The 72,089-nt window shown below is 39.7% G+C and overlaps 2 protein-coding genes, 1 long non-coding RNA gene and 1 pseudogene across 3 annotated transcripts; 1 reads left to right on the top strand and 3 right to left on the bottom strand.

The window, feature by feature from the left end:
- Positions 1-15,323: 15,323 nt before the first annotated feature.
- On the bottom strand, positions 15,324-15,798 carry LOC134805965 (uncharacterized). The gene is made up of 2 exons (XR_010146442.1): positions 15,612-15,798; positions 15,324-15,501 (listed from the first exon to the last, which is right to left on the bottom strand). It is a non-coding gene; the product is annotated as an uncharacterized LOC134805965 (long non-coding RNA).
- A 21,539-nt stretch (positions 15,799-37,337) lies between these two features.
- On the bottom strand, positions 37,338-38,398 carry LOC134805962 (uncharacterized; annotated as a pseudogene).
- A 6,091-nt stretch (positions 38,399-44,489) lies between these two features.
- LOC134805961 (uncharacterized) lies at positions 44,490-45,155 on the bottom strand. Its single transcript, XM_063779140.1, has one exon. It carries the CDS (start codon positions 45,153-45,155, stop codon positions 44,490-44,492), a length of 666 nt encoding a protein of 221 aa, XP_063635210.1.
- A 5,380-nt stretch (positions 45,156-50,535) lies between these two features.
- Positions 50,536-52,342, top strand: LOC134805956 (uncharacterized). Its single transcript, XM_063779136.1, has one exon. The coding sequence runs from the start codon at positions 50,653-50,655 to the stop codon at positions 52,147-52,149; it is 1,497 nt and encodes a 498-aa protein (XP_063635206.1). The 5' UTR covers positions 50,536-50,652; the 3' UTR covers positions 52,150-52,342.
- Positions 52,343-72,089: the final 19,747 nt, after the last annotated feature.

The following is a 72,089-nucleotide window of genomic DNA, read 5'->3' as shown; positions in this document are numbered from 1 at the left end:
CTCATTTAGGACCGCTTTTATTTATCCTATATGTTAACGACATGGGTTCATCATTTTCTAGTTCAAAACATCTAGTCTATGCAGACGACACAAAAATTTTCAAAATCATAAAAATAAAGAACGACTGCCTGGACATGCAACGTGATCTTGATAGCTTTGCCACATATTGCGGTTATAACCAATTACTTCTAAACCCTGATAAATGCAACTGTATTACTTTCACTCGTAAACGAAGTCCGCTTCTTTTCAATTATAATTTTTCAGGAAAGGTCATAAATAGAGTTACAAAGGTTCGAGATCTTGGCATTATTTTAGATTCTAAGCTCAATTTCATTTCACACATAGACCACATCACCACGAAGGCCTACAAGAAATTGGATCTGATACTTAGACTATCTCAGGCATTTAAAAATCCAAACACCTTAAAAGTATTATACTCCTCTTATGTTCGTAGCATTTTAGAATTTGGTAGCGTTGTCTGGACCCCTCAATATACCGTTCACATAAAAAGAATTGAAAAAATTCAAAATAAGTTATTAAAGTCGCTCCACTTCCGCCACGGTTTGAACATGTCAGAGAATAGCACACACCGTCGTGGTCTTGGGCCACTAGAAAAAAGACGTGTATTTATAGATCAAATGTTTCTTTATAAACTCCTAAATAGCCTCATTGATTCTTCCACTCTTCTTGAAAAAATTGTTTTTAAATTGCCGCGTCCTATTCCCACTCGTCACCCCCAAACATTCCATATCAGCTTTTGTAGTTCTAATTTCGCCAAAATACTTTCTTTAGACGAGCCTGTCAAAATTATAATGTTAACTTCATAAATCTAGATATCTTCTCATTGTCTTTCGGTAAATATAGTAGTGGTCTGCGGAGCCAAATATTTCCATAGCAGTGTAATGTTATTGCATACTTAGTTAAAAAAAAGTCATTGTTTTACAGTCTTATGCAATGTATGTACGTCTGTAAGCATGATCGATACTTGGTACTTTATGAGTTGTGTATCCAATTGTTACTTCTGTGTATCTTCCTATTTATAGGCAGAACCGAACTAGCCCTGTTTCTACTTATTATCAATATCATTATTTTATATTGAATGGAACTATAGGTCTTATTGTATATCTGCAAGCTTAAACATATTTGTATGTGACTGTTTGTTTCCTAAATAAATTGTCGGTCAGTTGACAACACATCGATACAGTAATAGTACATACTTAAGTACTAATAAGACGTTAGCATGCCTTTAAATTGTTTAAAATTAAAAACGTGTTTTAATATTCTACTTAAGCTACAACAAAGCTACGTTAAACACATAAAGTTTTTAGTTATTACCACTAGCTGCTTTTCGGGGCTGAAGTATAGTCCCCTTTTATTTACAATTACAAAGAATAAATTGTGCGCAAATACATGCTCAATTCCAGTGGAACCTGACCAATACGTAAATGTCTACTCCTCTTCACGTCCCACCAACGAGCGGCGGTCGTGAAGTCAAAGAAGGCGGCCGACGTCTCGCAGAGCATTCCGACGACTGACTCGGTCACGTAGCCGGCTGACCAATTGGCCGCACGGCCACACAGGTAGTCGTCCGCGCAGCCGCTTAAGCCGTCGGCCATGCAGCCGAGCACGCCGTCGCTCGTGCAGCGGATTGAGCCGTCGCTCGCCCAGCCGAGCGAGCCGTCGCCCGCCCAGCCGAGCGAGCCGTCGCCCGCCCAGCCGAGCGAGCCGTCGCCCGCCCAGCCGAGCGAGCCGTCGCCCGCCCAGTCGAGCGAGTCGTCTCTCGCGCAGCCGAGCGAGCCGTCGCCCGCCCAGCCGAGCGAGCCGTCACTCGCGCAGCCGAACGAGCCGTCGCCTGCCCAACCGAGCGAGCCGTCGCTCGCGCAGCCGAGCGGGCCGTCGCCCGGCCAGCCGAGCGAGTCGTCGCTCGCGCAGCCGAGCGAGCCGTCGACCGCGCATCCGAGCGAGCCGTCGCTCGCGCAGCCGAGCGAGCCGTCGCCCGCCCAGCCGAGCGAGTCGTCGCTCGTGCAGCCGAGCGAGCCGTCGCCCGCGCAGCCGAGCGAGCCGTCGCCCGCGCAGCTGAGCGAGCCGTCGCCCGCGCAGCAGAGCGAGCCATGGCTCGTGCAGCCTAGCTAGCTGCTGCTCGTGCAGCCAAGTGGGCCGCCATTCGCGCAGCGGAGTGAGCCAACGGAGTGGGCTCAACCTGCAGCCGGAAAACCAGCCGACGCAAATCGAAGCAGAGTCACTCTTCGCGAGCAAGTCACCTGATTAAACATGTGAGTCAACCTCTTCTTATTCAAATAATAATAATTTAAAACTCTTACTTGATGCACTAAAAACGTTTGGACGTAATGATTCGTTAGATAAGGTAGGAAACTTGCAAAACGCGATCCCTGAATTCGATCCAGCAAAAAAAAAAGGGAACAAACAATGAGCATGTGGATTCATAAGGTTAACGGCTGGTCTGAAAAACAGTTGATACATTATGCTTTGCCGAAATAAAAGGGTTAGCTCAAAGGTGGTACGAATGTTTACCATCTGTCATATTTTCTTGGACGGAATGGCAAGCAAAACTACTTGCGGCTTTTCCTTCCAAGGAAAATTATGGACAGAAGATCAGTGACATGTTGTCTATACGAGCTCGTTTTGGGGATTCGCTGAAAGACTACTTCTACAAAGGTGGCTTTAATAAATAGAGTTAGCGAAGCCATAACTGGCAAATTATCAGTCGAAATCAGATTAGGAGCCGAAGCTGCGCAGTTTCATGACCGCGATAAACTTTTAGCATATCTGCGTAACGGCCTGGCCACGACATTGGTCTAAGGCGACTTAACTTTACTTTCAGTAGCGGCGGCAGCGACTAGGAGCGGCTAGAACGTAGACGTATTTAAAAACATGTTATTTTTCAAAAGTGGCACTTCAGTGCATAGAATATATTTAATTGTTTGTAAATAGCATTTTGTACAGAAGAGAAGGGGTGCATGGGCTAAATACAGGACGACAAATTTATTTACATCTAGTTTAGTATTTTATATATTATGTATAGAAAGCACCCAAAAAAAAAACGAGTACACAAGAATGAGTGTGGAGACGTTACAACATAATTAAATACGCGAAAGTACATTTAAAATTTCAATAATATACGCTTCCGTGTCCATGTCGCTCGAAAAAAAAACAAAATGTTTTTCTCAAAAATGGACGGCAAAGTCGACTTTGCCGTTTAAAAAATAGGTCGCGAAGCGCGTAGTTTATGGTCAGTCAAAAACTAAAAAGTTAAAAACATTGCAGTCTCGATTTTGGGACTGCAATGTTGCATACAAATTCCATTATTTGTCGAGTTCCAAACTTTTTAAAACTTGAAATGGCCATATCAAATTAAGGCACAGGCCCATTAAACAGCCAAACAGATGATTAGTACCGCGACTATTTAGCTGTCTCAAATAGGTTGACGTATTTTCGGCAGAAAAATACACTTCTATTTTTTTATTAAAAAAATAAAAAGGCGGCAAAGCTAATTTTTTCAATTGTTTCTACTTTTTTCTGTGAAAATATATACGTAACAACGTTGCTTTTGTAAAAAATTTCTATGGTATTTATATTTCTTGCACCATTTTTGAGAAAAGCACTATATATGACTCGGCTGGAAGGCTACTTGCTGGCTTCGGATTCAATTAAACGGACTCCCAAGGTCGTCCGTTTAAAACGAATCCTCAGCCTGCAAGTAGCTACTTCCGAGCCTCGACAATAATGTACTATTGTTCCGCTCGATCTGTCTCGCCGCCTAGGGCCTGGTCGCGCCGCTCTAAAGTCGTGGCATCGCCAGGCCTCCGTCACACGCTCAAGGCCACGCGCTATATGCCTACCGCTCGGCGTATCGTCGACGATACAACCGACAGAGGGCCGCCGAACGCCCGCCTCAGCGCAGCGCTCGCACCACATTGCACCGCGCGTTTCCCGCGCTTATGCTTCGAAATGCCGAAACCACGTAATTATTGTGCAGTAGATGGATGAAAAAGTCAAAAAAACAAAGGAAAAGGCCTATAATAAAAAATCATCTTTTTAAAGGTCCCCCCTGAAACGTTTAATAATTATATTGAAGGGTTAGAAAAAGTATTTTTAAATAATTTTGACGACGTAATAATTAATCGGCCTGGTAGCACCGTATTACAACTTTTAAAAACCGTTGATGGTCTGTTGCTTTGCTCCTGGCCACGTAGCCAAGATGCCAATCGCTTACGCTCCGTAGCGATCGAAACGCAACTGTCACTGTCGCGCTAATATGGAAGAGTGATAGAGAGACATAATGCTTTTCGTTGTCGAAGCGATAGCGATTGTAACCTTGGCTAGGCCGGCTGGATATTTATTAAAATTATTTACGCGATTTAGGATACATATTTTCAACTATAAAATTTTAATAACAGAGAATTCCGAGAAGTGAAAAAAATATAAATCATTATATTAAAACTAAAACATATTTAATTCGCAACATTCGTTTTATTACCATAATCATCATAGGTAGGGTAGCTACAACCCTAGCGCATTCTTACGAAGACGCGTTGGCACGTGACTCGAACGGCGGGCAACACAGTCTCGACTCTTTGTGCGCGTACCGCGTACTTATGGTACATTTCTTCTTGTCCTGAGCAGCAGGTATTATTATTAAGGTTTTGTAGGCTATTATAGCGTAGGTATTTTTGCTTTTGTTTGGGAATGAAGTATCTGTTACGTAGTAACTATTTATTAATCTGTGGCATCGCCCGTGCTGCCCGATACAAATGTTCGAGTCGCGCGCCGCCCCGCTCGCCGCCGCCGCCGGTCGCCCGGTGCACGCCGCGCGCGTTGCCGCTCGGCGACAAGGCTCGTGGCATGCATTATGCGTCGCCGGGTTATTGTTTTTGCGACTTACCGCCGGTCGCCGCCGCCGATCGCCGTAGACCAATGTCGTGGCCAGGCCGTAATGCACGTAACATTAAGCCGGTTTCTGATCGCAAAGTAGTGAAAAACACAACTATGGAAAAATCTCAGGAATATACCTCTCGATCTATTAGGTGGCGTTGTTACAACTGTAAACAAGAGGGTCACTTGTCTGCTCAGTGTACCTTACCTATTAAGAAATGTACGAAGTAAACTGAAATAAAACTGAAATAATATTTTCTGAAAAATAATTTAATTTGTTCAAATACTTAACTATTAAAAGAAACTTACCTAAGGGAAGTTCAATAGTAATTATACGAGCTTGTTCTTCCGAGAGATTATTATAACTTGTAGTAGTGTTCTGGTACGGCCGTTGTCACAATATTTAGAGAATCCGTTAAAAAACGAATTTTTGTAGGCGCCTACATATATTGAATAGCAAATTTTTTCCTCCCCCCAACCCGCACCAGCCGCCGCCCGCTTCATCGATACGTCACCTCGTCATTCAGTTCAAAGAATTAGTTAATCGGGTAACAGATTTATTTTATTTATACATGGGGCTTTTATAAACGGGTTGGGTGGGACTATTCTGGTCTAATCTCTCGGAAGAACAAGCTCGTATAATTACTATTGAACTTCCCTTAGGTAAGTTTCTTTTAATAGTTAATTATACTTCACTTGTTCTTCCGAGAGATTATTATAACTTGTAGATGTTCAGAGTGTTAAATAAAATAAATCGTACAAGAAATCAAATTTTGATTTATTTGTAACATATGACAATTACAGAGAAACCATTAATATTCACTCGATCTGAGACAAAATTGATCTAGCAAAACTTTCCTCAACCTGAGTATCGTCAATGACAGGCCTGTTGTAAAACATTCCAAATACTTTAGATGTGCCGCTCCATCCAGCTGTTTTTCGAATTAATTGAAGGTTTACTCCTAACCTTTGTCACGGACTAGTCTACTAGGACGAGCAATCGCCATATTGAGTAGCGTGACTTTATATTTAGTTCCCAAAAGTACAGCAGATGTCTCTAGTAGTGTCAAATGTTGCAAATGGTTGCAATAAGTGTGATTCTGTATTAATGTCATCTGACGGGTTTGAATGACAACTATCGTCATGCTCTCGTCTTGCCTCAATGTTGATAATAGATTTCGTGAGATGGCGCTTCGACCATACCCGTACTTGCCCGTACTGAGGGCCTACCGCGAACCACGTTCGACGTGTTGCCCCTCTGTCGCACTTGTAAATTTGTACGTAAGTGCGACAGGGAGGCAACACGTCGAACGTGGTTCGCAGTAGGCCCTCTGAATGCGTTTCGTTTGACGCATATTTTTTGAAGCTGTTTGATATTAAAAAAATATATAAATATATTCATACGGATAATAGCATTAGCGATGTCTTATTAATTTTAATAACTGTAATACATTTTTCTTTCACATAATATTAATGTTACCGACGCGCGGTAACACGATACATTACATTTAAGTATTTTTACCTATTTGTAATATATAGATGGTCAAGCAAATCTTGTCAGTAGAAAAAGGCGCGAAATTCAAATTTTCTATAAGACGATATCCCTTCGCGCCTACATTTTTCAAATTTGTCGCCTTTTTCTACTGACAAGATCTGCTTGACCAAGTATATTTGATAATTTTTCGCAAATTAAAGTTCTATTTTTCTATTGACATAATTATTTATTTACACTGGGTACCATGACAACCTCAAATATTATACTCGTAACATAATTATGTAATAAAAAGGTAAGTAATGCTGGATATAGAAACAGTTAACTACCTACAAAAAAGTGATAGATATCTTCGAAAAGTCGAATAGAGTTGGACCAAGGAAAGTTTGCAGCGATTTTGATAGCCCATGCAGTGCAAGTGTTATTTACACGTCATAATTTCATAGAAGTTTGACATTTAAAGGCCTTTGCACACCGGCTTGCGTGTGCGTGACTTGCAAGGCCCCAACGTTGTCTGTTCACTTTGACGGCGCAGCAACTAGCATCACTTCTCTCTCCTCGCTCTTTTAACAATGCCATTTGTCAAAAAAGGACAACCATACTGTTGACAAGATGAACTACTCAGAATCACAAGTTCTTTCTATCCTAATAGGAGAAAAAAAGTGTCCCAAGGTTTTTTCCCATTCCGTTACCATTTTTTCATAGACTTTGTATGGCGGTTTCGGAATGGAAAGATCGAAAAATGTATGGAAATCTTTGGACACTTTTTTCTCCTATTAGGATCAAAAGAGCACATGATTCTGAGTAGAAATAACACAAAAAATCCCAATTTTGAAAAAAAAGTGTAGGGGACAACTTTAAATAAAATGGCCCATGTGTGCTCTTTATAGGGATGTGAAAAGTCGATTTTAATCATGTTATATATCGATAAACGCTACACAGTGGAACGAAATAGCTATTAATTGAAGCTTCAATATCTTCGTTAAACATAAACATAATTAAAATGCTAATGGATACTGAATATATTAGAAGACAAACAATAAGAATATAAAACTAAAACTAACTACAATTAAAATAACTAAAACTAAAAATTAAAAATACCTATCAAAATTTGGTGCCCTCGGGAGGGTGCCCAACACGCAGGCAGCGTTCCCGCGCTGGATTGCAATTGAAATTCTCTGCGCGAGAAAGCTGCCCGCGCGGGGGTCGCCCGTTGCCTCCCTCACGGCCTGGCCACGACATTGGTCTAAGGCGATCGGCGGCGGCGACCGGCGGTAAGTCGCAAAAACAATAACCCGGCGACGCATTATGCATGCCATGAGCCTTGTCGCCGAGCGGCAACGCGCGCGGCGTGCACCGGGCGACCAGCGGCGGCGGCGAGCGGGGAGGGGCGCGACTCGAACATTTGTATCGGGCAGCGCAGGCGATGCCACGACTTTGTTTTTTTCTCGAGCGACATGGACACGGAAGCGTATATTATTGAAATTTTAAATGTACTTTCGCGTATTTAAGTATGTTGTAACGTCTCCACACTCATTCTTGTGTATTCGATTTTTTCTGGGTGCTTTCTATACACAATATATAAAATACTAAACTAGATGTAAATAAATTTGTCGTCCTGTATTTAGCCCATGCACCCATTGACAAACAATTAAATATATACTAGGCACTGAAGTGCCACTTTTGAAAAAAAAAACATGTTTTTAAAGACGTCTACGTCCCAGCCGCTCCTAGTCGCTGCCGCCGCTACTAAAAGTACGTGGCATGCCTGGCGGTCGCTCGCGTTTGCCGCGCCGCCAGCCGCCCCGCCAGTCGCCTTAGACCAATGTCGTGGCCAGGCCGTCAGCCGTTTGCCGAGCGCCTTGTGGAGCATCTGTGCGCCTCTGCCCCACGAACCAAGCGTCTCGACGCCAAACGCGACGAAGTCGTATTGGGCGCCGAGACAGCTGTACTTGGCTACCTTTTGACGCTCCCGAGTGTCCGCCGCCGCGCCAGCACGCCTGCTGGTCGATGGGACGTAGGACGCCGCTAGCGTGTCAGCGCAATATATTAGAATATAATAAAATAATTCAATTATTGCGGAACACATATTTTAGTAGGTATTTATGTATTTTAATTAAATATCTGAACTTTCCCTTCGTTCCCTGCTGGGGCGTGACGATAAAATTGTGATCTGATAACCACAATAAAGAATAAAAGCGTTTTTATTCATTTTAGGTATCGTTAAACCTTTGAAGTAAAATTAAAATTGCAAGAAATGTCGATAGTTTATCGTTATGACTTTATCGACATGGCTACAGCAAGGTGGAGTTACATTGTTAATCGTACACTAAACAAAAGTGGTTACAGTGACAGCTCGCTTAGACGTAATCTTTAAGTATATTATATCTATGGTGACGTGCACGTGCGCGTACGCCGCGCACACGCACACGTCATGCAAGCGGTGTGCCGTCTCTCATAAGGATCTGTATACTACAACGCCGAACGCGCACGTGCTCGTCACGCACACGCAGCCGCACAGTGTGGGATTTTCGATCAGTTTTGACCACCTTCGTTTTATATTTTTATTATATGCTTTATAATATTTTACATCCCACTGTAAAACTCCCGTGTGATTATCTTGCTTAGTTTACGTAAAATATTTTTTTTTTGTAGATGAGGTCAATGACCTTAAGAAATCATGTTTATCGGTTTATTTCCTAAAGTATTGTCAATGTGGCCGCAAGTTTTATTACTGAGTTTAAGTGAAAGATACTCAATAATTGTACAAAATATCAGCATCTTAATAGTGCCTTTGAATTAAAAGTTATAAGATGCTAAAGTTTTTTAACATTTTTTTTATTTCTCATATATTTTCCAATATTAGCCTTTTATTTTTTATAGAGTGTAATTAAAATAAGGTAAACTATCATCATACATCATCATCATATCAGCCTTTTATCGCCCACTGCTGAGCATAGGCCTCTCTTCGAGTACGCCACTTATCCCGGTCCCGAGCCAATCTCATCCAGAAGTGACCCGCAGTCTTCCGGTTGTCATCCACCCAACGAGCCAACGGACGCCAGGCACTCCTTTCGTCTGTAAGCGGCCACCATTCCGTTAACATTTTGGCCCACCTGTCATCACTCTGCCTGGCAACATGTCCCGCCCAGCTCCACTTGAGTTTGGTAATGACGTATCCGACTATAATTCCTAAACTAAAATAGACTATAAACTATAATTCCTCAAAATTTCAAAAGCTAATCTTGCGGGATTTAGGATTTATAACATTTCTAAGTTTTTTTCCGATTTCTATGGAAATAGGGTTGTCAAGTTTGAAGTTAAGAAATAATACTTCAATAGGTATAGTTTTTGACAAAGAAAATTTTGAATTTAACTCTTTATTGAGAATTGTCATAATTCATCATCATTATCATCATCATCCGAATGAATAAGAATTTCTTCTTCTATCTTGCTGCTTTTGACAAAACCATGACATGTTTCGACAGCAATTTGTGTAACGTTCTTCACAGTCATGTGTGAACTTGATAAAAAATTTTTAGAGTTCCGTACCTCAAAAGGAAAAAACGGAACCCTTATAGGATCACTCGTGTGTCTGGCTGTCCGTCTGTCACAGCCTATTTTCTTCGAAACTACTGAACCAATTAAGTTGAAATTTGGTACACATATGTAAGTCTGTCACCCGAAGACGGACATGTAACGTAAATAAATTAATTTTTAACATAGGGGGCACTTTTGGGGGGTAAATGAGACGATTAAAAAAATGACCATTCCCCCCGCCCTTTAGCTCCGAAACTACTGGGTCTAAAGTTTTGAAAAAAAAAATACACAAAATAGGTCTTTACCTATAGATGGCAGGAAAACCTATTAGAAATATGCAGTCAGGCGTAAGTCGGACTTAATTACTTAGTTTTTGATCTGACCCCTACGGGTTTTTAAAGACATTTCACTCACGTTTCACATAAAAAAATACATATACGAGGGACGCCTTCCCAACACCACATCATATTCTTCATCAGAGATATGTCACAGTGGCCTGATATGGCCGTTCGTTCTACTATAGAGTTAATACTTTTCAGGCAAGCGTAACAACAAAATACTCTACACTCAAACAACAACAAAAACACACTAAACAATCTAAATACTTGATGTACCAAATAAATGCTTAATTATTACAACAATAAATATTTTATTGTGTTACTACGGTTTTCAGATACGGCCGCTTGTGTTTCATTTGGATTTACAGACATTTTAACTATGTAGGTACACCACCGGAGATAAAGGTCACAGCCCTGACCCAAATATAAAAAAATACATATTTCGGCAATCCTGCGTTATTTTCGTTCAATTTTTTTTTCAGTACTGCCTATCGTAGCATAGAACCGTTTTGTTTAGAAATAAAATGCTAGAATTGTAGGATTATCGAGAAAAAAAATTATTTTTCTATATGTAAAAAAATATATATATCGCCATTCTGGATCATAGATTAAACTTTTTTTTGATGAATGGAATACCTCAGAACTGCCCTAATAGATCTAAAATAGAATATTTAAAAAAGATGCACGTAAAATGAGAAATTATGTTTCTTAGGTTTCTATGGACATTTCTCGAGTTTTTGATTATCTCCAAAACTATGCATGATAAAATTTTGGACCTTCACTTTGAGCATTAATTTGATGAGGTTAATGCGATGAATTAAAAAATGAAGATAGTCAAAACTGATCGGAAATCCCACACTGTGAGCCGGTGTGCAATTATTGTGTGCCTTAAAATGACACTTGCACTGTATGGGCTATCAAAATCGCTGCAGACTTTTCTCGGTCTGACTCTAGGTAGTCATGTTAAAGAAAATGAATACAATATGTACTTATGTATACAATTCATCACAAATTACAATACCTATTGACATCTTCAAAAAGTGATTTATCCTGTCGGGCCTGATCAAATTGGTCGATTTGATCAGAAATGTAATTGGCGTCAATCTCCAAGTTTAGATTTATGGTGATATTAGAGCCCTCTAAATTGAAAAAATGTCCCAGAACGAAAATACTGGCCTCACAAATTGGTATTCTTGCGTCCGCACCTCATTTTATCGGTAATATCGTTCATTATCGGCGGGTGAATTCGGCGAGCCAAATTGGCGTTTGCGTCCGCACCTCTCGATTCGATCGGGCAATTTAATCAGATTGGCGAAAAATTGTTTAATCTGGATACACCTTTACGTATCAAATATATCTTCGAAAAATCGAATAGGTAGTCATGTTTTCGGACATTTGGGACCGACCATGCACGACCACAGCGCCACCTAGCGAGCGCAACTTTCTATCTTTCTTTCGCGAGATATTCTGGCACAAAACTTTCAAACGAGAAGTAAGTAAACATCGTAATAATTTCAATGAAATCTAATGATGTTACAGTATATTCGACATTTTTGGACGATGGCTGTATTGACAATTACATTAGCATTGTGGTTTTCAGTTAAAATGAACGTGCTTGTGACGGGAACAGGGTTTCGTGCCATAACCCATGAAATTGTCTTCCAGCTCGAGACAATGAATAAGGGCAAAAATTTGGTGTTAGCTGGGCACGTACTGGAGGTGCAAGACATTTGGCAAGGCGCCAGGCCAGGAGCTACATAATCAAAGCCCGAGTGGTTCGTCAAGCCTCTGTGACGGCGACTGCGTACAAGGCAGCCTTAATTCTTAATATCAATCGTCATGTTACTAGTGTAACATGCGATTGTGTTTATTACAAAAGTGGCAAATGCAAGCACATTGCAGCACTAATTTACTACATCAATCACCACCACTAAAACCAGCCAGGAACAAAAATGGGGCAAGCCAAGTGTCCCACAATTTACGAACGAAAAGTATTCCAAAGGGAGATACTTCCACCAAATGTATCCTACATCAAAGAAACACAAGTGTGAAGCTTTTCAGTTCGATGTCTCAGATTTAAAGGAAGATTGTGCCTTAAAACGTGTACTTACTGGAAGCTGCTGAAATAAATTGTACAGAAGATATTGAAATTTCCGTTAGCAAAGTTATCCAAAATTTAGTAGAACACACTGATATTAATATTCAAAAAGAAGATTGTGTTACATGTCTTGAAAACTTTAGTATTTTTAGAAAAGAGTTTGATGTGTACCAAAGTGAAGCTAGTCTAGTTATAGAAAAAACATTAAAAAACTTTTATGAAGCAAATGTTGTGTTGGCAGATAAAGAAATTTTTAAATTATGTAGTGACACAATAGAACAATCAATGTGTCAAGAGTGGAACTCGGCGAGGAGACTAAGAATTTCTTGTGTCAGAGTGATTGTTCGCAAAGATCAGCCTTGGTTGTGCACTAGTGTAGACGTTGTTGTTATACATATGCAATGAATGTGTCAGAATGTTAGTAGAAGTCCTGTATCTTGTAAAAACCAACCTATTGTAGATTTTGATAAACAACAATATAATTAGTGTAATATTTGCAGTTTGTGAATGATCAACCAGAACTAAAAAGAAGCAAACCATATTATATTATACCCAAATTCAAGTGCAAGTGTATGACACTGGTATGACTATTATATGTGTGATTTCTTTATATATTCACCAAAAGGTAGTTGTATTGTATAGTAAGAGCAGACAGAGACGAAGACTTTATTAAAGCAGCAATTCTAAAAAGTGAAGAATTTTACTTCGCTCATTATCTACCGCTCTTGTATTCTACAAGAACAAACCAAACTTTGAGTGAGAAAAACCAGCCAAAGCATAGTTTTACAGGTAAAAATATAATCAATACAATGTTAGGTAATTAACTTTTAAAATATGTAATAAAAGGTAAGGTACTACTGATCTCAATAAGTACAGTTAGCATCATTGTCATACAGGCATGAAGCATACTGATTAATTAAGTTTAGTTAAAAATAATAATTTATATGTTTAAATGTTGTTAACTCAAAATGTTTATTACTGTTTTTTTTTATATGTAAGTATAGTAAAGTAGCCGAATATTGCAGTATCACACTTTGTTAAAATTAGCAATACACATACCTAGCTGTAAGTAAGGAACTCAACATTTTAATATCTTAGAATCCTAGCATACCTAAATATTAACCTGACCTTATTTGATTGTTTTTGTTTTGTTTTAATGTTTGAATCTTTAGACTATGTTTGATTTTGATGTATGTATTGTCCCTATCGCATAAGCGTTTTGGCATCCTTAGCTGTAAGTTTATGCATGTGACTGAAATAAAGAAATATATGACAAATGGTATGTACAGTCGAGTTCATAAATATGTATAAATTTCTTTATCTTTATCCATTGTAATATGGTGAAAAAATGTACACACATTTATGAACTTGACTGTACATTATAAAAAATAAAAATAAAAAAGCCCTTTATTCATTGTAACGTGTTTACATAAAAAAATTTAAAATAAAACTATGACTTATAATATGTGTTGTTACTAATGAATCCCTAGTGGGTAAAGGCCTCCTCCATTGCTGCCCATTTGTCCCTGTCTTGTGCTGTCGCCATCCACTCTGTGCCGGCTGTTCTTTTTAAGTCTTCCTCCCAACGCATTTGTGGTCTGCCCCGGCCTCTTTTGCCAAGTGGACCTCTCCATTTGGTGACTATTAATGTCCATCTCTTATCTGTAAGCCTTGCTGTGTGGCCTGCCCACTTCCATTTTAGTCTTTTTGCATAGCTCAAGGCATCTGTTGCTCCTGTTTTTTCTCTTATTTTTGAGTGTGTTATTTTATCTATTTTTCTTATATTGAGCATGCTTCTTTCTAGCGCCCGTTGACATGTAATGATTTTTCTTTGAGCTTTTGCCGTGAATTTCCAAGTTTGGCTTCCGTATGTCATACATGGCAAGACACTTGAGTTTAGGACTTTAGTTTTAATGGCTATTGGCATGTTACTTTTAAATATACCTTTTAGGCTCCAGTACTTGTTCCATGTTTGTTGTATTCGCCTTTCAATTCAACTGTACATTAGACTTATGAAAATGTTGATCAGTCCAGTGCTTGGTCATATTAAACCCTAACCTGACTGACACATTTTCATAGGTCCACAGGCCCATGTTATAAATATGTGGCGGTCAATGTCTGTGGTTCCTTATGCTCCATGTGCATAAGGGTCCTTCAGACATGAAAAGTCACATAACATTTACAGGTTTTATGTGTGAAATAAAAACAAATTTAAATTAAAAATGTTTTAATAGCTTTTTAAATAATGTAAATATTGTAAAAAATAACTGTTGTTTTATTTGTTTGAAAATATAGGTGGTTGCAGGTTTACCAGTACACAACAAACATGTAATATATCATCAATATGATAAAATAAATTTACAGGTATATATAAGTGCTGCATTATTCTTTCGGCATGAATTCTGACTCGAGCTATTTTATAAGTTGCATCGGTCTCTTCCCTTGTAAATTCACCTTTATTCTGGAGAAAATGTGGCATAATAATAGCACTTTCTTTTCCACTTTCATCAATTACCTTCTTTATTGCCGGAAATCCCTTATCAGCCAATACAATATCCCCATTTTCTAAGTAGTCGACTAATCCTGACTACCGTTATTTGGGAGACACTTTTTCTTTCACCACTTACTTTTGACTTGAACGAAATGAAGCCTCCTGGAGTAATACTAATAAGCACTTTTTATAGAGTGAGTAGCAATACACACGATTATCAACACTTGATGGTACTTCTATAGGAAACTCTGTACAATCAATAATGACTAGTGTTACTATACTCCGGACAGAAGCATTCTGGCATTGTCTGCTGCACAACATTTTTGTCTGGCCAAAAAACCTAATTTGATGTACCAGCTGCTATTTCTTCAACATACGAGCAGAATATTCTTGACACTGTTTTCCAGCAATTCAAAGTCACTTGTATTACTTAGTTGTATTAATAGCATTAACTGCTTCTATTTTTTTCGCGTTTCTTCGTTCCATATAACGTTGAAACCTCGATATTGCCGCATTTTCGTCAATCCGTTTTGTTTTTTACTGCGGGGGAAATATCCTTGGAACATAACTGGGACTGACTTGTTCATCAGCCTTTCTACCACCGATAAAGTGAGCACTGCAAATTGGGTGCCATAGAGATCCATCGGGACTGTAACAAAATAATTCACCGTTAAAACTTCATACGATTATAACATAAATCAAATGATTGCGTATTTAAGGAAGGTAATATGATTTTAGAGGTTAGGTTAGGTGACTTACTTTTTTTCTCCTTACGGCAATTATCCATTTATTGCGCTGTTCTTGTTTCCACACTACTTTTGGAAATCTATAAAATTTGCAGTCACTACTTCTGCTAGTGTTTACACGATTAACAATAACACATCTTGCTGTGAAGTGAAGACCATTTTTATCTAAAACATCGAATGTTTACTGCAAAGCAAAGCAACTAACTCACACAATGACACGTGTACAGATGCGCTGTTCACACATAGAAACGCAAATGATGCGGTAGTATACAAATTATTGCGCCATCTATCCGCTCGTATAAGAAAAACTAAGAACTACACCTAACAACTACAATGTCTACAACTCTTCTAGTGGCAGCGACCTCTTGCGGAATACACTACACAACCTACAGCCCGCTGAATGACAAACGCCATCTAAGTTTAATACAAAAATAATGTTTTCTTCCGGGGTACGCTACTCAATATGGCGATTGCTCGTCCTAGTAGACTAGTCCGTGCCTTTGTGCAGCTGAAGTGGAAGCATGTCGGGTGCTATAAGCGTTAAAGATTGTGGTGTTTATTCCACTTTCTTTAAGCATTAGTTTCACCCACCGACTGAGTGTCTGTGACGATACTCGGGAGTGAGGTTTTTTGAGCCCTATGAACAGTTCATCAACATTGTTGTTGTTTCGTAATGCTTGTGTACGATCTAAATAAACTGTTAAAGTTTTGGCTGGACATATCTCTGGACGTTCCAAAAAGAAAGGTAAAACCAAAATAGGCTGAGTTCTATTTAACCCAGAGGTTTTTATAAAATCAGGAATTTTTATGCATATTTTGGTATCGGTTTTTTCAATATTGCAGACTTTTATAATTGAAAGAGTTTGTAAACGATGTGCAGTTACCAACGCGAGTAATGTAATCAACTTTTTTGATAACATCTCTAGCGATATAAGATCATTATTTAAATTACTTAAATAATTGAGTACAACTGAAGTGTCCCAAGTTGAATTATACCTCGGTACAGAAGGAACTCGCCTATAAACACCTTTTAAGAATCTTGATATTAAATCGTGATTAACTTCATCGCCTAATAGCATAACTAAAGCTGATTTATAGGTATTTATTGTACCATATTTGGCACCGCGATTGTAAATCGATGATAAAAACTTTAAAATAATTGACGTTGATGCACTATAATAATCGTGATTGTTTTGATTACAAAAGTTTAGCCATTCTTTCATACAACACTGATATTGTTTGAATGTGTTTTGAGATATCGAATCTATTAATATATCTAATGCTTCTGTCGGAGCTCCTCTTCTTATGAACGCTTCCCGCATAAAATTCCTGCCATCAAAGACAGTGTTCTGTGAAGCGGATGCGTGATTCTGGAAGGAGACGATAATAATCTTGGATTAGCATCCAGAATCACAAGTTCTGATATCAATAAACGTTTGTACATAGGAAACCATGGTTGATTAGGCCAGTTGGGTACGACAACAATCCCTTTAGCTTTGTCTGAAACAATTTTAGACAAAACTTTTAGAATCAAACAAAACGGAGGAAAAGCATAAAATAAATAACCTTTCCAGTTCAATGTAAATGCATCACTTGCAACTGAATTTGGGTCCCCGTGCCATGATACATAATTTTCACATTTATGATTTAAACGGCTGGCAAACAAATCAATTTCTGGTATAGCGAGTTTTCTTATAATCATCTCATAAGCGTAATCATTGAGCTGCCATTCAGTATCATCATTTAACCGTCTAGATTCAAAATCGGCTACATTATTATCAGCTGATGTAATATATGAAGCAAACACGAAGTTACTTCTAGCTTCACACCAATCCCATATATCTCTAGCTACTTTGTTTAAATGGGGATACTGAATGCCGCCCATTCTGTTTATATAAGCAATAGCAGTTTTATTATCGATCCTCAAAAGTATTTGGGAATTATAATAATCTTTTCCAAAGATCTTCAAAGCAAAGTAAGCTGCGATAAGTTCTAACTCATTTATATGTTTATTAGCTTCATCATGAGACCAAAATCCATTTGCGGTTTTATTGTTACAAGCCGCACCCCAGCCGCTCAGAGAGGAGTCTGAATAAATTTCAATAGCGTATTTTTGATCTCTTATTAAGCTGATTGAAGTGTCAATATGATCTAACCACCATTTAAAATCAATTTGTAAATATTTAGGAATGTTAAATGTTTTATCATAATCTTCATTTCCTTTTAACTGTAAGTATTTAACACGTTCAAACAACTTTGTATGAGCCAAGCCATAAGTTATTGCTGGGCAAGCTGAGCCAAGTAACCCTATCACTCTAGCAAACTCTCTTACAGTGCAACGTGTCATGTCTTTTAGCTTTAAAAGTTCGGATTTTATCGAAGAGCGCTTGTTGTCTGGAAGAGCAATAGACAATTTTTTCGAATTTAAAATAAAACCCAGAAATTTACTTGTTATTTGAGGTATCAGTTGACTTTTTTCATAATTAACAGTAAATCCTAATGATTCGAATAGAGTTAATGTGTCTGACAAATTTTCTTTACATTTTTTGTAAGAGTCGGCCAATAACAAAGTGTCATCTAAATAAATGACAGACAAATGACCTTGTGTTCTTAAGTGTTGCATCACCGGCTTCATTAATTTCGTGAAAATATAAGGAGCTACATTAAGTCCGAACGGTAGCACTGTAAATTGGAATAATTTAGACTTGTATTGAAATCGAAGAAATTTCCTATAATTTTTATCAATACTGATAGCATAATAAGCATCTTTTAAATCCACACAACACATAAAACAATTTTTTGATAATAATCTTATTGCCGTTCTAAGATCTTCTAACTTGAAATGAGCTGTGTCAATAAATTTATTTAATTCTTTTAGGTTAAGTATCATTCGTTTGTCGCCATTTGGTTTGCTTAGCAAGAAAATTCTAGATACAAATTGATTTTTACAAGGTAAACATTCATTTATTACCCCTTTAAAAATCAGTTCTCGAATTTCCTTTAAAAAACACTTATCCTCGTCGGCATTATGAGGAAGAGTAATAAGAGGTTCATTTTGATGTACCTTTCGAGAAAAGGGTATTTTAAAACCTCTAACCCAAGACAAAATAACTTCATCAGTGGTTATTTGTTGCCACTGAGCATAAAAATACTGCAATTTTCCCGCAGACTGCATTACCTGAGAATGAGCTAATATCTCTTGGTCGATGTCGACGTCGTCGACGATGGGTGCCTGAAGTTCCGGTTGTACTGTCGCCGGGCTGGAGCAGCTGCTGACTGGCGACGGTCCCGATAGCCACCCGTCGTCATCGCTTGATACGCTGTGCGACGCGACGGGCCCCTCCAGTTTAAAGAGTTTGGTGCAGTCCTGTGTGTGCTAGGCCCAGCTGTGCTGTCATTTGAACGCTGAGCGGATTTTGCAGGCTTATTTTTTATGTCCGATGCGGATCTAGAACATGCTTTTATAGCCTTTAATGTCTCTGAAAGACTTTCGCCAAATAAAAGCTTGTCTCGTGTGAGGTCCTTTACGGCATCCTTTGTATTTTTGTTAAGTCCATGAGTTAACAAGGATCTTCGTGTTATTGTGTCCAAATAATGTAAATCGCATAATATTTGTCCTGCTTCACCTAAATGTTTAACAATCAAGTCGCGAGACTGTTTGTCTGGTATTTTAAAAGCGACATCTAGCGCTCGACCTAAGCAAGTAATACCGGATCCAAGTTGAGACTGCTTTATGACTAGTTTTTCATCCCGCTTTACTGAAGAATCTATAACAGCTGCCTTTATTTCTTCATTAAGCATTGGAGCCTCCAAAAAAGTACAATTAGCTGGAGGTACGTACTTTTTTAATAAATCCGAGCGGAGTTCTTTTTTCAAACCCTTTGAAAAGATGTGAGTCCATCTAACGGCGAGATGAGCATGAATATCATCGCTGTATTCCTTATTTTGCGTTGGATCCTCGCCCAAAAGTGTAAATACGTCGTCTGTTTCGACTTCATCTTGTAGTTCGTTGGCAACTGAAATTAAGAAAATGATACTCTTCAGTATTAACCAATTTTAATAACATCGAGCGCGTAAAATTAAAAAAAATATATTATGAGGGTAGACCTTATATCATTGCGTGAGACATGCAGTCGACACTTGCAGCGGAATGTAGGTCAATGGCTTTATACCCTTTTAGTACGATAATTTTTTGTACAATTTTAAATCTTATGCATAGTTGCGTATACCATTCAGGTAGTACTTGCAACTGGCAGATTTTTTAGTTGCGTATGCCATCCAGGCGATACTTGCAACTACGTAACGGGCTGCTTGTTGCGTAAGCCATCCAGACAATACTTGCAACAAGGATGATACCTATACGAAATATAAACTTACCGTTGATATTTTCGTTGTCAGGTTCTGATTCCGATGTGTCGGTAGAAATAATTCTTCTTCGACAACGCCTTTTTGGAGGAGAAGCACGATCAGGTGAAGAATCTGATCGAGATGGTGATCTCGTTCGCTTTAGATTTCGCATAAGATTTTCTAACTTTCGACGAATCGATGCCCTATCCATGATTGATGATGCGTGTGAACAACGGCGCACAAGAACAAAGAATGACGAGGTGACGTATCGATGAAGCGGGCGGCGGCTGGTGCGGGTTGGGGGGAGGAAAAAATTTGCTATTCAATATATGTAGGCTAGGCGCCTACAAAAATTCGTTTTTTAACGGATTCTCTAAATATTGTGACAACGGCCGTACCAGAACACTACTACAAGTTATAATAATCTCTCGGAAGAACAAGTGAAGTATAATTCATAGTAATGTACGAAGTGTTTGAAAGTGGGTCATGAAGCTGAGCAGTGTTTTTCAAAATCACTAACACCAATCGCCATCGTTACTGAGTAATCTGTCTCGTGCTGCTTTTATGTTCACACAAAAGTAAATGAGTTAAATTATTTTTAGTTCGACCAACTACGGTCATAAGTTAGGTATAACAAACACAATTTATTTATTCGTATGGCTTAATTGTTCAGTCGCTTATAAAGCTCTTCTAAGGTTTTGTATCCATTGGATTACGTCACTGCCGAGGGTAAACAGGTGTGCAGGGTTTCCGTCGTATTTGCTAAGTGGGCAGTACTGAGTGATGTGCTCGATTTCCTGCCCAGGAGCCCCGCAATCGCACTTTGGAGACTCTATCCGTCCACATTTGTGCAGGAATGCTCGTGAGCGACCGCAGCCGGTTCGCAGCCTATTCAGTTGGCACTATTCTGTTCTAGGCAATGAGAAGCCAGGTGGTTTTACTGTAGGAATGATAGTAATCCCAGTATTCCCAATCCTTTCGGGGGGTTATCGTTCCATTCCTCTTCCCATTTGTCCGAGATATTAAAGTTTGCTTTCATAAGGTTTCTTGCAGTTCGGTGAGGAGGGTGTCGAGATTTTAACCGGTGTGTAGGAGGGTTCTCAAATTCAGCATGGGCAGCTAGTTTGGAGTGGATCAAGATCTTCTGTGCCTCACGTACTAGTTAGCGCTTGCTGTCTCCTTAAGTGTGGAGGCGGTATATGACTAAGGGTTGGAAGCCACTGGACCGGAGTACTTTTGATGGGTCCGGAAATGCACCTCATGGTTTGGTTTAGGTGTACGTCTACTCGCCTTGTGTGTGCACTGTTTAGCCAGATAGGTGCGCAGTATTCCACTGTTGAGTAGACTAGGCTAAGAGCAGTGTTACGAAGTACGTCGGCTTTTGCCCCCATGTGATGCCAGCCACTTTGTGCAGGAGGTTGTTGCGAGTGTGCGGAGCATAAGTGAGACTGCGGTCCAGGGTCACTCCAAGGTACTTTGGCGTTGGATTGTATTTTAGTACTGACCCACCGAAGGAAATGTCGGGGGTTCAAATTTAGCCCCTTTATTGTGCAGGTGGAAGTTTGTCACTTCTGTCTTACAAGTCAACACAAACACAATAATGACACAACACAACACAATAATAGAGATTAAAATTATTTAATTAATTAATTAGTATTATATACGGCGAGGAACCGTTCTTAGCCGTCCCGTGGAACGGACGTTTATACCCTCAACGTGAACCCGTTTAAATTCAGATATATTGTTTCTCACGTACATAATGATTTCAAAAAGATATAAAGAAAAGTACGTCATAATGCTGCAATATTCTACAAACAGATCTACGAGTATCTAGTATTCACTCCAGCCAAAATGCGTAGCGCGCGTTTTTGAATGATTAAAACTCGTTTTGCATCTGTCGAGTTTCCCCATATTATTGTTCCATACGATATTAATGAGTGGAAATGTTTATAGTACACAGATCTTAAGGCGTCCTGAGATATAAGGGGTTTTTCAGTTTCCATTTCCAGTTCAGGTTAGAATCAATCATTCACCCTAGAAACCGGTTTTGATCGCACATTGTCATTTAGAGAAAATAAAATAAAATACTAAATTACACGTAGGATTTACATCCTATTGCTGCGTGGCTGGCCGTCCTCGGCTTCGTCTTCGTCCGGTTCGGTGCGAGTTCGCGACCGGCATTCTTGGCAGCTGTTGGCGCGGCCTGGCGAGCTGGCACCTCCACGTGGCACTCGCTTGACGCTTCATATGGCTGGCTGGCTCTGCTTCCGATGATTATGGTGGGCCGGGATAACCCTGGACAACGCTCTTCGATCTTCGCTCTTCTTGATTTCTCTTCTTAACTTGGTTTCCGTTTTTTGATGTTGGGTGGTTCTTCTTTTTTCTTGGTTCTTAATGGTGGTTGGTTCTGACTACGTGGATTCTTGCGTTGAAAGTGTGATTGGTTATGTGGGTTGTAGTCTTGCGTTTAAATTTTTTCTTCTGCCACCCCGGCGGTGAGGGGAACTTTCGGGGGAGGTGTAATGTGGCAAATGTCCACTTTCCGTATTTAGCAGTAACAGTTTGGTTTACTGCGACATAAACGCATATTGCTTGTATCAGCGACAATCTACTTGTATAAAATAGGACGCTTTACCAATAAAGGTGTTCACTGCTTAATCTACGCTGGTAGTTATCATTTATACTATTTAGTGCCCCGATTCTGCCCGTCCTACGCTCCACCACCTCCTCACAAGCATCTTATATCTCATGGCGACCCTGCAGTAGAAACCAAAGAAGAATCTTCTGTTCAAGTCACACCACCACTGCCATCAACCAAATCAACCAAATCAAGACCAAGCAGAAGCAGACAAAAGGAAGATGGAGTCCATCAAGATCACGATTCGAGGAACTCAGGTGGAACTAGTCGGACCGATTCAGGTCCTGAGAAGCTTGCGCATTACAGTCACAAACGGAGTAAGGACGGTGCAAGAGGCGGCCAACGCCCTTATAATGGTGTCCGCTGCAGCACCCATAGAGACCACGGCACCAGCAGCAACGCAGCACCAATGCAGCGCCACGGAACAAACCGCAGTAACTCCAAGCATACTGCCAACCACGCCGACAGCAACGGGAGAAGCCCTGCAAATGACGGCGAGACGACCACCGAGAGCACCGCTACAGCCAGGGGCAGCACGTTTCGCACGCCAGCGACCCCAACCAGCAAATCCAGCCAGCCACCCAACAGCACACCAGGACCCGGCAATGTCGAGACCGACAGCGAGAGTAAGAGCAACGCCCCGGACCCGCGGAGAAACCAACCCAAGCATCCCGCCACTCCATCTACCAAGAACGTTCTCCGGACTAGGACGAGGACGCGGGTACAGACGCAGAGAAGTCACGGAATTATAAGTCAGGTCGTACTACCATATTCTCTCTTCTCCTCATAATTTTTAAGTTTGCTCATGTTTTTTCTAAAAGCTCATATAAAAAAAAAATCATATAAAAGATTGTCGCTAAACTCTATTCAGTTTCGAACATAAATAATTTCAAAACATAAAACCTTAGAATTCATAATTTAATATAACTATTGTACGTGTCGAATTGTGTCCTCAATTAATTATTTCGCAATTACTAACACGCGCCGAACAATAGGTGCGCGAGTCAGCAAAACGTAAGTAGGACGCGTGCCGCGCGTCGATTTAAGGCAAGTTTAAATATTCAGTGAATGAAATTTGATACCCACACTTAGAAAATTTTACAACAATAACAGTAGTTGGTTCTTAGGGATGATTAATACCTTAGCCACATATCAGACTGATCATCTGATATGCAGCGAGGGGTTAATTATTATTTCTTTTAATTAGTAACAAAGTTTTTTTTTCAAACGGTACATAGATAGGAGTATTTTTAGGAGTTATAGGCACATTCGTATTATGTGACCTCTTAGCTAGAGCACTAGTCCTTCGTACTTGATCATAGTGTGATATACAGTATCCTCCGTGAAAGTTGTAGGAGACTTATTGTCTTAATGTATTTGTGTCTCTAGGTACAGGCAGAGCCGTACAGCCTGGCCTGATATGCCGATATTATATTTAGTCACGGGTACGCACGGGAGCGTAGCCCATTGTTGACGTTTTATAGGGTGACCATGCCCTCGGGTAACCAATCCCACGTATAGTTATGAATATAGGGTGACCATGCCCTGGGTAACCATTCCCATTGATTTTGTTAGGAGTATAGGACTCCGTCTTAATTCGGCATTAGTTATTTTTATTACGAGATTTATAGGGTACCGTAACTATAAACAGCGAGAGTGAATATTTTAAAGTCAAATACCAAATGTTTTTAAATGTTTTAAAGTTGAATAGTAAATGTTTTAAAGATGAAGAGTAGGTAAATGTTTTTAAAGAAAGAGATTTATAATTTATGAGAAAAGGAAGTAAATTAATATTTTAACGTTTGAGAGATGATAACATTTTAAGTGAAGATAATATTTTCTTATTAAAAGATAACGATATTTTTTTACAAGGACTACGACATTAATACGACACATAAAATCAAGCTAAATAAAGATTGTTTGCATTATACCTATATAATTTATTAACATTTTTTTTTTATTGATTTCAGAAAAAAATGTAAACAAGTAACATGCGTTAAATTTTTTTCTTCTGCCACCCCGGCGGTGAGAGGAACGTCCGGGGGAGGTGTAATATGGCGATTGTTCACTTTTAGTGTTTAGCAGTAACGCTTTGGTTTACTGCGACATAAACGCGTATTGCTTGTGTCAGCGCAACCTAACGTGTATATATAGGCAGGCATTTAGAGAATATACGTTCTTATACTATCACACATAAGGTGTTTGACTTCTACTCCCATCACCCGCTCGAAACAACATAACAAGATCTCTCCTGTTATTTGAGGGTATAGAATTGATTATTAAAATTAATACTATTAGAAGTATTTGAACAAATTAAATTATTTTCCAGAAAAATATTTTAATTAAGAAGTACATATACTTGGAAAAATTCGACCTATGTCGCTGTGGCCTGGTGGCCGAGTGGTTCAGGCACCTGCCGCGATAGCAGAGGACGCTGGTTCGATTCCAGCCTGTGGCACTGGAGGCCTTGGTCACTTTTTCTTAGTATATGACATTTATTTCAGTTTATTATTAAAATTAAATATAAAAATAACCTAACATTCTTAGTTTTTATCTACTGATTTCGGCAACAGAAGCTGGTTAGGGTTTCTTATTTTGACAACATAAGAAGCAAGGTTACAAACAACAAACAAACAAACAAAATTTACTTTATTCATGTAGGCCTAGCAACAAGCTCTTATGAATCGTAATTAATCTTAATCTAATTATCAGAGCAATTTATTGATGTTAGTATTATGCCATAATAAAACTGGATTATTATACATATCAAATTTAACACTAAAAATTTCACAAAAGGATCGTCAAACATTAAAAAGATTGTATAAAAAAATACTAGTCTAGAATTTCTAGAATAAAATCTAAATGTCAAAAAAAAGCATAAGTAACAAAAGAAGTAGATAGTATTACATCGGAATATCCATTTCCTCATCAATAATCAAATATACCTAATAAATAAATAATCATTTCGAATAACAATTAATCCCACGTTGTAATATCATTCATGTAGTCTTGTGTGGTATAATAAGCTTTAGAAATAAGTTTACGCTTTACATAATTCTTAAATTTATTAATAGATAATTCAGTAATATGGTTTGGAAGTTTATTATAAAATCTTACACAATTACCCATGAATGATTTTTTAATTTTATGGAGCCGAGTGAAGGGCACTGCGAGCTTATGTTTATTTCTAGTATTAATATTATGAATTTCACAATTTTTCCTAAAATTTACAATATTTTTATGTACATACAGAATATTCTCATAAATGTATTGACAGTGCACTGTCATTATGTCAATTTCCTTAAATTTATCTCTAAGTGAGTCTCTATGGTTCATTTTGTATATTGCTCGAATAGCCCTCTTCTGCAGAACAAAAATGGTATTTATCTCTGAAGCACCGCCCCACAGTAAAATACCATATGCCATAATGCTATGGAAGTAACTAAAATATACTAATCGAGCTGTTTTCACATCAGTTAACTGACGGATTTTGCTCACTGCAAAAGCTGCAGAGCTCAGTCTATTCGAAAGAGTAGCAATATGGGGACCCCACTGGAGTTTAGAATCTAAAGTTATTCCAAGAAAAACTGTACTATCAACTAATTCCAATTCCTCATCCTTCACAATGACACTTGTTTGTACATGCCTTACGTTACTACTAGTGACAAACTTAATACATTTGGTCTTTTTCTCATTTAACAGTAAATTATTAACATTGAACCAATTTACTACTTTTGAAATAGCATTGTTTACATCATTGTAAGCTTGTTGCTGACGTTTGACTTTGAAAATAAGTGAGGTGTCGTCTGCAAACAATACTATATCATGGTGGGTCTTAACAAGGAATGGCAAGTCATTTATGTAGATAAGGAACAGGAAAGGCCCCAATATTGACCCCTGTGGTACACCCATAGAGACCAATGACCCAGGTGATCGCTGTCCACTCACATCGACCCTTTGTATTCTACCATTTAAGTAGGACTTAAGTAAATTCAGTGCCGATCCTCTAACTCCGTAATAATGAAGTTTCCTGATTAATGTTTCATGACAAACACAGTCGAAGGCCTTAGATAAATCACAGAAGACACCTAAAGCATCTCGTGACTCCTCCCAGGCATCGAAAATATGCTTAATTAGCTCAACACCAGCATCGGTTGTTGAGCGACCCCGTGTAAAACCAAACTGCTTATTATGCATCAAATTATTAACGTTAAAATATCGTATTAATTGAGAAAGAACTAATTTTTCAAAAATCTTGCTAAATGTTGGTAGCACAGATATCGGTCTAAAGTTAGTGGGGTCAGAGCTGCTACCAGATTTAAATAAAGGAATTACTTTACTATGTTTCATTAGATCAGGAAACTCGCCGCAATCAACACTGTTGTTAAATATAACTACCAAGTCAGGCGCTACAATTTCTACTAAGGATTTGACAGCATGGACAGAGACTCCCCAGAGGTCATTAGTTTTTTTGACATTAATTGATTTAAACGCCTTTATTACATCTGAGGTACAAACATGTTCAAAATGAAGGTCTCCACAACACTCTGGAGCGTTATGTTTTAATAATGTAACAGCAGATGAGGTTGATGAATTTAAATCCTTAGTTGTGGATACTGGTACCTCGTTGAAAAATTTTTCAAATTCTGTAGCTACTTCTAAATTGGAATCTATAATTTTGTTATCAATGTTTAGTTTAAGTTCTTTAATTGTATGTTTCGAGCGACCAGTCTCCACATTTATAACTTTCCAGGTTGCTTTAACAATGTCGGAACTACTTTTTATTTTCTGACTTAGATAATTTCGCTTAGCTATATGACAATCTACTTTAAACTTCTTCGAATACTCCTTCACATGTTCTTTAAATTCATCACTCTGATTAAACCGCCGTTCCTCATATAAGGCATACAGTTCACGTCTTCTTTGATATAAGTCCGCAGTAGCCCACTCACTAAAAACTGATGCACCACTAACTACGACCGATTTTGAGGTGAATATCGCATTATAATGATCCATAAAAGTGTGAAAGAATGAATTATACATACTATTAGGACTCATATCGGAAGACAAAAAGGGTAGCGCCTGAACTAAACTTAGCTTCATTCTTTCCACGCGGTCCGAGGTTACTGGTACAAAAGTTATTTGTTTTCTCATGGTATTTTTCCTTAATGCCTCAAATACCATTAATTGACCTAAGTGGTCTGATTCTAAATTGCTGATAACTTTTTTAGCAATAGGAAAAATATTTGTGAAAATATTATCTATACAGGTTGCACTAGTAGCAGTCACTCTAGTGGGCTCCATAAACATGTGGTTGAGATTACAACATTTAAAAAGATTCAATAATCTACAAGACATTGTTGAATTTTCCATAATATTTACATTAAAGTCGCCGCATATAAGCAATTTCTTACTAGAAGATGATATTTTAAGTAGGGCAGATTCCATTATGTTTTCAAATAATTCAAAATTACTTAATGGCGGCCTATACACACAGACAACAATAAATTGCTCTAATTCTACTGCACTTAGTTCTATAGTCCGTTCAACAGACATGGATACAATGTCCTTACGTTCCTTAAATTTTAACTGACTATTTAATATAATTAATGACCCACCATGTATGGAACTAAGTCTGGTGAACGAACTTCCCGCCTGGTGATTATTAAATTGGGGCATTAATTCATTATTATTTAACCAATGTTCAGTAAGACATAAAATATCAATATTAAAATCATTCAAAAAAAGTTCTATCTGTAAATTTTTTCCTCTAATACATTGAATATTTTGATGCACCAGGTGGATATACTTTCCATGTTTGCAGTATTTTTCATTATATTTATTTAAAACTAAATTGCCAGAGACAGAATCTTTTGTCTTAACACCTAGTTTAAATCTATTAAATCATTGGTTATGATTTACGTGGATTACGTGGATTTTACGTGGATTAAATACCGATGTTGAATAGTTTGGGTGATTTTTGTTGAAACGCTTAGCCGGTGCAGGGTCACTATTTGGGTTGATGAGGTGAACTATTGTAGATTTACAAAGTTAAACAGACCTTATTTATTTCTTATTTTGAAGGCATTACATATTTGTTCCTGTCATACCTAGGTATTTTTATGCGTATAAATATCATCACCTAGTAAGAGTGTAAATGGGCAGTGGTCGTTGACCTGCCACCGAGACCGGTCGTTATCTGCGCGCGCTAGTGAATTATATTTTCACCATAGTCTAATAAAACATGGTCTTCCATTCCCAGAGTGACACGGGGCTACGTCACAACAACATGGCCGCTATATATAGCGCTATCGCATATTATCATATAGCGCTGTCGCATGATGACGTAAGCCCGTGTCAGTTAGGTGACCTAGAAAAGACGGGAATGGAGTACCAGGCGGAGTATATTATTATACCATGATTTTCACGAGTGATATTTCTACCCTCATTGTGTAAAGTGCCTAATGATGGAATCGGACTTTATTTATCTTTGATAAGTGACAATATCGCAAATTTCTAATCGTTTCTGACTACAGGAACAAAATGAGCTCCCAAACGTTAGACAATAACCCTAGTTATGCTACTGTGACACAAACCACCACGTTCCCCAAAAAGGACCAAGCAATCATCATCGATGCTATAGAAAATGTACAAATAAAAGATTATGCTCAAGCTTTAGGTAGAATAATCGACCCATCTCAAATCCGTTTTTTGTCAAGAATAGCAAACAATAGAATTTGTATCTACCTTTCGTCAAAGGAAATCGCTGATGAGATCATTGATAATAAGAAATATGTCACAATCCAAAAACAAAAACTGCCCATCCGACCGCTTATCAGCAGAAACAAACGTATCATTATATCTAACGTGTGCCCTATTATACCGCACATTGAAATAGAAAAGAAACTGCTAGAAATGAATATCACGCCACAGTCACCCATATCTTTCCTACGTGCTGGTTTCAATGAAACTGGCTACAATCACATTCTAAGCTTCCGAAGACAAGTTTACGTAACACCCGAGGATTTCACCCGACTTCCAGAAAAAATATCTATTGATTTTGAAGAAACGAGTTACTGGATTTATTTTTCATCAGATACAATGACTTGCTTTATATGCAAAAAAGACGGTCACGTTGCCTCTAAATGCCCAAATAACACCAACGAAATGAATGTTTTCAACCAAGAAACACAGGATACTTCTCATCCAACGGAACCACAAATTTTCAAACGTCCACATCCACCTACTGAAACTTCGACAAATACTGATTTAACGGAGTCCGAAGCAACAAAAGACTGTATATCTAGCAACGGAAACAGTGATGAGGATTTCGACAACTTGTCCCAGTCCAGCTCAGACGAAGTATACAAATCCAAGAGTGGAAAGAAACTCAAGAAAACACCTCACAGTGATCTGGAATCAATTAATTGGGACCACTTGGAGAACTTCATAACCAATTCCTGTAAAACGTACCCACTATCTGGAAAACAAGTTAAACAATATCTCACAGACACATATGGAGTTAAGGACATCTCAGAAATCACTTCCAGTTACACAGAAGATATCGATGCCCTGATTGAAATGTATACTGACTTGATACCTAACATCTCACGTCGTAGTGTTAAGAACAGACTCACACGTATTGTAAGTAAACTAAAGCTCTTATCTCGCAAGGGAAATCCCACAACAAATAAGTAAGTTACTTTTAAGTACCAATTTTCTTTAATTTTTTTTTTTTTTTTTTATTAATTAATGCACTTAAGTACACGTTTCAAGCTTAATATTATTCAATGGAACTGCCAAAGTCTAATACCAAAATTAAGTGAATTGGATTCATATCTAAATAACGAAAAAGTACACATATGCATTCTCTCTGAAACTTGGCTGGATTGTGATAGCCAAATTAAATTAACAGGTTACTCTGTCTTTAGAAAGGATCGACCAGATGGATATGGGGGTCTAGCTATCATGGTCCACCAATCTATACACTGCATTCTAAAAACTCTTCCAAGAAATTATGATATTATTGACCTTTTGTGCCTTGAAGTCCTTAATAGCAATAAACTTCAACATATCATAGGTGTCTATTCTCCCTCAAATGTCACAGTGGGCGTTGGGGATTACCAGGAGCTTTTCAGCCACTTCTCCGAGAAAACTCTAATAGTCGGTGACTTCAATGCTCATCACACGGCTTGGTCATACACAACTGACACACGGGGTAGGCTTTTATCAGACACTAGCTTAGAACAGAACTACGTATTTCTTAACAATGGAGACTTTACCCGTTGCGCCAAGCTTAATGATAGTATAGTATGCACATCACCTGATATCTCTTTTTGTAGTGCTGATCTCTCACTCGACTTTGATTGGAACGTCACTAACGAATCGTTTGGGAGTGATCACCTTATTATCTCTATTAAAACGTTAGACAGTACTCAAATTAACCGCGAATTGAAAAGAAACATCAAAAGGGCCAACTGGGTAGAATATACACAACACATCAAATCTGCATGTGAGGGATTAGATTTCGGAGACAATGTACAAAGTAATTACGATAAACTCATAGACATAATTGAAGAAAGTGCCAACAAAAACATTCCTTATATTAAAATCGGTATTAACCCTAACAGATTCAAGCCAAAACCTTGGTGGAATCCTGATTTATCGAAGGCAGTAGCAGAGAGAAGATTATCTCTTAAACACTTTAGGAAATCACGTACGGTTGAAAATTACTTAATTTACAAAGAAAAGGTAATTATTGCTCGAAAACTGATTAAGCTTGCAAAAAGGAACTCATGGCAAGAGTTTTGTGATAGCATAGACTGCAATACGCCCAGCAGTGTGGTTTGGAGGAAACTCAGATGGCTTAAAGGTTATCGAAGTCCTAAAGACTACTTACCAGAGAGTACCGCAGTTTCGTTTGTAACAGATCTCACTCCTGATGGTGTTTCCTTTCAGCCCCTAGATTTTAATATGAATGGTTCCAATCCACTTTTATTTACATTTTCAGAACTAAATTTGATTCTTAAAAGAGTAGATACTTCGGCTGGTTTAGATTCCATTACTTATTCTATGATTAGTCATTTACCGGATAATGCGAAAGAATATCTTCTACACATATTTAACACAATTTATAAAAAAGGTGAGATACCAGATCAGTGGCGTAGGATCAAACTTATAGCCATACCAAAGAGAAATACTGATAGTACTAAGTATCGTCCTATCTCACTTATTAACTGCCTTTGTAAGACCTTTAATTTAATGATAACTCGTCGCCTTGAATATCATTTCGAAAGTAACAAATTATTTAATGATAGTACTTTGGGTTTCCGTCGTGGGCTTTCATGTCAAGACAATCTTAGTAGGTTCATTGTAGATACAGAAACTGCGTTTATAAACAAAAATTACGTTTTATGCGCGTACGGAGACATAAGTAACGCTTATAATAATGTGGCAATTGAACCTCTTATAACCGCTTTAGTTGAATTTGATGTGGATCCGCTCCTGTGTAGATATATTAGAGAATTTTTAAACGAAAGATTTTTGATATATAGGCTACGGGATGGTAGGGAAATAACACGAATAAGCAGACAGGGTTTAGCTCAAGGTGACCATATGTCACCTATTTTATTTAATATAGTCACAATTAAGTTATGCAACACACTCGTTAAGACAGTTAAGGTATCACAATATGCCGACGATTTCGCTCTGTATTGTATTAATCAAAACATTGATCTTTGTGCTAGTACCATTCAATCAAGTCTTAACATCTTTACATCAATGTTAGAGAAAATTGGATTAGAATTATCTATCACAAAGACTAAACTCTGCATTTTTACTAGAAAATACAAAGTACCTGCTATTAGTATACGTATAAATAACACTGAAATTGAGGTTATTAATTGTACAAAGTTTTTGGGTGTTTGAGTAGACAGTCGCCTTAATTGGACTCGACATGTTTTAGAAACTGCACAAAAGTGTACTGCGTACGTTAACATTCTTAGTTCCATAAGTAACTCAAAGTGGGGTGTCCACCCAACTCACTTAAGAAGACTGTATTTAGCACTGGTGCGATCTCGACTTGATTACGGATGTATAATTTACGGTAACGCCAGCTCTAAACTTCTCCAGAGATTGGACGTAATCCAAAACCAATGTCTTCGCCTTTGTGGAAGCTTTATTCGGGACACCCCAATTTTTGCAATGGAAAGCGAACTTTGTATTCCACCCTTAAATTTCAGAAGAACTTATTTAAGTGACAAATACTTCCTGAAACTCTCTTCTAGAACATACGACTATTTGAGAACACAATTAGAAATATTAAACAACACATTAGATTCGGGCGCAAGATATTGGCGCAAAAACCAACTTCCACTGTTGATTGAGAGTTTCAGAAAGTACTCCAACCTACCCATGTCAAAATTTGAAGTTTTGCCCCAATGTTTGCTTTCCTATGATCTTAAAACACTCCCTTGGGATAAAATGATAATGCATAAAGTGAACACTATTAATGAACCTAAAGCTCAAGTACTCATTCACGATCTTAAGCAACGTACCGAAGATATGATAGACGTACAGTTCTCAGATCACATTCAAATTTACACTGACGGGTCCAAAACTAGACACGGTTCTAGTTGCGCGTTTTACGATGAAGCTGCGAATTTTGGGGCCAAATTTCTTATTGAAAATCCAAGTATACCCATAATGGGAGTCGAACTGACAGCAATTAATGAAGCAGTACATTACATAGAGTCGACAACATACCGTAATATTGTAATCTTTACAGACTCGAAGAGCGGTCTACAACATTTGTTGGGAAGTGCTAAGGGCGGCAGTGTCGGTAGATACGAAGCTTACCTCATTATTAAATGTATCCATAGATTGATACGTAACGGGGTTGAAGTTCGTTTGCAATGGATTCCTTCACACGTGGGCATTAGGGGTAACGAGGTAGCAGACTCACTTGCATCCGAGGCTCTACAGAACGGAATACCTCTCGATACGGTACCGCACTATACTGATCATCTTCCAAAAGTTAAAACCGACAGTTACATTAAATTTAAATCCTATTTCAATGAGTGCTCAAAAAACAAAGGTATCTGGTACAGGACCATTGTAGACGAACCACCACGCATACCTTGGTTTGCCTCTCGAAACCTCAACAGAAAGGAAATAGTTATCTGTTTTCGAACCCGAACTTACCACGTCCCACTCAACAAATTTAATTTCGTAATGAAAAAAAGAGACGATCCAAACTGTACACGATGCGAGAGAGAGGAGGACCTCCTTCACTTAGTTCTCGAGTGTAAAATCAACGAACAATCTAGGTTGGATCTTTTAAAAGAAACTCGGTGCTCTGCGGGGGATCTCCTCTTCTTCTTCCATCAAATCTTAAGCTCAGGGTTTACAACTGAATATAGTGGTAGATTTTTAAGTTTCATTATACAGTCATTGGACCTTAGATCTGAATATTATAAAAATACTCCTTAAGTAGTAACCCCAATTGTTTTAAGTAACACCTAAAGTTTAAGTTACAATGTTTTTATTTTTAAGCCGACTTAATCATAAGATGTATGGCTTTTAAAATAAATAAGATTACAAAAAAAAAGAGTGTAAATGGGTGCAAGTTAGGGCGCGGCGCGAACTTATTGCAGTGAGATGACAATAATGTTTTGAGGACGTTGGTGTGGATTCTGAAATTCAAAGGCTCACTTTTCTAGTAGCAGTCCATTTTTGTAAAGGTCGTTGTGGTACGGAAATCTTTAACAGTTCAGGTAAATAAAAACAATAATGTCACAAATAAATAAGTACCTACAATCTTTTATTAAATTAAATTGTTTTATTGAGAGAGTATCAGTCAGTACTATAACATTAATATGAGTATTTCAGATATTTGTTTACTGTTTATTACAGCCTCTATGATACTTTCCTTGCGCAGAATGATAGCGCGACGCGGCACGCCTACAGTTCTTTACTCTGACAACGCCACCAACTTCTACGGCGCAGAGCGAGAACTGGCAGAGGCCAAGAAGACGCTGCCCGACACTTTAAAGCCATTTTTGATCGAGCGAGCCATAACCTGGAAAAAGATACCGCCCGGCAACCCTTCCGCCGGCGGTGCATGGGAACGGCTCGTAGGCAGCGTGAAAAGGTCACTAAAGGTAACACTCAAAGAGAGAGCACCTCACGAAGAAGTTCTGCATACATTACTGCTGGAAGCCGAGCACATAGTCAACTCTCGACCGTTGACACCAGTGAATCCAGACTTAGACAGCGAAGCCCTGACGCCGAACCATTTTCTCATCGGTCGATCGAGCTCTATGTCACTGGGCGTCTTCACAGACGCGACTATGTCACTCTCGTCATGGAAGACAGCGCAGACCTTAGCCGACCATTTTTGGAGGCGCTGGCAGCGAGAATACCGCAATGGCTGCGAGGGGAGAGGAGAGGCATTAGTTTAGAAATGATCCGCTAGATGGTGCTACTTGTTAGTTTGGCAAACAATCCGTCGAATGACGTCACTTGTTCGTTCGGCAAAGAGCCGTTAGAGGGCGCTACTTTGTGTAAGTCATCATCATCATCATCGGTCGGTACGGAAGCGGGGCGTGAATCTCGCGACCTAAAAGTGTAAGCGCCGTGAAATATGCATGGCCCTTACGACGTTTTACTCCATGCCCCTTCGTTCGAGTATTTTTGCATAGGCCGGCCGGCCAAGGTCGCACAGGTGCAAGCCACCTGCGCATTGTGAAATGCGGCAAGGTCAGCCGTCATGGCGCCGCAGCGACACGTGCACATTCGCGTCACCCATGTAGCGACATCAAAACGTCGTAAGCGCCGTGAGATAATCATGACACTTACGATTTTACGAAAGCGGAGCGTGAATCTCGCTACCTAAACGTGTAAGCGCCGTGAAATATTCATAGCCCGGAATGGACCCATTTAACTAGGAGTTCAACGCTGTATTTCACTGATTCATCGCCAAAATACTTTAGACTTTATTTTAATCGATAATAAGACTTGTATTCTTCACAGAAATGGGCGTAAATCTTACGTCTCGTAATTTATCGGTTGTAATACTTTGACTATACGTCGATAAGTAATGTGTTGTAAGACATGCCTAGACCAAAATAATCAGATTGAAGGCTTCAATCTCAATTTACGTACTTACATCTTTCATTGAAAACCAGGTGACTAAGTAGCAGATTATTATTTATGAATTCTCCAGTCGCCATAAAAACAATTACCTTACAAAAGGTTACTAATCGAATAACCTCAATCCATACATTGACATTACAAGATCTCATTGCTCTTGCATCATGCTTCCGTATTATTCGAGTTTATCAAAACCAAAATACCAGTCAGATACTTAAGAATGGACCAAACTCTTTTTATCGATAACTATGCAAGCTAAAGTCCATAAAATGATGGATGGGTGGACAATCAACTGTTCAGTCGAAACATTCAAAACAATATCAAACTAAGTAAGCTCTAGTTCCTTTAAAAATCAATTTTCAACCAGTATCCGTTAATTTAAACAACAACTAAATCATTATTTAGTTTGCTACGAAATGTCTCTTTATAACGTAGTAACTAGGTATTACTCGCTTAAAATTAAGCATTGCATTATGAATTAACGGATTAAACGAGAAACTAACTTTAATGTTTATTTTAGTTTTTAAAGTACTATACTAAAAACGGATTCCACAACAGGCTATAAAAAGCAACAATTTCGTAATTTGAAAATACTCGCTTTTAAATACCTCATTCAAAACTCTAGTTTAAAAATAGACAAAATATTAGTAGGTATAGGTAATCAGGGATCTCATATTATCTCGATAGTGTTAGCCCAACTACTAGCATCTAATAAAAACAATAAAAATGTTTCATCGTTCACTACAAAAAATGGTACAGGATCGAGGACAAATAGAAACCGGTAGGTTCGTAACAACAGGCGGACTCATCGCCAAACAGCGATCTCCTCCAGGCAAACTTCAGACAAGGAAATGGCTAACGAAGATTATTACTCTTCGATCGTTATCTTAAATCTCTATAGCAAATGATTTCAAATTTAATTTCAAGTTCACTCGTAACTTTTCTCCAATAATCACCATAAAAACATCGTCTTATTGTCTTGGAAAATTATTACAAATTCTCCAAACAGGCTACATACTGTCGGACAAATGCCACAATGTTTTTAAGTAGAGATAAAGTACTCGATTCAATTTCATAATATATACTCAAGAAAGAACATCTCCGCTTATACGTAAAACGGAACACGACGTTAACGACATGAACGATAAATCATCAACGTAACAATCATAAACCACAGACGTGGTATTAAAAAAAACGCCGATATATGCCCCATATTTTAACACAAAGTTATTGGATCTTTTTGCTGTCGGCAACGCGCAAATAACACCTTTGAAGTTGCAGGCGTCCAAAGGCTAAGGTGACTGATTACCATTAGGCGGGCCACATTATTACGCAATTCCTCATTCCGAATTAAAAAAGAAGTGTATAGGTTTCTATATTTGATTCATTCCTCGTGCGCAGGTGTCGTGGTCTTGACGAGCACACCTGGCCGCGCGAGTCTCCCCCTCCCGCTCCACACCCCGCATCACACCCCGCGGGCCGATGCACGTACCCGGCGCATGATTCTAGGATATAACTGCATCTGGCATGAGGCGTGGGGCCTTTATAGATATTCGATTCGGGCAGATATGACCAGCTCGAGACTTTCTTGTTCGCAATTAAATTACCTCCGGTGTTACAGAGGCCGTTTATTTATACGTGTGTTTCTGATCCACGGCTCTTGGATCAGTACTATAGATGTTGGGTTAACCTCCAGCCATCTTCGAAGTTGAGCCGTTGCAGATTCGCTGTGCTGGAGGTTAACCTGGAGGACCTTACAGTGGGAATGCAGCACTTGAAGAAGCTCCTTCTGCTACCTTTCCCTTTAGGTCCAGGAGACTACCTAATCCCCTTCGGTAACCCATCCTCGTCCTCCGAGTCTAGCAGGATGCCTTCCTCGATATCGGAGGTGTGGTGTTCTGCGCAGTCGGTGTCCATGGCAGAGGGGGTGTTCGCTTCTGGTGTGTTTCCTTCTGGGTTGTCCTCCCCTCTGTCCGTGTTCTCCTCCGGTGTGTTCTTCTCTGGTGGAGAATCCCTGAAGCGCCCTCCGCTGTGCTGGAAACGGATGTAGACTGTCCCACATAGGTAGTTCAGCCTCCTTCCCTTTTCCATCACCGCTGGAACGACGTCTTCAGGTATACCCACCAGGAGTAGGGTGCAGGCTCTTTTCTTCAGGGGGATTGATTGGTGGAGAGTCCACTTCCTCACCATAGCCCATGGGTTTCGGAAATTCAGGACTCTTCCCATCTTCGTCAGGTTCTCTTCGAGGGACGGGATCAGAATGCCGCACCTTGTGTTTCTGACCATCTCGTCCTCCCTCTTCCCGACTAGACGGTCTCCGTTTTGTAGGGTGGCCGACTCCAACCACCTCATCAGCCACGCTTGGTATTTGCGTCCTGGCACCAGAGCTTCAGGTACCCATCCACAAAGCTGGGTCTTCCCGAGAACGCTGGGGCCTCCGCTACGGTGTCTATATCGGTTTCGATAGCCACCTGGTAGTTGGCGTCCCCGATTTTCTTCTCCATCTCTGTTGCGTCCTGCTGCATCAGCCTGCCCGTGCGATCATTGGTCATCGCCACCGTCAGGTCCGCCACTGCTGCCGCCGCATTGGAGGAGGGTGGTTCGCCCAGAGGAGGCGTCAGTCCGCTGTTTTTTGTGATCGCCTCTAGGAGATATGGTTTCATCCACGCGTGCCCTTTTGGCTTTCCCCTCTGGTTTCTTCGCCTGGTTTTGTTTTGCAGTGGTCGTCGCTCCCTCGCCCTGTCCCTTCGGGGCGTCAACCTCCTGTTTTTTCCCCGAGGAGCGGTCTACTGCTTCTCTTCGCTTTTGTAGCCACTGCCTCTTCCTCTGCGAAAGCTTCCGCAAGGGTACGTTCGTGTCGGTCTGGGCAGGCTTCCCTCTTGGTTTGCACCTGATCTCTCAGCCGGGATCTATGACCTGCTACGAGGGTTCATCAGGTGTCCCAGTCTCGGCTGCCGTGTGTTTGTCCTTAGAGGGTCCAGCTTTTGGAGGCTTCATCGTCTCCGGTTCAGTCACCTGGGCTGGGGTTCCGGTAGGTACCCCGGCTTTCAGTGGCCTCTTCAGCTTCGATGGCTCCTCCTGGGCCGAACCACTCCCTATCTGTTTCGCCCTCCTTAGTGCTTTAGCATGTGCCGTCTCATCTAAGGAGGTCGTTTGTTTTTTGTTTGTTTTTTTATTTTCATTTTTTGATTTACTTTCCATTTTGTTCCCACGAGAAGCTAGGGAAGTATAAGGTCCATCTACGCAGAGTCCCGCGTGCGAAGACAAGGCTAAATACAACGGGTGTCGCCCGGTACCCGAAGCCTATCGTTCGCGACTGAGCTCCCTCTCAGCCATGCATCCATCGGCACGATGAGTTAAATCTTGGATTAGGGTTCGTTGGGGCGTGTTGCAATGATGAGGTTACCCTCAAGACGACAACATGACCTAGTTCACTCCTTATTTATCCGGGCTTGTGACTGGCTCCTTTTGGACCACGCATGGTATAATAATATACTCCGCCTGGTACTCCATTCCCGTCTTTTCTAGGTCACCTAACTGACACAAGCCTACGTCATCATGCGACAGTGCTATATGATAATATGCGATAGCGGCCATGTTGTTGTGACGTAGGCCTGTGTCACTGTGGGAATAGAAGACCATGTTTTATTAGACTATGGGACCACGGATGATCCGCAAGGAGGCTGAGTACTTACGGGGGTACATTGCCCGCTACTAATGTAAGTTAGATATGTCGGAGAGAGGTCTAAATGGCGGTGGGTGCATGGGCGTAGTACCTCGATGTATTTTTTTAGTCATAGGTTAAGTTAGTCTATAAAGAGATCCAAATCCAAAAAGGGGTCCAAAAAGACCAATATTCAAAAGTTATATGACCAATTAAAATCACTACAGGAAGATATTACAAAATTAGGACCAAAACGCCGAAAAGAGGCTAATGGTCAAGGTAAACTCCAGCAAGTAAAACTATTATATAATCAGTACGAAGAATATATAGACCTATATAGTTCTAAATTAGAAAAATCTGAAATTTCTATACAGGACAGTGAGTTAATCCAGTCTTATTGTCCAAAAATAGCAGAAATTTACAGTAAAATTATAACTCAATACGAGCAAGACAACAAAGATCAGGTCACAATGACGTCAAATGACAGCTTTAACCTGAAAACAGCAGTAGCATTGCTACCAGCTATGGCCGGTTCAGAGGCCGTCACTAGACAACTTATAGACGCCATAGAGTTGTACTCTACGATGATAAAAGATTCAGATTCACAATTATTGGTAAATTTCAGTATTAAGACTCGATTTAACACAAAGTGCTAAACTTAGAATATCCGAAAAACATACCAGTGTAAGCGATTTAGTTGATGAGATGAAACTCCGTCTTTTATCGACTAAATCAGCAACTGCAATACAAACCAAGCTATTTACGGCAAAACAGGGGAATAGGTCAATCGAGCGATACGGACAAGAGTTAGAGGATTTATTTGTAAACCTCACAGTAACACAGGCCAATGGGAAACCAGAGGCATATACGGTCTTACAATCGTTGAATGAGAAAATGGCAATAAATAAATTCGCGGAAGGCCTGCCAAATGACAAACTAAGTACCATTATAGCTTCGCGAGGATACACCTCGCTAAAAGATGCCATACAAGGTGCAAAAGACCAAGAGGTGTCCATATCATCTACGCCCGCTCCGGAGCAAGTTTTGTACTTCCGGAACAAAGGGTATAATAACCACAGACAATACAGGTCTAATTACAATAATAAACCAGTGGGATACCTCAGAGAGACTCCGAGCATAGCCCTTTCCATAGCTCGCTGAGCGACTATGTGACTAGTGTAAGAATGTCCTATAATATTTATTTATTTATTTATTTATTTATTTATTTATTTATTTATACTTGTCGTCTGCAGGGGGGTTGGTAATAACGTCGCTGATCTGCTGAACTTCCTCCTTGGTCAGCTTGGCAATAAGCATGTTGTATTTGTAGTCATCTCCCTGTTTCTGTGGTACCACAATTGCCTCAAATTGCGTAAACCACAAACGCGGAAGGTCCCTCCAAAACTCTAGAATGCGGGACATCACTGATTTTGTTGAAATTTCCACTACGTCGGTATTGGCGCCGCTGGAAGATTTGCTCTGACTCGTTGGAGACATAATTACGCAGTAGGTAGCAGTGTAATGAAATCAAACTCAGCGAGATAACTTTGTCGGTATTTCTCACCAGTAAGTATTGAAATCTGCAGACCTTACTCCACTTGCTGTATTCAACCGTCCAAAAATAGCGTGCTCTTCTTGTTCCTCAGTCGGGGATCACGTCGGGGTCACCACTGTAGAGGAACTGGGTTGGTTGAGTAAAGACACCGTTAACTGGTAATTTATTTATTTATTTATTTAAACTTTATTGCACAAAGTATATACAAAAATGTACAAATGGCGGACTTAATGCCAAATGGCATTCTCTACCAGTCAACCATAGGGCCAAACAGACATCTACAATTGGTGCAGAGAGAGAAATATACCTATTCAGTGAATATAAAAAAAGCAAACTATACATATTATAATAATAATAATAATACTATACATATAAACTACATAAATAAATAAAATATATATAAACTACTAAATATTTATACAATACATACTATAAATATAATAATGATGGGTAATCTTAGACTAATTCATTCACCAAATCATAAGCTACTTATACCTACATCACAACTGCTAACAAACGCCTAATCTATTGTTCCTTATCTGAATCAGTGCCTTTGATATGCCACGGAGAACGCTGTCACTTTATCGGCACGATTCAGATAAGGTCCGGAATACTATTCATGGATAACAAAGATTTTATGGTGGTGGTGATGCCTACATTTTTCACTTTGTCAATCTCGACCCCATTTAATTCGTAACGAACATCTTGAAACAAGAATAGAAATGGATTGTTTTAAATTGAATGTTTTTCACTTCAGCATTTGTTTCCCTGTTTATGACCTTGACGGTACCTTCTAAATATAAGGTACTGGCGGGCGGTTAAATGTATAAGTCTTGTTGATTAATGGGTATTCGAATTTCATCGTTTTTATTAAACTATATTACGGCTATCACCGTATTGATGAATATTTCACGAAAGAGGGTTTTGAAGGATGCCAAAAAGATGTTGAAGACACGTCGTACCAACTACAAGCTAGAATTAACGAGTCAGCCGAGCCCGCCATTTCACGTAGTTCCACAGTCATTAGATTCCAAAAAATCGACAAAGTCACAACTATTTACTCTCCTCTGTCAAAACTCACCTCGGTCTCCCCTTCACATAGACGGCGAGGCTCGTTTGACTTCCACTTACGCAGGCTCATTCCTGCTGAAGACAGTGCTTGAGTCACTTTATGGCGAATCTCTTCCACCGCAGTAAGGTCACCTCCTCCTGTCAGCAGGTCGTCTACATAAAAATCATGAACGATGACTTCTTTGAACTTCTCATCGTCACAATCCAAGCCTATTTGTTTGAGACACCTGGTGGCGAGGAAAGGAGCACTGGCTGTCCCATAGCAGACAGTATTGAGCTCGTGCACTAATAGTGGCTTGGTCTCCGAACTGCGCCAAAGAATTTTTTGAAGGTGGCGGTCGTCAGGATGCACCCATATCTGACGGTACATTTTCTCCACGTCCGAAGAAATGATGTACCGGTGCTGCCTGAATCCAATAAGGATAGACAGAAGGTCGTCTTGCACAGTGGGTCCGATAATCGGAATGTCATTCAGATTGATACCTGAGGTAGACGGGCTGCTAGCATTATATACGACACGGAGCTTTGTCGTGGAACTATCACGCAAAATTCCATGGTGGGGTTCATAATAACCCTTTTCTTCCCTTGAGACCTGCCTAGTGCCTACCTTGCGACATATGACCCAAACTTTCATACTCTGCCATGAAATCAATATATAAACCTTTAAATGAGGACTTGGTTTTAATTCTGCGTTCCAATGATAGCATGCAATGCTTTGCGCGATTAAGTCCCGTTGTGCAACAAAATCGTCCGTCGGCTAGCCGCGTGGTATTTTCAATGAAATGTTCTTCGCACATTTTCTCCTCAGGTGAATAGTGAGACGACTTATGGCTAACTTCTTCGAGTTGCCAAAACCGCGTTAATTGGGTTTGTTTTGTGTGTTATTTATTACCCAGATGTTAAATAAATGTATTTCTTCTTCTTCTTCTTACATTTTAAATCATTATTACCTGTGTGCGAGAGACCAGAAGCACTGCATAGTTAAATAAGAGATAAAAAATTGACGATTTAAGAAAACGTCGTTTTTTTGTAATTGTTCATCATAAACTTAAACTAATAACGCATAGTTAAGACAGATAGTCCCCATACGGCTAACCTGCCAAAAGTGAAGCCGAAACACGATCGATGTGTGCGTGGGAGGCTCGTGTTTTAAGCTCAGCAACACACACACATATACAAAAACGTGTTGCCAGTATATAGATATTTCCCTCAAAATGGGAATTTAACAACATCCTTAACACTTGGTTATGAATAATTTGTGTGTAGAACTCAGGTGGCACCAAGATGGCGGAGCGGGCGGCGGGGCGTAGGGGGGGGAGACTCGCCGGCCAGGTGCGCCATCAAGGTCGATGTCGCGTGATGCGTGGCGGCCCCCCGGTCATCGCAACATCAAACCGTCGTAAGTGACGTGAAATTCATGGCGCTTACGACGTTACAGAAGCGGGGTGTGAATCTCGTGACCTAAACGTGTAACCGCCGGGAAATTCACGGCGCTTACGACGTTTCATTCGACTGAGAGTGACTCAATATTGCGTCATCGGGTAAGTTAAGTATTCTCTGGAAGTTTGTATTGTGAAATAAAAGAAGATGGGTTAGTTTAGTTATTTTTTATTTTTCATCAAAATTTAACCGATTCAATGGAAAATATAGGTATTACACAAAATATCGGCGGCATAACACTTGATTTCAGAGTCGACAATATCGTTGACATTGCACAAACTACCTATAATATTGCGTGCCTGTTGAATATTTACGGGGTGATATATCTTGAAATGTTTCTTGAAAAAGTTGAGACGGTTTTCGTAGGTAGACTTTATTTTGTTCAAGTATCCGATACGTGCGTTAATACACTCCACGACATGTTCGATATGGCTCCATTCCATGTGGTTAATCACCAAGGGGTGTGAGTTTGTCATGGGTTCGTTGTCGTCGTCACAGGTGAGTAAAAGTAACGGTACTGGAGAGATACACATCCGAAGACGATCGCACTAAATCAGCTCTGGTGAAACACTCATTGGGTTATGAAAGAAGTTTCCAATGACTTCAACTTTTTCCGCAAACATTGCATTCCCTTCTTCACAGGTGATTTCCTATCGTCCATTAAAACTGACACAGGCATCTAGTCTGATTTTAGCCTCAATAAACTGCAACTTCAAGTATACATGGATATTTTCAATCAGAGCACTTGCACCAGCAGGACAGCGTTTGAGATTGTAGACACTCTTGCTCAGCTCACAGCAATCGGGACCATCACCGCCGGAACAATCAATCGACGGTGTGTAAGAAGGTGAAAAAATATATGAATAATTCATTTTTTTTATTAAAGAGCTCCAAGACACGTTTACAAGTGAGGACGGTCAATGGTCTACTGAATTATTTTACGTGTGGTACTAGTGAGAGCGTTGTACTCAAACAGTGAATCGTTGATAATTAGACAGTATGCCGTGGTGTTAGAAGGCACATTCTACTTAAACTCCATTTCCAATTTAATATCAATAGCACCAGCTCCCGAGTTGTAGCTGTCACACTGTCTTGACGCGTCGATGACTATTAATGGAGACTGTGTCTTGTAATGAGCATAATTCACTTGAGGGCTGGTATGATCACGGTTGTAGTACGACCGTTGGAAATTGGTAAATGCGTCATATAAGAGCGCATAGTTGTTGGTTTTAAATTCGGCCGAAAAGGGATCGTATGGATAATACTGTGCGTTCAAATACACCCTGCAATTGGTAAGATTACAGTGGTCGAATATGCTCATATCTTTGGTCTTGTCATTTCTACGATCCGTTTGGAAACCAACAATGAGATAGCGAGGTTTCTCCAGCTGAGTGCTAGTCTTGATGCACCAAATATGACGTTGTGAGGCAGGTAGTATGGGATATTCGTACAGTTCCCACGTGCGGAACGCTATCTGAACCGGTATGCTCCTCTCAACATACGACATTAAACGCAGTTTCTCCTTATCAGATACTTTTATGACTGGCATCCTCCATGTGACACGACTAATTTCAATCTCACCATTTGGAATCGGCGGTTGCGGTACCTTCTCCGCATCAACGGGTGCTAAATCTAAACAGTTTACATCTGTACTGGCGCGATTTAATATCAACTCGTGTTTCCCATTCATAATAACCTTTTTATAGTCCTCGGCGAAACCCAAGAAATGAGATAGTGGTATAGTTATAGTAAACTTGTCATGTATTTTTTTAGCACCGACTTCCCACCCCGCTGTCTGAAGACTATGGTCCATTTCCTTGGTGTATGAGACTAGTCCCTTAATGGTGGACGTGATACCGCAGTTTCTCGCTCGATCAATCTCCACACCGTTCAATTCATAACGAATGTCTTGAAATAAAAATGCAGCACCGTTGTTGACCAGTAGACATCCTTTCTCCACTGTGCCTTCCACAAATATTTGACTCTGACTCGGTAGTAGGATTAGATCTTGCCGGTTGATATGTGGATGTTGTCGTTATTTTTGAAAGAGTCATTATACGGAGTGTACAGGTGAAATTCAATACTTTCTATTCTATCATCGAATAACACCTTCTCACCAATGTCTAATATAGATGACGAGGACATACTTTAAAACCGATACTCTGTAAAAATGCACTATTTTCTCTATTCAATTTCTTTGGTTGTTGTAGTGACTGGCGCTGACGACGACGATGAGTAGTTCTCTCAACGAGAGCAGGATCTCGACTAATTGTAGAGGTGATGTTACCAAGGCTTTTATTGTTATGAATAATCATTTCTGTTCACGCGAAACGGAACGCTTCACGATTACCGGACGAGTAGAGCGACGTCACGGATCAAGTGTCAAAAATAACTACACATCATCGTATATCTGTCAATACCTACTTACATCTCTACAAGACCGTTTGCGTGTCATACACATTTTGTATTTTTTTTATAATTTTTAATTAAATAGTTGCAAGTTTAAATCACGTCTTCTTATTGTTTGTCCCATCGTGGACAAATCTGGCGACCGTACACAGAAAGAGAACTACAAAATTCACTGCATCGGACAACGGCGAGCAGAAGGTCAAATGAAGAGCACTCGCAACTGAATTTCCAACCAAGTCTACAAAGGCCCAGTCTACCACCCTGCTCATCCTGTATACACGAAGAACGATCGAGCTACGAGGCAAACATCGAGTTTCTTAATTTCGGAGGACTACAAGGACTATTTGAAAGGACAACTTGGACTCACCGGGACCAGCCGGCCAGCAACGGATTACCAGCACCGCAGCATTGGTTCACCTAGATAAAAAGTGAGACCGTTCCTTTTCTCTCCTTCCCTCTAACTATTGCTTCGATCTGGCTAGAATCGAGAACTTAGTTCTTTGCACTTGCTTTGGGCTGTCAAATTTACTTTCACGCAACCAGCCACTTCATTTACATTTTCAAGCATTTTAGCTATCCATTTTCGCCACTATCACTTATATAAATTCACTATTTATCGAACATTTCTAGTATTAAACACGCAAAGTTAATTTATACCGTTATAGATCATAGCAAACACTAAGCGCCTATATAGCTAATCTATACGCGTACAAACGATAATTAAGTGATTTCTTATTGTAAACAATAGCACTACTACACTTCATAACTTAATTATTTGCTTTTCGCTATATTTATAGTGGATTTAAAGTGTTATTTCACATAGTCACTCACTAAACCTGCCTTTCGCACAAACTAGGTACATAACGCTTCCTAGGTACTCATATATTTTCAACAATCTATTCCAGCATTACTGCACTGCTGGTTCCCTATCCTCGAGCGCTCGCGCAGCGTGCATCTCTCGTCACCGACCGCCTGCTACTAAGGGCCGGTTTCGCCTACCACAGCCTGACTGCAGCATCAGCAGATCGAGGATCGAGCGTATGCCTATTATTCATTACAAGTAAACAACTTTTTTGCAAGTGCTACTTTGCTAATAACTTTGTTACTATGAGCGATTTAAGGGAATTGTTGGTAAAACGTAGTTCGATTAAAGGACGTTTAACTAAATTTAAGAATTACCTAACTACATTGCCACTGGACAATACTATTTCACCAGTGGAAATTGGCAAATTAGCTTGCAAATTAAGTAATTTTGAAGCGTTATTTAAGGACTTTGAGGCATTGCAAGATGATGTCGAAATATTAAATGAAGCCACATTAAGCACGGAGTTGACTGAACGGGATTTAATCGAACAAGATTTCTACCATTGTATTGCCGTGGCCCGGGATATTTTAGATAAATACAAGCGTAGCAACCCCGATCGTGATAGTGTGTAACTGTGTACGACTCAACCGCGACCAACCCTCACAGCGCTGACCGGGATCTTATGGGTTTTCGTCTCCATGTTATAAAAATTCCCACTTTTGACGGAACCTATTACCGCTGGCTAGAATTCCGGGAAAGTTTCCACTCCTTAATACATAATAACGATAAAATTAAAAATATACATAAATTTTATTATTTAAATTCGTGTTAAGAGGGCGAGGCAGCTCGAGTGATTTGTAATTTAGAGGTTTCTGACCAAAATTATCCAGAAGCGTGGAAATTGTTGCGCGAACGATATGACAACAAACGTCAATTAGTCAACAATCATTTAAAATCATTATTTAATTTGGAACCTATCACGCGTGAGTCCGATAAGAGTCTTAGATATATTGTTGACCATGTTTGTAAGAACTTGCGTGCTCTCAAGACTTTAGGTCAGCCCGTAGACCAATGGGACACCTTGATAATTTTTATGATGACGTCAAAATTGGACACCGCCACGAGTGTAAAATGGGAAGAGCACAAAAACTCTCTCGCGGACATGCCTACGCTAGATAATTTTCATTCATTTCTAAAAGGTCGTGCAGACGTCCTTGAAACCGTTCAGCGGAATAAACAGGACAAGTCATTTAAGCGCCAACCATACGCACCTGTTTTACCGCAGCGGTATAAACCTAGTCAGCCTAGTGTTAAAGCCTTCGTGGCTCACACCAGTGAACCTTCCGGTTCCAAACCACTTCACTGTGTGATTTGTGATGGAGAGCATCGAATCTTTGACTGTGCGTCTTTCAAGGCCAAATCACCCGAGGACAGGCTTGCTCAGGCAACTACTCTAAAATTATGTCACAACTGTCTGAGAGTAGGGCATGAAGTGCCACGTTGTAGGTTGCCAGGGACCTGTCGTTTATGTAAACAACGTCACAACACACTCTTGCACAAAGAAACCGAGGCTAGTGATGATGCCATTCAGGCCAACCTTTCAAAGTTGAATGTGCCAACCCCATCTAAAGGTCTACTAGCAAAGGCTTTGGTCAATTTGGTAAACCCGACTTCAAAAAAGGTAGTTACCGCGCGTTGCCTACTTGATCCCCGTAGCGAGTCGTCGTTTATCACTCAAGACATTAAGCAAAAGTTAGGCTTGACTTCTCTCACTCCTAACAATCTCACCCAGAAGATTGAAGGTGTATGTGACATTGAAGTTAGTATCAAGGTCGATCGTTGTATTGTCGAAGTTCAATCTCCACGAAATTCGTACAGTGCTATATTAACATGCACCGTCTTATCAAAGATAACTAACCCTATACCACAAGTCAGCTATGACATCAGCCACCTGAACTTAGCTCCCTTCGAACTTGCGGATCCTAGCTTTAATAAATCGTCCCAAATTGACATTCTCATAGGTGCTGACCTCTTTTGGGATATACTAGGGTCTCAGAAACGATCTTTAGGACATGACAAGCCTATTTTATGGAGCACTAAATTTGGATGGATAGTCGTAGGTCCCAAGCAGCAGTTTAATACTCAATCTAATTCCACGATTCGTTGCAACTTTGCTCGCACAAGCGACCTTCATGACGAACTCGCTAAATTCTGGGAATTAGAGGGCCTACCTCAGAAAAAACAACCTTTAACCGAGCAGGAACGTTTGTGCGAACAAAGTTTCGTCGCAACTACCGAACGTTCAAACGACGGGCGCTTTATTGTCAAACTTCCCCTAAAAGACGAGCCCGACTGCTTAGGTGACTCTTACAATGCAGCCAAGAAAAGATTTTTCCACTTAGAACGACGTTTTAGGAAGCAGCCAGAAGTCAAGGAACGTTATTCCAAGTTCATTCACGAATATGAGGAACTTGGCCATCTTTCTCCCTCGACCATTCCAAGGCCTACAAATGCGTTCTTTCTCCCCCACCATCCTGTTATTAAGGAAAAAAGCGAGTCTACAAAACTGCGCGTTGTCTTTGATGCTTCGGCGCGCACTTCCTCTGGACTCTCTATAAATGACCTACAAATGGTAGGGCCTACAATACAAGATTCACTCTTCAACATTCTCATCCGTTTTCGGCAATATCGCTTTGTGCTTTCCGGAGACATTGAAAAAATGTACCGCCAGGTCTTGGTGCACGAGTCCCAACGCAATCTGCAGCTCATACTATGGCGTGATGACGAGTCACAACCATTGCGAACTCTGAGACTTAATACAGTTACATATGGGTTCGCTAGCGCTAGTTTTCTTAGCACTCGGTGCATCTGGCAGCTTGGTGAGGAGTGTCAAGATCCTTTAGTAAAAACCATCCTCCAGAAGGATTTCTACGTCGACGATCTTTTGACCGGGCATGATGATGAAGAGCGACTTTGCTTTATTCAGAAGTCTGTCTCTCAAAGCTTGGCCGCAGGAGGGTTTCCTTTAAGAAAATATAGGTCCAACTTACCTTCTATACTCACTGCGGAAGCCAACAACACCGAGGGCAATCTGATGCTCAGTGCTGCCACTGACACCCTTGGTCTTGACTGGGATCCATCAGTGGACGTTCTACGCTTCACCATTGAAATGAACCAAGTCGGAACTCTAACTAAGCGGAGTATACTTTCATCAACCTTTAAAATATTTGACCCGCTTGGTCTCGTCTCACCTTGCACAATAATACCTAAGCTTATCATTCAAGGTCTGTGGTCTTTGGGGCTAAATTGGGACGATCCTGCTCCTCAAGACATACAGTCATCTTGGCAGAAGTTTGCTGACAACATTAGTAGCATCTCTGAGTTGTTAATTCCTAGGCGAGTCTTGATTGACAACTACGTATCTGTAGAAATGCACGTCTTCTGTGACGCCTCTCAAAAGGCGTACGGCGCGGCTGTCTACCTCCCATCTATAGATGCTGAGGGTAGAGTTTTAGTGCGTCTTCTCTGTGCTAAAAGTCGCGTCGCACCCATAAAGGCTGTCACTATTCTGCGTCTAGAATTATGCGGCGCCCTTCTCGCAGCCCAATTAAGCGTCACAGTGACTGACGCCCTCCGCTGCCAAATATCGCGTCATGTCTATTGGACTGACTCTAGCGTCGTGTTATCATGGCTAAATACAAGCTCAAATAAATTAAAAACGTTTGTTGCTAACAGGATTAGCGAGATAGGAGAACTAACTGACGTATCTGCTTGGCGCCACGTTCCCACTTTGGAAAACCCAGCAGATCTTTTATCTCGCGGCGTTGAACCGAATCGCATCGGCGGCTGTTCCATTTGGTGGCAAGGACCTACCTTCTTGCAAGGCCCTGAAGCATCTTGGCCTTCGCTGAGTTCCACCCCCAAGCAGGATCCGCAAGAGTTGCCAGAATTGAAGGTGCATACAGTCGCAATCATGGAACCTTTCCTTCAATTCTCAAATTTTTCTAAACTCTGCCGATTACAACGAGCTCTAGCTTTTGTCTATAGATTCATCAACAATTGCAGAGAGCCTAACAACAAACTATCTGGTCCCCTCCAAGTTAATGAATTAAATAAATCATTTGACGCTCTAGTCAAATTTTCTCAAAACGAATCCTTTGGTAACGAGATAAGGCTATTAGAGGACAAAAAGACGCTTAATCGCAAATCGAATATTATCTCTCTTGATCCCTTTCTTGATACCCAAGGAATTCTTAGAGTTGGTGGCCGCTTGGCAGGTGCTTCAGTATATACATTCGACAAAAGGCACCCTATAATTTTACACGCGAACCACCCCTTTACTAAGTTGCTCTTTCGACAAGAGCATCAGCTATTGTTTCACGCTGCACCACAGTTATTGTTAGGTGCCATAAAGGATCGCATATGGCCTATAGGTGGAAGAAACCTGGCCAGGCGTACTTACCATATTTGTTCTATCTGTAGGCGTTTTAGAGGCAAGACTCTTACTAATAAAATGGGCAATCTGCCCGCCGAGAGAGTTACTCCCGACTACCCTTTTTACACAACTGGAACTGACTTTGCTGGTCCATTCTTAATTACTGACCGCAAAGGCCGAGGATGCAAGATAACAAAAGCATATCTTTGCATCTTCATTTGCTTCCGATACAAATGCATTCATCTTGAAGCAGTCAGTCTGCTGTCAAAAGACGCTTTTACCTTGTGCCTCCAAAGGTTTATATCGCGTCGCGGCAAACCTAAACAAATCTTTTGCGACAATGGTAGGAATTTTGTTGCTACTGCAAAGGAAATCAATGAATTTCTAAAGTTTAATACGGATGGCATCATCGATTTTGCGGCCAACAAAGGTATTGAATTTCGCTTCTCTCCAGCATACGCTCCTAACTTCGGTGGGCTGTGGGAGGCCGGTGTTAAAGCTGCTAAATATCATTTAAATAGGGTCCTGGGCAATGCCCATTTAACGTTCGAAGAACTATCGTCCCTATTCAGTCAGATTGAAGCCATCCTAAACAGCCGTCCCCTTTGTCCTCTGAGCTCATCACCCCAAGATTTCGCTCCTCTTACCCCGGGACACTTTTTGATAGGTAGGCCCCTCACTGCGTTACCGTCGCCGTGCCTATTAGACTCCAACACAAATCGCCTCGACAGATTCCAGCGTCTTGAACAGATTCGACAGCATTTTTGGAAGCGCTGGAGCTCCGAGTATATCCCTGAATTGCAGCAGCGCACGAAGTGGAAGCTCAGATGCAAGGACCTCAAACCAAATGACCTTGTTCTGCTAAAGGAGGATTTCACGCCGCCACTCAACTGGCGCCTCGGCAGGGTCGAACGAATCTTCCCAGGGACTGATGGCATCCCTCGAGTCGCCGATATTTCCACAGCTCGAGGCACAGTTCGTCGAGCCATCAACCGCATCTGTCTACTCCCGTCCCCAGATGACGCAGAGTCTTGAAAGCTTCAGGAGCTTTCAAGGGCGGGGAGAATGTTCACGCGAAACGGAACGCTTCACGATTACCGGACGAGTAGAGCGACGTCACGGATCAAGTGTCAAAAATAACTACACATCATCGTATATCTGTCAATACCTACTTACATCTCTACAAGACCGTTTGCGTGTCATACACATTTTGTATTTTTTTTATAATTTTTAATTAAATAGTTGCAAGTTTAAATCACGTCTTCTTATTGTTTGTCCCATCGTGGACAATTTCTTTTTTTACTTTTTACGAATATGCAAACGAAGTGCAATGCTTTCACCTCGGAAATTCACCGTGTTACCGTGCTCGTTTACAATGCGCAATTCAATGTTTTGTATGCGATTGTTACTCTTCTTGACCGGTAGATATATAATGTTGGTAGGTTGTTCAATAATTTGATAGCCGGGCGGGACGTCAGGTGAAAACTCGTGTAAAACATGTGACGGCTTGTTGTTTACGAATGAGCCCTCCACAATATTGCACTCTATTCTTATAGTGTTTGTAATGATTATGTTGATTGTTTTATCCGACCAATGTGATGTCTTTGCTTTAAGCTTTTTCGGTGAATAACCAAACAATGACCCTATGCTGTTTGGTTTGTCAAAGTGAATGTCATACTTTGGCGAGAATATCATACACTTGGAGGTATTGTTGTTTACAAAGATATCTGCCACCGCCATTCCTTCACCCTCTGGCCCTTTGACCCTCTTTGTCATTTCCTCCTTCAAGAGGTGTATTATACTGGAGAGCTCGTATGAACCTTCAGGAATCGCGATTACATCATCCCCATAGTGAAACAGATTATTGCTCTTATCAACATTGGGAATAGTGTTGAAAGTCTTAAAGTACACGAGAGCACACTCGTAAAAACCATCATTGTCCAATTCTAGAGCCGGTTGAAAGTCTACATTCAACACAGACTCGTTACCGCTCAGACTAATTGTGAATGATGTCATGGACATTATACCTGCTGCTGCTGACGGGTAGGCGTTTAATGTAAGAATGAAACTACACATGTAATGCTCGTGATATCCTTATATATAAACGCGAGCGGCTTTGACGGTAGAAACAAATTAAATTATGCTCAAACAAAAGAGCGTAAAAAAATAACACTTTTGAATCGAGAACATATATCCGCAAAATTCGTATTGTCGCGTATTTTGCATTTAAAAGTGAAAAAATTTCGACAAACAATACTAAAGGCTCAATTTGTTGGTTGACATTTGACAGCTATGCGTTGCGTTTAGAAACTGCAAACATGCTTACAAGTTAGGTTGGTCGTTTTTTTTTTAATAAAAAGCAAGACGAATATTACTGTTTATTTGATGACTTTCCGGTATGTATAATGGTTATTATTTGCATTAAGTTTCGTTTCATATGGATATGTATACCGGTATAATTATTAAATAAATTTGTTTTTAAGCCAGAACGTGCGATAGTCTGTTACGGCTTTTAAGACGATAGCAACACTGCCTAGACGTCAACGACGGCTGTTATTCGAAAATACTTTATCCGGTACTCCAGACGTGATAAAAACCTGTTAAATAGTGTATTGTGTGTGTTAACAATAAAAAATAGTCACCGAACATAGTGCAAAGTGCAAACGCCATCGTAACGTAACGAGATTTGAACTTCAAAGCGTTCCATGGGTGTATTGTGTTTAGTATAAACATCGGTCTCTCAGTTGTATTTTAATATTTCAGAATGATTCCAAATATTCTTACATGTCAAGGCACTACTAGCTACCTGGAAATGCAAGTGAAAGCAACCTTGAAGCAGCTGTGATAAACTAATAAGTGAGCGAGATGAAAATGACGTTGTTCAAAGAAACTTTGAGTTAAGTGCCAGCTGACTGTAACTCACTCTAATTAATTACATTGCCAGTGTGAATCAGTGAAAAAAGCTACAGTGTATTGTGGACATATTTAATAACTGTGCTTTAGACTATGAATCAAATTTGAGGTGTATCGGTGAATTGGAAAGTCAACTGCATAAAGCTAATAAGTTATCTCCGGAGTCAATGTAAGTTGAATATAAGATTAAATATAATAAGATATATAGATAGTATATATCAGGGATGTTACGGAGCTCCGGTTCCGTTTCCGTTAAGGCGGAACTTCCGTTTGGTATTACACATCCGTTTCTGTTCCGGTTCCGTTATGTTTGAAACGGAAGTTATAACGGATGTCAATGCTTCGCGCGGCGGCGGCGTACATCAAAAACAAACAGGTTCATACCAGTCATTCGCTCATCACCCCGCTTGCCACGTGCTACGCTAATTTGTTGTTTGTTTGTATACTTTGTTTTATTCGTGTAATTAAAATTAAAATCGGTTGTGTTCTGTTGTGTACTGACTACTGACTGTGTGTATATAGTGTGTGTGGTGAATGTTAGTGTGTAAAAAAAAGCCGAATGAAGCTGAAATCAAGTTCAATTTGGAACTATTTTGATGAAGTTAGTGGGGACACGGCTAAGTGTAAACTTTGTCTGAAGGTTTATTCTAGAAAGGGGAAAACGACTACATCGTTAAAAAGTCAGGCTCCGATTCTGGTTCCGGTTCCGTTTTCGGTTCCGTTACCGTTTTCGGTTCCGTTTCCGTTTTCGGTTCCGTTAAACTAAATTGAAAACATCTGTTTCCGTTTTCGGTTCCGATAAAACCACATCCGTTACATCCCTAGTATATATGTCGCAGTCAAAAGTGTGAACTGGTCAAAAGAACTTTTAACCGACAAAAACAGGCAAAACTGCTTTTGACTGAGCATGTTGGTCAAAAGTAGTTTTACCTGAAAATCATTGGTTAATAGTAATTGTGTTGTGACTGTTACTATCAGTCAAAAGTACTCGCAGAGATAGGTAGGTTAGGGTTATTTTTTTGCTACGCCCAAAAAACGAAACTGTTCCCAGAGATAGGTAGGTTAGGGTTATTTTTTTTTTTGCTACGCCCTAAAAACGAAACTGCTGCCAGAAATAGGTATGATTTTCAGGTAAAACTACTTTTGACCAACATGCTCAGTCAAAGCAGTTTTGCCTGTTTTTGTCGGTTAAAAGTTCTTTGGCCAGTTCACACTTTTGACTGCAACAGGTTGGGCTGGACATATGGCAAGGGAAGGTAAAGATAAGTGGGATAGAGAGGAAGCGGAATGGTATCCTAGAGATGGAAAAAGGAGAGAAGGGAGACCAATAATGAGGTGGTCGGATGACATAAAGAAGCATGCGGGACCTAATTGGATAGGGACGGCAAGGGATAGAGAGCTGTGGAGAGAGCTGGGGGAGGCCTATGCCAAGAAGGCAGACTGAAATAATTATTAAAAAGCAATGACATAAAAATTATTTAATAAAGTTACTAAGGAAAAATATTGAAACTAATTGATATAAATGAAATGTGAATTTATTTAGATGTAATATGTGCTGAAATTTAATTTTTTGGTCAATAAAGGCTATTCTATTCTATTCTATTCTAATTTGACAGGTGACAACAAAATAAATATTAATTCCTGCTAAAATTTCAGAGTCATAGTGAAGCGTAGTACATAGTACCAAAACAAGGTTGATTTTTAGGGTTCTGTAGCCAAAGGGTAAAAACGGGACCCCTATTACGAGGACTCCAATATGTTATTAGATCAAAACAAATTATTTTCAGAAAATACTTAATTTAGGCTTAGGGATGGCGAATAAGTATACTTGGAAAAATTCGACCTATGCCGCCGTGGGTGGCCCGGTGGCAGAATGGCACAGGCACCTGCTGCAATAGCAGAGGACGCTGCTTTGATTCCAGCCTAGGGCACTGGAGGCCTTGGTCACTTTTTAGGGTTGCGTACCCATAGGGTAAAAAGGGGACCCTATTAAATATTAAGACTCTGCTGTCCGTCTGTCTGTCACCAGGCTGTATCTCAAGATCTCATGAACCGTGATAACTAGATTAACTAGACAGTTTCAATTTTCACAAATGATGTATTTCTGTTGCCGCTATAACAACAAATACTAAAAACAAATTAAAGAAATATTTAAGCGGGGCCAATGCAATGCTAGGCTGGATATGACTGATGAAATGAGTAAATTTTTATTAATATGTTTTAATATGACATGTTGGTGGCAAACAAGCATACAAGGCTGTTAATGCCGATGGTAAGTGGGAGTTTAGACTAGACCTCTGCTTCTCCAAGGGACTCACATTGCTGACCGAGTAAATTTTTATTAATATGTTTTAATATGACATGTTGGTGGCAAACAAGCATACAAGGCTGTTAATGCCAATGGTAAGTGGGAGTTTAGACTAGACCTCTGCTTCTCCAAGGGACTCACATTGCTGACCGAGTAAATTTTTATTAATATGTTTTAACATGGCATGTTGGTGGCAAACAAGCATACAACTCATACAAGGCTGTTAATGCCGATGGTAAGTGGGAGTTTAGACTAGACCTCTGATTCTCCAAGGGACTCACATTGTTGACCGAGTAAATTTTTATTAATATGTTCTAATATGACATGTTGGTGGCAAACAAGAATACAAGGCTGTTAATGCCGATGGTAAGTGGGAGTTTAGATTAGACCTCTGCTTCTCCAAGGGACTCACATTGTTGACCGAGTAAATTTTTATTAATATGTTTTAATATGACATGTTGGTGGCAAACAAGAATACAAGGCTGTTAATGCCGATGGTAAGTGGGGGTTTAGACTAGACCTCTGCTTCTCCAAGGGACTCACATTGCTGACCGGTTACAAATCTATTACACTCATACTAGGGTTCCGTACCTGAAGGGTAACTAAAAAACGGGAACCTATTAGCGATTCCGACTCGCACTTGGCCGGTTTTTCTTAGTAGGTATATGACATTTATTTCAGTTTTACTTCATTGTCCGTCTGTCTGTCTGTCTGTCTGTCTGTCACCAGGCTGTATCTCATGAACCGTGATAGGCCTAGGCAGTTGAAATTTTCACAGATGATGTATTTCTGTTACCGCTATAACAACAAATACTAAAAAGTATGGAACCCTTCGTGCGCGAGCACTTGCCCGGTTTGACATTTCAGGCTCCGTCACACAGGCGCGTTTCGCGTGCGGCGCGTGAGCGGGGCGCGCCGCTTTTTCATATAAAACGCTCAGGCCCGGCTCTGAAATCGCGCCGGTGTGACGGAACCTTTATTTCAGTTTACTCCACTGTCCCTCTGTCACCAGGCTGTATCTCATGAACCGTGATAGCTAGACAGTTGAAATTTTCACACATGATGTATTTCTGTTGCCGCTATAACAACAAATATTAAAAAGTGTTCCGTTCTTGATGGGTGAGTCCGACTCGCACTTATTCAGTTTTATTTTTGTAAACGAATTTAATATTAACGGATAGGCATTAATATTAAAGAATGAAATAGTAGTGATAATTTCCATACTTTCACTTTAGTGCCATGAAGGGTAGGTACAAAAGGGTTCCCTCTTTTGAGATTGGAAAGTGGGCTAGGTTATTAATGCGGCCTTCACAGAACCGATCTGCGACCAGAAAAGTGGGTCAGGTTAGAACTGTGATCCTTATAGAACCAAACTGCAACCAGAAGTAAGTTAGGTTAGAACTGCGACCCTTACAGAACCGAACTGCTACCAGAAAAGCGGATTAGGTTTTTTTAATTACATATTTGTTTTTAGATATATCGGAATAGTAAATTTTTCGAGTTATGATTGTATGTTACGGATTTAAAGTTTTCTGAGATGAGATAGGTTTGTAACCGCCTTGATGAAGGTATGAAGTCTAAAAGTAAATAATTACTTAATTCAAAATGAGTATTACCTATTACTATTATTTATTTTACCCGAGCGAAGCCGGGTTTTCATCTAGTGTATTTATGTTGTTCCCCAGAAATATGAGGCTTTTTTTAATTTTTTTAGTGTCGATAATATTCAGTTGACATCCCCACTTTCATGTAACACATGTAGTAGGATTATTAGAAGATTTAAGGTTGACGAAATATAAAGTGAGCCAATTTCTCGAACAAGTTAGAATTTGAACAAGATCGGCTCATTTTATATTTCATCAACTTTACCAGGCATAAGATTTAACAATGTATACTTTACTTATTATTTCATTTCTCTAAGCTAAAAATTACTCTTGTTTCTATAACTTACTTAATAGTTTCCAGGAATGTCTTTCTGTCTGTTATTTCATCAGGAATGCGGCTCAAGATTTTCTTCAATGCAGTAGATTTCTTGTTTAATTCTTGGAATGCCTCTTCAGACCGGTTCAGTCTTAGATCAGCACCTGGAATTTATTTAAACAACCATAATTACACACAAATCATTTCATGAAATTAAATGTTGTAACTGTAATAGTAATATTATAAAGTAAATTAAACACTCTAATATTAAATAAAGTCAACAATAGGCCTGATGACAAATTTTGAAATCCCTTTTATTATTGTCGGTACACTTGTATTGGTTCCGAAAAACACAATATTTCAGCTATACTCATAAGATTTAACATAAATAATTGCATTTTATTATAGCTAGTTTAAAACTCGCGCGAAAACGCCTCGCACGACATTTGTGACGTCACCATTTAGTTGGTGGTAGGGTGGTAGACATTGTTTACATACTTACAGTTACGAATTTGCCTTGAATCCGAATGATATTGTTAATTCAGCACCATATATTACGATTAGGGATGATAAATACATTACAAAAATTTATCACAATAACTCATTTGACACAAAAACTCTCACACGGTTGCAATTTAAGATGAATTGTTTAGATACATGTAAATTTTGAGTGAAAATCACCGAGCACCGGTTTTACTTTTTCATTTTTTCTAGTTTTATTTAAAACAAACGCTTAGCATTAGTACACAGGAAATCCAAACACAAGTGTCCACAATTGACAGTATTAAATTTCTGTAGGCGATTGTAATTATACTCTATTCGCATGTTGCGCTGTAGTTTGGTATTTGCGGCGCCGTTTATATAATCAATAAACTCTCGAGGTGGTCTCAAATCACCAAAGCTATCAAAATATAGACAATAATCACCCTTTTTCGCATAGGCACACCAATGCGTACCTTCACCTTCACCCCGCTGAGAGTCTAAATTGATGATACCAGTTTCATAATAGTGAGGTTTCTTTGGGAGATTATCTCGCATGAAAACACCTCTAAAGTAGGGGATTTTCTCTCTACGTGCAAATCTCACAATGTCCAAATCGGTGAGAGCTTTGCCCATTGGAGGTAAAATTAATTTCTTGTTTTTTTTTTCTTCATCAGTTTTGCAGTTGCTGCAACTGCTGCCGCTTCTGCTTCATTAGCCGGTATAATGTAGAGCCCCATTCTACGTTTATAAGGTGCTAAATATAAACCTCTACCGACAATCTTGCCTTCGGTATCATTATTATTTCTATTCTTTACCATTTCATAAATATTTTTAGCAGCAGTGGTAACACCACCGGCCAAAGTTCCAGTGGCAGCTAAAGCACCCAGTAGCGGTATTAAAGCCGGTAGGAAACCGCCTCTCTTAGGTATTGGGATGACTCGCTGTTTCTGATGTCCCTTGACAATTTTCCCTTTAACAAAATGTTTTGCCGCTTTTACGCCCACTTTGAGTAGTGTATTAGTAGTTGTATCCTTCTTTTTCGCAATGTGTTTTTTTACAGCATCACGACTTGCTTTTATGACTTTTGATATGGGAATCATGCCCATACCGTGTTTAACTTTATATTTCATAATCTTATCTACTGCTAACGCGGCAATACGTTCACCAATTGAATTTTTGCCACGCCAACGATTTTCAGCAGCTTTGGCCAATCGTAAATCTGCTTGATGACGTCCCTACAATGTTGTCACGCGAGTATGCAATATCGTGTAATTTACAAGCTTCGTCGAGCGGATTCACACCGGGATCATTGCGAGTAGGGCTTGCAATTCGAATATTCGAATATTCGAATTTGTCGAATATTCGGCCTGTTTTGATATTCGAATATTCGGCCGCTCAGGTTTCGAATATTCGAATATTTTTTATTACTATAAAAAATCTATTTAATCCGCTGCAGTTACAGTACTTACAGTTTCTGTGTGTTTTCCGGGTATTTACAGTGAATGAGTAATGGGTAGGTACCCAAATACGAAGGAAATAATATTTTTTACTGTATTCCTCTCGATAGACTTCGTGAATATAGTGAAACCTAACTCAATTTGAAAGAAAACGAAATCAAAAAGTATGTTATTTTTACGGTGCATAAGTTTTAAGTTAAAGGGTCATTCTGTTTATTAAGACTAAACCTTGCCCGCACTTATCGCAATTCTCAAATTTGATCATACCAAACCTGCCCAACTAGGTAATCTAACTATGCACCTTTAGCTGACGAATAATCCAGTAGTCAACTAACTTTTTCCCTTAAATATTCCAATATTATATAATTAAGCCGACCATTAATTAAGGCCTCTGAGTGACTACAAGTTAATTTAAATCAGAAAATAATTACCTACTAAAAAATAGTACATTTCGATGCTAGTGCGGAAGGTATGTCATTACTTCACGAGTACCGAGATATCTTGCCACGAGCCGCAGGCGAGTGGGAAGACTCGGGACGAGTGAAGAATGACATTTCCGCACGTGTATCGAACGACGTTTTTTAATACAGTTGCGAAAAAATAAGTAAAACATTGTTAATCGTACACTAAACAAAAGTGGTAACAGTGACAGCTCGCTTAGACGTCGTCTTTAAGTATATTATATCTATGGGCGTTTGGCAGCTATTCCGTTCCATTCAGACACCTTATTAAGAACGGAATTTTCAATATTCAATATTAAAAAATAAACGTGTTATAATGATGAAGAGGTAAGTATTAAAATATGAAATATGTATATTTTTCATATTCTTACATTAACAGTAGGTTTTTATGCTGATTACGACGTTTAAAGGAAACTAATATTAACACTCATCAATAAGTAGTCGTGAATTGGAACAAGTATAAATTTAAAAAAATTGGAAAAGTAAAAAGCACTAGTTCGACATAACCAACTTTCCGCACGCTAAACAGCTACGTAAAGTAGCACTTTGTGAGCAACTGTATTAAAATAGTACATTTCGATGCTAGTGCGGAAGGTATGTCATTACTTCACGAGTACCGAGATATCTTGCCACGAGCCGCAGGCGAGTGGGAAGACTCGGGACGAGTGAAGAATGACATTTCCGCACGTGTATCGAACGACGTTTTTTAATACAGTTGCGAAAAAATAAGTAAAACATTGTTAATCGTACACTAAACAAAAGTGGTAACAGTGACAGCTCGCTTAGACGTCGTCTTTAAGTATATTATATCTATGGGCGTTTGGCAGCTATTCCGTTCCATTCAGACACCTTATTAAGAACGGAATTTTCAATATTCAATATTAAAAAATAAACGTGTTATAATGATGAAGAGGTAAGTATTAAAATATGAAATATGTATATTTTTCATATTCTTACATTAACAGTAGGTTTTTATGCTGATTACGACGTTTAAAGGAAACTAATATTAACACTCATCAATAAGTAGTCGTGAATTGGAACAAGTATAAATTTAAAAAAATTGGAAAAGTAAAAAGCACTAGTTCGACATAACCAACTTTCCGCACGCTAAACAGCTACGTAAAGTAGCACTTTGTGAGCAACTGTATTAAAATAGTACATTTCGATGCTAGTGCGGAAGGTATGTCATTACTTCACGAGTACCGAGATATCTTGCCACGAGCCGCAGGCGAGTGGGAAGACTCGGGACGAGTGAAGAATGACATTTCCGCACGTGTATCGAACGACGTTTTTTAATACAGTTGCGAAAAAATAAGTAAAACATTGTTAATCGTACACTAAACAAAAGTGGTAACAGTGACAGCTCGCTTAGACGTCGTCTTTAAGTATATTATATCTATGGGCGTTTGGCAGCTATTCCGTTCCATTCAGACACCTTATTAAGAACGGAATTTTCAATATTCAATATTAAAAAATAAACGTGTTATAATGATGAAGAGGTAAGTATTAAAATATGAAATATGTATATTTTTCATATTCTTACATTAACAGTAGGTTTTTATGCTGATTACGACGTTTAAAGGAAACTAATATTAACACTCATCAATAAGTAGTCGTGAATTGGAACAAGTATAAATTTAAAAAATTGGAAAAGTAAAAAGCACTAGTTCGACATAACCAACTTTCCGCACGCTAAACAGCTACGTAAAGTAGCACTTTGTGAGCAACTGTATTAAAAAATATCTTACATACCTAGGTTTGGTTTAGATGATTAAAGTTATATTATTTCACTCAACGGCGCATTTATAATAAAAGTTTTATCTAGAAATATTGAATACGTCTTATTTTGGCGTTTTACTTGTTTTTATAAATGTGGGCATCTCATAGTAGGATGATAAAATCTAGTCAATTAAGTGGATTTCTGCAAAATATCATTAGTTTTAGCAATATGTGAAATAAGCTTTTGAATAAAACGATAATAAACCGATTTCTCGTTCTTTTTCTTATTTTTTATAATATTCGAATAATTATTCGAATATTCGAATATGTCGTCAGAAAAAGTCGAATATTCGAATACCTGAAAGTTTCGAATATTTGCAAGCCCTAATTGCGAGCCAATCTCTCCTTCAATCTAGTACCCGGACCGCAATAATTGTAACCAGGTATGTGCGCTTCGAATGGTAGATTATTAATTAAACTATTTATAATACCAGCGCCGCTTCTGTAAGGTTGATGCCTACGTCTACGTAGTTTGGGATTATGTTTAACACTAACCCCGCCAATGTGTGTTATCATCTCAAGTACCTATACTTGACTGTGTACGTGAGTATAAAGTATGCCTATATATATCTCTATTTAAACTTTTAAATTATGTGTGTGTGTGTGTGTGTCCATGTGTGAGTATAAAATACACGTCCTACTGATTTGATATGTCACAGTGAAATTATGCCTAAAAAACAAAACACGTCGCTCGCTATTAAAGATTGGAGTGCTGTGCTAGTTGATAATGTGAACCCAACAATGACTCATCGCTCCTTTAAACATGGCTCGTTACTGGCGAATAACATTAGATGTCTCATCTGTGGGCCTTCCAACTGTGGCAAAACAAATGTTCTGCTGTCTCTACTCTTACATCCGAACGGTGTAAAGTTTCATAATGTTTATCTTTATTCGAAATCATTGAATCAACCCAAATACAAGTTTCTGAGTGAAGTTTTAGAGCAAGCGGGTGACATTCCGTTTCACATGTGACATAGCCATGTCACCAGCGCGCCATGCCACCGCAGCGACGCGCCCTGAGCGGAATCCGGCCACACCGACACGACGGCGCGGTGCGGGGCGCGACGGAGGGGAGCACCAACCGGCAGCTATATAACTGCGCGCAGCACTCAGTACAGGACCCATTCCGTCCCAGCCGCTTCTCGGCGACACACCTCTCCTAGTCCCTTCCTGCGGTCGCGGCCGGGGTGACATATGTGCGCCTAGGCCAGGCTGTTCCCTTCCATCACGGGCTGGAGCGGTCACCGCCCGCCAGTGAATCCTCATACGCAAGGCCTGTAGCGGACACCGCCGGCCGGCGTAGCCCCTGCCCTCAATCTAACCTTCCCGCCGACCACGATTACTTACACCTCTCCTAGCCCCTTTCTTGCGGTCGCGGCTGGGGTGACATATGTGCGCCTAGGCCAGGCTGTTCCCTTCCATCACGGGCTGGAGCGGTCACCGCCTGCCAGTGAATCCTCATACGCAGGGCCTGTAGCGGACACCGCCGGCCGGCGTAACTCCTGTCCCCGATCGTCCCTATCACTCCCGCCTACCACGATCTAACCCGGAGCTAGGTTTGCGTGTAGATTACCTAGGGCACTCGCGTATCCCGCCGCTACTATAGGGAACCGGCCCACCGGGGCATAATAGCGATAAGTGTTAGCTATTAAGTGTTTTCAATAAACGGCATAAAGCCCCGTCTATACCAGTGTACTATCCGTGTTTGTGCTAACAACCCGTAAGTCCCCTTTCTCCCAAATCTGAGACTAGCTCGGTAAACCTCTCCAGCCTTCCAGGCCGAGGGGATATGTGACTCCTGCCCAGGCAGCACATCACATTTGGCGCCCAACCGAATAACTCACAAATAGGAGTCTTATAGACTCGGGAGAAAGGTAACTAATAATATACGCGACGCGTCCCACCCGCCGGTGCAGCTCCGCGAACCGGTCACCGTATCCTGTCAAGCAAATCGTTATAACTCCGTACCGTATCCTGTCAAACAAACCGTTATAATTCCGTACCGTATCCTGTCAAGCAAATCGTTATAACTCCGGACCGTATCCTGTCAAGCAAATCGTTATAACTCCGGACCGTATCCTGTCAAGCAAATCGTTATAACTCCGTACCGCATCCTGTCAAACAAACCGTTATAACTCCGTATCGCATCCTGTCAAGCAAACCGCAAACTCCGACCCAACGCATCGCGATAAGAGAACAACGTAGCCTGCTACATATCAATGTCAACTTCTTGGATATACCACTTGAAGAAACCAGAATTGATACAACAAGCCGAAGATAGAAACATCCCAACGACAGACCTCACAGTCGAACAGATAAGAAAACTGCTGGTAGAATCCATAAAGGCCACAGACGAATTCCAAACTCCAGAGAAAGAACGACCGGCTACAATGTCTGAAGACGAAGGAAAAGTAGACGCAAATCGGTTAACAAAGCTGATCCGGGAATGGAATCTCTCATTCAAAGGGTATGGCAAACCCGAGGAGTTCCTGGAGAGGTTAGAGGAGCTCATCGCGGCAAGTGGAATAGAGAAGGAGGAAATATTACCAGCGCTACCACGGATACTACAAGGAAAGGCTCTAGCATGGTACAGAAATAACACAGAGTCATGCAAAGACTTCGACAGTTTCCTCAAACTATTTAAACGTTATTACTACCCCAGCAACTACGAGGAGGATCTCATCGTAAGGATAGTAGCAAGGAAGCAAAGGTTCGGGGAGAGTTTCGTCGATTACTTAACCGATCTACAAACATTGATGCGAAGAAGCGGAAACCTGAGTGACAAAGAACAACTACACAGGATTCACGAAAACATGACAAAAAAATATAAACTCTATGTAAAGAAAACCGACTTTAAGGATCTATCAGAGTTAGTACAACTAACAGCAGAGTATGAAAGCATACTAACACCAGCATACAGGGGAGGATTACCAGGAAAAGGATCCACAGAAATAGCGAGATGGAACAACCCGCCGCAGGATCAGAGCGACAGAATACTACAGACACAACAGCGAAGCGGACAAACGCGTGATCGCCAGTATGGACAACGGAACAGCGAACCGGGACCAAGCGCACGCGAAGGGATAAAGATACATCCAAGATATGATCCGAAAACATGTTGCTGGTCGTGTGGCAAGTTTGGTCATGACGCAGCACAGTGCCGCTCGCAACAACGCATTTTTTGTAGTACTTGCGGCATACTAGGTACGTTGAGCAAAAACTGCTGTAAGAAAAATAAAGGAAACAGTAGCTCACAACCAGTAGGAGCGGCAGGTGACGAGGACCAAGGCGACACCAGACCTTTTATCAACGTGACATTTAACGGAGTCACATACGAATGCCTCATAGACACAGGGTCAACTCACACGTATGTAAACGAAGAAGTATACAAAGTATGCAAAATGAAAGGAAATCTCGAACAACGGGTACAACGAGCAATAGTTTTGGCAAATGGCACGAAAACAACAGTAAGAACAGCCGTGCTAGCAAAAATAACAATGAACAACGGTACGTTGTGGCATTGGGTACGCGTAATGCCCATGGCGTCGACCATCATCATAGGTATGGACATTTTAAGGAAAATGGGCATGAAGATTACCTGGTCCGATAGCCAAGATGGCAGAGACAACCACACCGACGATGCTCAAGCCATGACTCTGGAGGGAACACCAACTAGCCCCCCAGGTGGACTACCACCACATATAACTGACAAACAGAAACAACAGTTGGAAAAATTACTTGAAAGCGAGTTCGAACAGTGTGACAATAGTCCCAAAGGAAACACATGGGTTCAACATAAAATCAAAATGAAGCACAATGAACCAATCAAGCAGAAATACTATCCCAGGAACCCTAGCCAGCAACAGATCATAGACCAACAAGTTAAAGACATGCTAGAACAGGGAATAATAGAGAAATCAGATAGCCCATATAGTTCACCAGTAGTATTGGTAAAAAAAGAGAATGGCCAGTACAGGTTTTGCATAGATTTTAGGAAAATAAACGAAGCATCGGAAAAGGACGCATACCCCATCCCACAAATAGATGACACATTGGAGAAACTCAGAAATGCACAATACTTCTCCAAATTCGATCTCAAGAATGGATATTGGAACGTAAGCCTGGAGGAGAGTAGCAGACCACTCACAGCATTCACAGTCCCTGGGAGAGGACTTTTCCATTTCAAGGTCATGCCGTTCGGATTACATTCGAGCGGAGCCACATTTCAGAGGCTTTTAGACCAAGTAATAAGTCCCGAATTGGAGCCACACGCGTACGTGTATCTAGACGACATCATCGTGTGCAGCACGACATTCGAGGACCACATGGCACACCTTAAAGAGATATTTCATAGGATCCGACAAGCAGGGCTACAAATAAACAAGAATAAATGCGAATTCGCGAAACCAGAGATAGAGTACTTAGGCCACACGGTCACAAGAGAGGGTATAAAGATGAATGAAGCGAAAATAAGGGCAATAGTATCACTACAACCTCCAAAAACAGTAAAGGCCGTGAGAACACTAATAGGAATGACATCCTGGTATAGGAAATTCATACCTAACTACGCTACAATAACAGCACCACTCGTAAAACTACTCAAGAAAGGAGAAAAGTACCTATGGAACACAGAACAACAAGAAGCACTAGAAAAAATAAAAACAATATTAACAACAGACCCCATACTCGCTAGGGCGGATTTTTCTAAACGTTTCACGATACAGACAGATGCGAGTGACGTGGGCCTTGGCGCAATATTAACCCAGGAACACGAAGGATTAACAAAAGTAGTCATGTACGCAAGCAGGTCACTAACCCCACCAGAGACAAGATACTCCACCACAGAGAAAGAGTGTCTCGCAGTCATATGGGGAATCCGTAAAATGAGGGCATTCATAGAGGGATATCACTTCACTATCATAACGGACCACCAGGCATTGAAATGGCTGAACACTGGAAGGCTAGCCAGGTGGGCACTAGAACTCCAACAGTACCAGTTTGACATTATATACAGAAGTGGAAAGCAAAACCATGTAGCGGATCAACTATCAAGAAACCCGGTATATGCAATAAATACACAAGGCTGGTACGACAGGAAACTAGACCTGGTACAAAAGCAACCGAACGCAGCACAAGATTACCGCATAAAAGGGGGACAGTTATATAAAAAAATAACTCACTCGGCGTACAACAAGCACACAGATCCAGAAACAGAATGGAAATTATGTGTACCAGAAGCTGACAGAGGACAAATAATGCACCAAAATCACGACATGCCAAGCGCAGGACACTTAGGGATGGCTAAAACAACCAAAAAAATAATGCAACGTTACTACTGGCCCGGTATGCAGAGAGATATATATACGTATGTTAAAAAGTGTGACGCCTGCCAAAAACATAAAGCAACGCAACAGAAGCCGAACGGGGTGATGCACATAAATAACGCGACAAGACCGTGGGAAATCGTAACAACAGACCTCATTGGACCGTTACCGCGGTCATCAAAAGGGAAAATATTCACGGATACGTTAAAAGCCTACGGAACCGAACATAAATTAACCCCACCCTATACTCCGCAATGTAATATGACCGAACGAGTGAATAGAACATTGGAAACCATGATATCAGGGCGTTTCTCAGAGATGACCTTCGGTGCCTGACTTCGGTGCCAAATTTATTTTTTAACTTATTTGATATGCAACTTTATTTCCTAAAATCTAGCCTTAATATAAAAAATATTGGTAGTGGAGGCCTCCATTAGAACCTTATAGTTTTTAAGATATTTGAGATTTAAAAAACACCGAAATCATGTGCAGGCACTGAAATCAATTGGCGTCACCGAATTCAATAATGCATACACAAAAATCACATTTCAATTTTATATCTCCATCATATTACATTTTAATCATATTTTTCATTCTTATTTGATTATAAGCGATGTAACAAGGCTAATGATCTCGAAAGCTTACATAAATTTAATAGATATAGACCCAAGATTTTAAAATAACCTAATTACGGCTTGTAAAACAACATCTCTAGAAGATATCCCACACTATTTGACTATCCTCATATAATAGGGCGATGGGCGATGTATGGTCCTGGAACGAGTTTCAGACATGTCGACCACAAATTCGCACATAAGTGCCATAAAGGAGAAGATGTTTGTTTCACACAATCCGACCGCACACGCATCAAAAAGACACTTATGTTACCTACACCCGATAAACAAGAAACTTTTGAGTGGTTTTCAATGCTCAAAAAATATTTAATGCACTTATAAAGCAATGTGATGCAATACGGAAAACAAGTATTTTTGAATAACAGAGTTTTAAAGCGTGAACTCCATCAATTTAAAACTATTTGAAGTGGTCGACTAATACTTGAAGATCTAATTACCTGTTAATTATTTGAGGGTGCTGGAGATCTCCAGGACCCTCAAATACTTGAGCTAATTTGTAACTCCTATATTTAGACATAAAGACATAAGACATTGAGGATTGTTAAAACATTTACTATGTTCAATTTGTGTCTATGGCTATCCTTTAGAAATATCGATCAGTAAGGTAGGCTCAGTGCCTTTGAAGCGATCTCGACATTAGAAAGCCACTTTATTTTTAATCCCTTGTTCTGAACATCCTGTCCCTTGGGTGCACCTTGCATATAGTACTTACATACACAAGATATTGTAAAAGAAGTGGGATCTAATTGACTGCATTCATTTAACATGGCTGACACGTTTAAAGGTATCGAGGTGTAGGGCCTCAGGTGATACAGAGGACAATTAACATAATTTACTTCATTGGTTTGAAGAGAATATCAAGACAGAGAAAGAAACATTGGGTCTACAAGTTTCAACACACGTCTGGTTTAAAAAACTCCTCATAGTAAACTAGTGATTATTTGTACCTATTATGACTTAATTTACTTACAGCATTCTTGGCACTATGCCCCAGGGGCCCTCTCTAGATATAGATTTTTAGGTTTTTTTTTTAGGTTTAGTTTTAGTTTTGTAGGTAGTTCTATATATTTTTTAGGTATAAGTTTTAGTTTTGTAGGTAGTTTTAATTTTAGGTTACTTTTTATTCTAAGTTTGTTATTAATATTGTAAACAGATTTGTTATTACCCAAAAATAAATAATTTACTTACAAACATAATTTTACATTTATACAACGTATCTTGCACTTTTTAGGTGTGATAAATTAGTACAACAAACTAGTTTACAAAGCAGGATTTGAATTCAGTGATCACTTTTTTGATATCGGTGGTCAAAAAATCCACCGAATCCAAGGAAATCAACACCAGTGATGTCAAAATTAATCGCTTTTTAGTAATTACAGAAATAGCATGAGTGATACAGAGGAGATGTAATAATGATGGATTTACGTACTTTTGAGGATTTCTTAATCACTTGCATAATGATAAATGCACTAAAACTTTCGGAGTAAATTGCACCACCGATCTCAAAAAAACATAGAACCAAACCCACCGAAGGACGGTGAAACCTTTAAAAAATCACTTTATTATACTGTGACTGTACCTCTACTCTATTCAACGGTTAAGGCACAACTAAAGCATACTATGTTTGAGACACTGAGTTCCTGGCTTACAACTTTGAAGGAGTACCGACATGTTTTGCAAATTACACCGAAATCAGGCACTAGCCCGGGACGCGAATTTACAAAGCCTATACTGATAAGGTCCAGATGCGAACTGAACTGGATTAGCTTTTGTTTGGACAAAACTTGACCAAACCCTAATCCATTACAGTACAGAAATTTACTGAAATCGTATAGACTTTGTTGGCTAAATTAATATGGATATTGTTGCTACAAATGCTAGTTTGTTGCGATCTAAACTTGAATAATATTTTAGTAATGACTCCGATTGTATTGTATTAATTACCGTTCGTGCTAATTACTTAAAAATGCCTAATTTTTTTTTTCATTTAAGAACTATATCAGTTGAGATTTCTTATTAGGACATGTTTAATGTGAAATCGTAATACAATTATAAGTCGACTGTATTTTATAATACATTGGTACATAACGAAGTAGATTATTTATTTAAGGACCAAGATTTACTACGGTGTTCTGCCTTTTCTCCGAAGTTTTATTGACCGAATTTCACTTGCCAGACAACTTTTCGCAGATGATTTACTTTGGCAACCAACATTCACCAAATTTTCATCATGACAACGTTTTAATTTATAGAATGTCTTTCCCATCACGGAACAATGGTGTAATTTATAGAATTATTGTTAAGTAGATTATTACTATGTGTACAACGTTTGGAGTACATTTCTTTGGTCAAATCATTCAACGATATCGTTTTAATAAATATCAAGTTATTAATACGATATCGTCTAGTCATTTGACAGAGTTCACTGAGTCAATATAGGTGCAACGACGAGCGAAGCGAGGAAGAGCGTGTTAGGTGAACTGCGACAAAGGGGCTGTCCATAAATTACGTCATCGATTTTTGACGATTTTTGACCCCCCCCCCCCTAAAATCATCCAAAAATCATGCTTCGAATGACCCCGTTTCCTCCTACATCATGCTACCGTCATCCGATGTCCAGACCCCCCCCCCCCCTAATTTGAAATGACGTAATTTATGAATAGCCCCCAAACAGCGAACCGACTTTTTTTTACATAGAACGACTTTTCTGGCAACAGTTCATTTTCCTGGGGGTTGCAGTTCTAACCTAACCTAAGCCACTTTTCTGGCAACAGTTCATTTTCTTGAGGGTCGCAGTTCTAACTTAACCTAACCCACATTTTTGGTAACAGTTCGTTTTCTTGGGGGTCGCAGTTCTAACCTAACCTAACCCACTTTTCCAACAACATTTCGTTTTCTTGGAGGTTGCAGATCAAACTAACCTAAACTATTTTTTTGGCAATTTACATGAATACTAGGTGAAAAGTAATTTAGTAAAAAAATAATTGTTGAAATCAATATTCAGTGAACTTTAGTGTCGTACAAATAATACTCCATGAATAATATTGAATAATGACGGCGAGACTCCGCTCGACTAGGTATTGTGAGAGCATTAATGTTTAAATATATCGCGACAAAATCTAAACCATTTGAGTAGGCAAATGAGTATTATTAAAATTTAGATATCACATTCAAACGTGCCTGAACTTACTAAACTCGACTAGGTTTTGGCGTGAATAATATTTGAAAATATGTATGCAAAAAGCTAATCCATTTCAGTGACTACTTTTTACCGAAACGGTATAGATATTGTCAAGTAATATGCATAAACAAAAGCTCACCTATTAAAATCTGAGTCGTGACTGAAATAGTATAGCTTTTGTAAATTCGCGCCCGGGACACATCGTAAATTTGGTTTTATTCAATGAGTTGAGCAAACACATTATTGTGATATAAAGAATATGATAAGTTAACTAATACCTTATGCGTGAATACCCATAATAACTCCGATCTAATGCCCCATCTTGAGTAATAATTTTTTGTTTCATAAAATCTGGGTGCGGGACACTCCCACCGAACATCATTTTTGGCATTTGAATTTTTTTTTCTTGTATTATATAAATAATAAATAAATAATTTGATAGTGTCCCAGACAGAATATAGGCTGAAGATCATGTCTAAATTAATTCAGATTTATTGAACAGTAAATTCAATCA

Source organism: Cydia splendana, unplaced genomic scaffold (assembly GCF_910591565.1).
Source record: "Cydia splendana unplaced genomic scaffold, ilCydSple1.2 scaffold_94_ctg1, whole genome shotgun sequence".
Taxonomy (NCBI): domain Eukaryota; kingdom Metazoa; phylum Arthropoda; class Insecta; order Lepidoptera; family Tortricidae; genus Cydia; species Cydia splendana.
Note: the sequence above shows the minus strand (reverse complement) of the source record. Positions and strands in the feature narration are given on the sequence as shown.

What these genes read in the sequence shown, in the direction of transcription:
- LOC134805961 (XM_063779140.1), bottom strand. Translation starts at nt 45,155, where the DNA reads ATGAATGGGAAACACGAGTTGATATTAAATCGCGCCAGTACAGATGTA.
- LOC134805956 (XM_063779136.1), top strand. Translation starts at nt 50,653, where the DNA reads ATGGAACCTTTCCTTCAATTCTCAAATTTTTCTAAACTCTGCCGATTA.